The sequence below is a fragment of the Battus philenor genome, unplaced genomic scaffold, assembly GCF_028537555.1.
Source record: "Battus philenor isolate CCGP_79_NKW_IND1 unplaced genomic scaffold, ilBatPhil1.0.hap1 SCAF_1, whole genome shotgun sequence".
Taxonomy (NCBI): Eukaryota; Metazoa; Arthropoda; class Insecta; order Lepidoptera; family Papilionidae; genus Battus; species Battus philenor.
The window spans coordinates 8,476,100-8,537,047 of record NW_027181661.1 but is presented as its reverse complement, the minus strand read 5'-3'; the positions used below and the strand labels follow the sequence as shown (position 1 = coordinate 8,537,047).

General features: G+C 31.8%; 2 protein-coding genes across 2 annotated transcripts; both read right to left on the bottom strand.

The window, feature by feature from the left end:
- Positions 1-791: 791 nt before the first annotated feature.
- On the bottom strand, positions 792-28,997 carry LOC137930977 (otoferlin-like). Its single transcript, XM_068774393.1, has 29 exons — positions 28,878-28,997; positions 24,767-24,907; positions 24,188-24,332; positions 23,708-23,861; positions 22,166-22,325; positions 20,227-20,413; positions 19,346-19,536; positions 18,644-18,785; positions 17,757-17,929; positions 17,014-17,244; positions 15,601-15,771; positions 14,711-14,863; positions 13,918-14,100; positions 12,222-12,335; positions 11,553-11,684; positions 9,297-9,446; positions 7,956-8,095; positions 6,991-7,340; positions 6,630-6,886; positions 5,627-5,841; positions 5,331-5,522; positions 4,347-4,517; positions 3,638-3,783; positions 3,185-3,339; positions 2,938-3,110; positions 1,885-2,005; positions 1,699-1,819; positions 1,177-1,349; positions 792-890 (listed from the first exon to the last, which is right to left on the bottom strand). Exons 1-29 carry the CDS (start codon positions 28,995-28,997, stop codon positions 792-794), a joined length of 4,860 nt encoding a protein of 1,619 aa, XP_068630494.1.
- Positions 28,998-34,373: 5,376 nt separating this feature from the next.
- LOC137919072 (LIM/homeobox protein Lhx2-like) lies at positions 34,374-52,065 on the bottom strand. Its single transcript, XM_068762048.1, has 6 exons — positions 51,886-52,065; positions 51,408-51,542; positions 49,717-49,953; positions 46,734-46,885; positions 36,904-37,139; positions 34,374-34,804 (listed from the first exon to the last, which is right to left on the bottom strand). The coding sequence occupies exons 1-6, from the start codon at positions 51,966-51,968 to the stop codon at positions 34,565-34,567; spliced, it is 1,083 nt and encodes a 360-aa protein (XP_068618149.1). The 5' UTR covers positions 51,969-52,065; the 3' UTR covers positions 34,374-34,564.
- Between the last annotated feature and the right edge of the window lie 8,883 nt (positions 52,066-60,948).

The window sequence follows — 60,948 nt, the reverse complement described above, 5'->3', positions numbered from 1 at the left end:
ATAGAATTCTGTTAGCTTTTGGTAATGAGGCTGTATCTCTTGCAACTATTTACAATTAACGTGTTCAGACGTAGTCTTATTAATCTCACTGATATTCCACGTGAGGGACTTCCTTTAATAATGACTACGCAAACTATCTCCGACACTGTAAGACACGTGATAGAATCTGTTTACCTATCAGTAAATTCGAGCAAGCTTGGGCGTCGTCATGGAAGCAATTCAATATATTTTACACAATCATTTAGACGTTAGAAAGGTTTTTTATCCTAGATTGAGAGATACCTCATATTTTGACCGAAGCTTAAAAAGCCGTTGTATAGATTAATGTTGTGAAACGTTAATGAAATTTGACTTTGGTTCCTCAAATACTAAGTTTGAAATTGTTTCAGGTAAAAACACTTGAATCGATTGTTATGATGCTGAAACTAGGAGACAATCTTGACAGTGAATGTTCAGTTCGAAGAAATGCCAACAAATATTAAGACAGAAACAAGCGTAGGGAGAAAATGATTCCCTGGTTCTTTGGTTCGAGAGTGGTACACTGGCATTAAAGCATCTGTTGTCTTAGATAAAGTTCAAGAACAAAGGTCACGCAATAAACTTCCTTCCTGCTTTTGTTAATGCTGTCTTCGTTATTGTTTTACAGTATGCATCGAAGCACAGACTGTCAAGGAAAATATGTTGAACAGCAAATAATTTTCAATCGATACTTTTTTAATATTCTAATAACTTTCGACACCTTTGAGATATACACCACTATCGTTTGCTAAAGAAGCATTATTGTGAATAACTTACAACACTGGGATAAATGAGCAAGATCTTCCGATTCCGAGAGGCATCAGAATTGCAGTTTCTTTAGGCAAAAGTGTCAATTCCAATTCTATTGAACCCTGATGAAAATATCCAAAAAATTATAAATGAATCTAAACGTGAATTTTATTTTCATATTAATTGAAAGGACAGACTTTTTATTATACTATATATATAAAAAAATATATTAAAAAAAATTCAAGCCATTAATTCCATTATCTTTTTTTTTAATTTCATGATGTATTTAGTCTTTCAATCATTCTTAGCGAACAAAATATAAACGTATTTAACATATTATTATTCAACCATTTAGTTTGTCGCTGTTATTCGAATAGATTTATGTACTAAAATAAAAACATTATTAACCGCAGGCATGTCATTTCCCGTATTCCTATCGATAAGCTTCAAAGGCCACCAAGCTCTAATGGTTCGTAGAGCAAAGAGACTGATCTTTTTAGTATTTTCCATTGTATCCAAAGTACACTGTTGGGCTAAATTAACTCCTCGAGGCATAGAGTTCAAATTCAGATGCAATGACCCTAAAAACAAATACGTAATTACAAGATGACATTATTTTTTTTGTTAAGAATTAATTACAATAAATCTAATTCCGATGCTTAATTCGCTCAATATAGCTTAGTTGCGGAACAAGTCCGTTGAAAATACAAGACATTAACAAAAATATTTTTATCATATAAAAACGTCTATTACACACCCCCCAATATTTAAGTTAGTAATATTTTTAAATTTGATTAGTTATACCATTGAGAATAAATTTTTCTAACACCAAAAATGAGACGATCGTTTTAAATAAAGTGATAACATTATGTTAAGTTCTAACAATCACATAACGGTTGTTAAATAATAAGAGAAACTCAAGCATCTTACCTAATTCATTGCCTAAAAAATCATCAGAGTCCGTAGCATCACCGTCCAACACTTGGATAATGAGCACCGGCGGTATGCGCTCTTCAATTTCCGTAAATGGACCCTTTTCCTTTGTAACTAACTAGAAATAAAATATTAAGTAAACATATCATTCCAACGGGTGAAAATATATTAAAATATTATTACCTTTGCTTCCGCGTGTTGGTACTGGAAATTGAAAATCATACGCCAATTAAAGTTACACACTCCGCTGTCAGAAACGCAGTGGATATCTGTATTCTGAACCTGTTGGACAGAACCTATCCAGCTAAAAAAATAAACGGAACAGTAATAGAAATTTATTCATATTTATTTAATTAGTTGCTTTAAATGAAATTTAAAAAACAAAGTTTATTAATCATCATCATTTTAACAGTAGAATATCTATTCCTAAACATAGACCTTCATCATAGGTTCAATAAAGAACTGGTTGTTGGCGGCATGCATCCAGCCTCTTCCAAAGTCCTTAACGAGCTCCTCTTTCCACCTTGTGAGAAGAAGTCTAGCCTTCCGCTTGCATATCAGTGGTTTCCAGAGCCTTATGGCTCCAGCTGCCATCTGTTCTGGATTCTGAATGACGGATCTCGTCATTCCTGATTCGATCTCGTAGAGAAATCTTAAACCTCTCTATGGTTCGATAAACAATACGATAAAAAGTAGGTGTATTTCAAGGACTTTTCATATTCAAAACGTGAATCGGCAATATTTTCTTCGTTGTCTTAAGACAAAAGATAAATAAAATTTTTATTTCACCGATTACATCTAGCTATGGCACTGCAAATTAGAATTGTGATAACATCGTATTGTTGGCACAAAAAATTTGTAAATATAAGTTGATCAGCTTATATGTTCTGCCTCTACAATCAACGTCGTATATTAGATGAAATGGTATATTCGATGATATCATTATAGAAATTTTATAAAAGAAAGAGATGTTATGGTCCTTAACAAGTGAAGAGATTATCCATCAGTTCAAACTTAATAAATAAGTAAATCGTAGTGCTTCAGAGATTAATTTTTAGGCTGTTGGTGTTGTTTTTAGTTAAAACCATTGCGTTAAAGTTAACATAAGAAATCCAGAGATCCTAAAGTGTCAAAAATTATCATCAGAAAGCCTGGGGTAATTCTGTTTACTAAACTTTGCACTCGCCTAATTGCACATCTGCTGTTAAGGAAAGAGTTTTAGTAGTTTTAACTTACGCTCTGACATATATATCTGAATTTTCTTCGTCATTAAATTTTATGTCATTAACATTTAAAATAATTAATCTCAATTCAAAGTCTTCCATTTTTCTTGGAGTAATATCGACTGGACTTGGAATGTACACGCCGATGTCCAAAGGAAATATGTCAATCCACATCTGCAGTTTTCCCTACACATATGATAATTTTATTACAACCAGAGCATAAAAGATAGACAAAACATAAAATAAAATTAAACCTTTACCATTTCCATGCCAGGTTTTCCAGGATTATACAGAGTTCTTGTCTCGACGTGCTCGGGTACCAAATGATACCCACATATGGGTAAAGTATGCCAGTTGTGCAAAAGTGTTAAGCAAATATTCTCTTTACGTTCCACTGGTGATCCATAAATTTTATCTGTAAGGACGAAATGTTATTATTCTTTAACAAAAACTATTTATATTACCGTCATCATTAACAAATAATTTATTGTCGATAAAATTTTCAGCGGATCATTAAATACTTGATCAGATAAAAACCAATCCCATCTTAGTGTTTCTCGTTTTACAGTTAAGTTTTCGAACATCTAATTTTTTTCTTAAATTTGGAAAAAAAAAGTTAAATGAAACTGATATTAGATGCTATGACAAGAAAACCAGTGCCATTGTCCAAGCAGCATATTACTAGGTTTATTTCTTAAACTAGACCGTTCTACCTCGTTCCTTGTCTTTATATTCAACACCGTTTACAAGGACTGTTGCGACATCGGGGTAGATGGGCGCAGGTATGTAGTTCCTCTGACATAGCTCTTCTAGTATAGCCGACGGCTTGATGCAATCGCGCCATTTGTTCGGCCCCACTCTGAAACAGAAATTAAAAACCTTTGAACAATTATATAATAAAAACAAAGTCATGGGTTAAATACGTTACAAAATTCATTTGAGTTCGACTAAAAAAGAATCGCACTTTTGCATAAAACTGCCGTAATATAATCTACCATCAATCAACAAGCGGAACAACGAACAACGAATATTTATAGTTAAAATGCCAGAAAAAATGCAAATTTTCCTTATTTATTTTACATAAAACTTGTGTTAAAATATTTCCTACAATTCGTTTATTAATTGTTATCACATGAAAGGATAATATAACATAATCATTAATTTTAGGTTAATAATTTTAAAGTGTCATAATTGTAATTCAGTTAAAAGTAGAAACCGATAGTACATAAATTTCGAGCGGTATTCCGGGAATCTTCTTGACTTTTTTGATTGTCTCCTAGTTAAACTTCATTATTATTTTGTTCATATTTATTATTATTATCTGTAGCTCTAATTCCTCCATACATATATATATAAGTAAATAAAAAAAACCGATTAACATAAATAGTATTTAAATAAAATAAAAAGTAAATTAAAACCAACATATTATATTCAGCCGACAGCCCGACACTGCCTCTGTGTTTTGAGTAAACTCGATCTTCTAAATCTATATCAGTGGAACCAATAAACTCATCGGATTGGCTTTCGTCGTAATCGTAGAGGGCCACGTTTAGAACATAATCCTCAGGAAACGTACAACTGAATTCGTACATTCTATTAAATAAAAAATAAAATGTTAAATAAACATTTTGAGGGCACTTAAATAAAAAAAAAACTTGAATTTTAGTTTCTTGCCGCTGTAAATCATTAAATAAAGAACGAGCTTTATTGGTGGAAAAATCGTCGTCGTAATGCATATATTATAAACTAATTTATTTTTTTCTATAACGTTTACACTTGCTTACTTGTCATCTTTGCGCCTTGCGTTGACTGGTAGACTTAATGCCTATAAGGCAGGGCTATGGGTCGCAACCCCATAAATATCACATATTAAATCCCAATATCGTTCTGCGCTAAAAAATGTTGATGAGCTCTAACGTCCAGCAGTTTCAAACATTCCACCAAGATTTGATAAATTATGCAAAAAAAAACAGGCACATACATCTCATAAAATTTTTTACTTATATTTTAATTTGATACTTACCACGCAACTAATTTAATGTATTCGCGCGAATTAAGACGGTCAGAATCCACTTTTATTTTTGTAACTATAATAAATACAATTTTATAATTTTTTGTGCACTTTTTATTTTAGTTTTTTGTGTGTTACAAAATAAATTCTAAAACTATACATTTTCATATGTAAGTGTATATTGTTATCTAACAAATAAATTATCAAAAAATATTTATTTATTTCTCTTTTATTTTTGTATGGGGTCGTGAAGAAACTGGCAACCATAAATGTGGTCGTGAATGACAAAAGTTTAAGAAGCCCTGCTATAAGGCATTAAGTCTACCAATATAGAAGTTGTAAAAAGAGTGAATAAATAAGTATAAAATAGTTCTTCTATTATTATTGACACATACTTTCCAAATATGGGATTAAGGGTCTTCTGAATGTGACTACTTCTATCTCCCAAACGTTTGTTTCCGCAATTAAGTACGATATACGGATTGGTTTTGCCGGTGAAGTCTTTGGACGACAAATTGTACGCTTTCACTAAGTACACGCGTACTAAAAAATTTGTCGGTATGTTACTAGGATGGTCGTTAAAATACCTAAAGAATAATAAATATCAGTACATTAGAAAAATTAAGATTAAATGCTGAAAAATTCAACGTCGCCGAAGTTGTTTTTGTTAAAATAATAAAATATTGCTAACCCTTTGTTAAGTTCGACTCCGTAAGGACTAACTGCAACTGTAGCATTAGGGGGAGGCCACTTATATATTGCTATACCGGCTTTGAGAAACCCACAGTGTAACTGTTCATCTTTTTCGGGTATCCCAGTTTTGTTTTCATTGTACAGTTTGAGAGTTGAACACCAATCTTTGAACTTTGAAAATTCGGCTTGAAGCTCAAGCTCCGAATCATAAATCTAAAACATGATATATATTTTTAATAAAAATAACTATCACTATAAATACATGTAAAGATATCGATACAGACGTATCGTAATGTCTTATCCGGGTAGCGACAAAAGACGTTTAGTTTAGATATTTTCCACGTTTAATTTTATCACATCAAAAAAGATTATTATTACAGAAACAATGTACTTTTTATAAATTTATCTTTTACAGTTGAACAATAAAACACACAATAAGAAGAGAACCATTCAATGTACCATTCATGGATATAGTTTTAGCGTACGATAATTTTGGTGTAAAGTGTCTACGATTTCCCTGAACACGAACTTTAAAAAAAATTAATATAATGATATGCATGAAAGAAATTCATTATGATATATTTTATACAAATATATAATTGTCACATTTGTGAGCAAAAAAAAATGAAGTTATGAGTCGCAACAGATGGTTATTTATAAACTAGATCTGTAGTTATATAACATTGATTTCTATTTATATTTTAAGTGTTTATATAAACAAAAAAATCCTACATTTACTTTACTAAACATTGTGTATGTGATTGTTATTAAAGTATTAACATCACATTTAAGCAAACAATTAGAACAATGTATTTTAGTAGTATGATAAGTCACCTGTTCATTATATTTACAAAGCAATAAACGCGGACAAATACGTACGGAAATTTTATCTCCCATCTTGAATCTGTCTTCACCGATACACTCCTACAAATGAATAAACAAAATTTAAAAAACCCTCGTCTTTGACCAATCGAATCCGCGTAGTTAATGATTTAAACAACCTTTTGAGAATACAAATATCTCGTCCACCAATCTTTGTGTTCAGTCGATGACGCCTCATTAACAACATCGGTCTTCTCTTTACTAGCAAACATAGGTAGCAAAGTATATTCTTCTTCATCCGGCTCCTTTCTGCTGAACAATCTACGCCACTTCTTCGGCTTAACACGAGATCTGATAGGAATGGCAGTGTTGCTCACAGATTCAGCGCTCTCTTTAATCATGGGACTGCTTTTTCTTACAAAAAAAGATTGCCTTACTGAAAAATATCAAAAGTTAGTTTCAGTGCCAGAGGTCAAGTGTCCGATAAATATGTTCAAAAAATACCATAAAGGGTTATTAGTCTGTACAAAGTAATTATACCTTCTGTAAAGCTAGAAGACATAATAGAGGCTCTCCTTAGCGATGCCTCACGTTCATCTTGAGGCAACCAATTCACGTAATATTTCATTGGGTTTTTAACAACGTAAGTACCGAAGAAAAGTGTTCTTCCGAAAGTACTGCTATCATAGAGCCGTATACTGAGAGGCGGGTAGTTCGATTCGTCTAATTGCGCTTCAAAAGTTTGCGAACATCGACCATTAGGAAAGTTGCAACTGTTCTTCTTTTCTGCTATTATATCAGACTTAAGAGAAAGATCTTCGATTTCTAGAACGACTCGTGGTTTTCTAGTCACGCTCACGTCCCTCAGGCCCCACCAGTATATGTCCACCCTTGGTATGAAATTGACTGTCCCTTAATACAATATCGAATTTGAAGGAACTACATGGAGACAGTTTAAATTTGTTTTCTAGTTTCCTTCTAATATTAGCTTCAAAAACATTTAAGATTAATGTTATCATTTATAATACTCTTTACACAGATCAGAAGGTCAGCAAATAGCATTACAATTATAAATATATTTGTAATGTTAAATCTAAATATATTTGCAATGTTATCTAGATAACAACTTTAAAGGGTCACCCTGTAGTCTTCTTCAGATTCGACAGTGTAGGTACTAGGTGTGAGTCGAAATAAAATAAAGGTTAATAAACCATGTTAAAAAAGGCTATGATACGAAATAGTATAAACGGTATAAACAAATAGCAATTGTCAGAAGACTAAGCAATTAAGAATATAGTTATGTATCCATGATTGGCCAATCTAAACGTGTTACTTAATTTTTTGATAATAACCGAGTTCTGGTTAGTTCTAAGTTATTTATTTTAACAATCCTTTACGAGTGTGACATTAATTTCTTTCTAACTTGCCCTGCCAATGCTTTTTTAACTGAAAATATTAAATTTTTGAACGCATAGATAAACAAAAATATTATAATTTTACTGTACTTATATGTGCTATATTTCGGAATAAGGTTGGGTGGCAAAGGTTCAATAATTTCTGTGTTCTCAAGATCTCTCACACCCGATGCGAAAAAGGTTTCTTCAACTGGGCTGTATATAGTTGTTTTTAATAATTTTTCTGGAACCTGAAATATTTTGAAAATTTATATTAACGCCATCTATGATTCAAGAGTAAAACTAGAGAATAGCGCGATAGAACATAGTGACGCAAAAATCCCGTTTTTGTCCTAATTAAATTTTGGTACCAAAAGATGGCTCTAACTCAAAAATAATAGAATACTTTTAGAGGAATGATTATTATAACTATATATAATATGTGTCTTCATTATTTTATGAACTTTGAATCAATTTATGATAGAGATATAAACATATTTCCGTTAATGTTTTAAAAGTTTAACCATTCTTTGATCATTTCTTTAAAGTAAATAATTTGATTCTAGCAAAATTATTTAATTTGGAATTTTTTTAGCCAATAGGCGCCTACTGCAAAGCATATAGGCCTCCCTCAAAGATCGTCACGATGATTAGTAACATAATACGATTAAAAATAAAACACGGATGTTTACTTTAAAGCTCTATAAAGAAAAGCTCGATAAAAATAATTAGCGACTTAGGATTGTTACTGTCTTTTTTTAAGGGGAAGGAAGGGGGAGGGGTGTAAGGATATCCAGTTTCTTTTTTTAAAATACTATGTAAATTAATATTGTACACGAGTGGAATGATCTCTTAAAATATAAAACTGTTAAAGTTTCATACATTTACATGAACGTAATTCGTTGAAATGAACAGACATGTGGACAAGTTCTTCGGACATTTATTTAATAATTGAAAGATCACTATTATTAACGTAGTAATACGATTTACGTTAATTTTATCGAACAGATAATTGAAAAACATAATAAATGTTCTCGTAAAAAAAGATAAGGTTGTAGAATTTATAATCTCAATAAATAAATAATGATTAGCAATTTTAGACTTGCATATTGTTATTGTCTCTTTTTAGAAGCTAGGGAAGGGTTGGGGATATCAAGTTTCTTTCTTCCTCCTCCTTGTGACATATCCCTCTCCCTTACTCCTAAGAACTGTGACCCTTTTTAGAAAGTTTGTAATATATTATGATACGCTATCTGTTAAATTTCTTTCTTAGTTCTTTACATTACTTGGCAAAGAATTAACCTAACATATTACAAGTATTACGACAACTAATCTACTTTCTGTGATTGATCGGGTACTGGAATATCACGAGCTGTGACTAAATTAAAGTAAAAAGAAATAACAAATTGAAAATACCATTAATGGTAATTCGTAAATAATATATATAGCCACCTGTAACACTTGCACTGACATCAGAACTTGACCGGTGGTTTCAGAGCCTATGGCCATGTTGTACCATTTTAGTTTTGGGGCGAACTCGTAATCTTGCCTGTCGTCGACCACCGGGATCAATTCGAAACGTCCAATCAATTCAACTCTACCCTGCAATAAACATTAAGTTAATAATTTATTTTTGTATATTTATTTTTTACCATAGATTTTAAATAATTTCATAAATTTACAATAAGACTTTCTACTAGGGCTTTGTTACAAGATAATAAGTGATGTAAATAAGCGCAACAAACCCTTGTTATAGGAGACATTGTAATAAATCGAGTTATTTACGTTATTGGGAAGAAATTGTTATTTATAAAATGAGATTTTAATTGTATTGTATTTAATATATAATATAAAATATGTATAATATAAAATAGAAATCTTAAAAGAAATAAATATAAAAATAGCCAATTGGATATGTAAATATTTAATATTTCAAGAAACGAATCAAAGGATGGGAGGCAATGCGTAAATGTAATGTAAATGAACGCTGTGAGTATGACAGAAAATATAAAGGTTTGAAGTAGGAAGAAAGAGAGAAATTGTAAAGGATGAGCGGGAGAGAGTAAAAATAGGAAATTATGTGACTAAATCATTGTAAAATTGTATCCCTGTCCCAAAAATAACATAGGAGTACAAAAAGCCCCTAATAACTGGGCCATATAAATAATTAATATATAAGTATAAATAAATAATAATAAACAACACTGGTTGGAAGCGGTATGCATGGTCTTTCGACGACCGATCTCGTTGCCAAATCCCAAGCAATGGCTAGTTAAACGTCTTTTAGCTTGTCAATGAGGCCCAAAATGAGAAACCACGTTTCATTATTCGTAAGTCATCACTGGAAACACACATTGATCTTCTACAATTCACTGTTTCTGAGTAGTAAGTACCCTTATGAAAATGAGGAATATTGAACAACAAAATGTTTCGTAGTTTCTCAATGGCATTTAAAAAAATAAATTATTGCATGTTATACCGTGCAGTAAATAATTCATCGTCACTCTTAAGGGAAGCCAAGGGTGGCGGTTATATAATGGTCACTGACATGTCTGAATAGGTCGTTACGACGCGTTTTTTATATGTTTGTCCAGATATAATAAATTTAACTTAAAAAATAATATTTTATTAACCATGGCAAAGCAACATCTATATGGATGAAGGGGGTAATTAAAGTAAACTCTATATTACGCTGCACACATTATTTCAATACAATAGCCTTTATATCGGCTGTACTTGTGTACAATGTTTTAATATTAATAAGCAGAGAGTTTTACAAAATTACAAATCGGATAATATGAACATCCAAATTTTTAACTATTACTCTATTGCATTTTTGACTCGCTTATTTGCTTACTACAGAAATTTCTATTCATAAATATATATGTATATAAATAAGTTATTTGTTCTAGAGTCCAGATTTATGCTCTTAATTGTATTATAGTCATAAATATATTTTTACTAGTGTATGTGTTTAATCTGAAGTTTCAATTATTAATTACAGATCCATGTGCAGTCGAAGTAATATACATTGGAATTTTATAACTGTAAGGGCAATGTTATCTGCGTAAATTCAGTTTTCGCTGAGCAAACCAACAAGTTTGAAAACAGGTTCGCAAAAATTTTAACTGCGGCATAACGAACCACCGAATTGAATGGCCGGGCTACAAACGGACAATAAATTTGTTTTTTGCGATGTCAGAATTTTACTCCCGGATGGAAAGTCCGAACAAATATTGTTACGGAAACACACAATGTTCCAAATATTTCGAAATCCATTCTCTAATTTTGAAATTTTGCTTCTATTTTTGTCGTCTGTTGCTTTAAAAAAACATAGTGAAAGCAACACACCTAATACTAGTAAAAATTAAATAAATATTCAAGAATAATTGTTCTTTTAAGTAATGTTATAAAACCAACGTGACTTTTAACATTGTTTCGTAAAAAGTGAATAGATTTTAAATCTCTCTAAATCGAGATTGGATGTAAAGCGCTTTCAATAGGTCATATTGGAAATCAACGAGGAAAGCCTCTGATGATATCATTATATACAACCAGATATTATATATAATACAACCAGATGACGAACAGTTCTTTTCTATTCACGACACTTTACTTGTATGGTCTTATTTTATATTTCAATAGTTTCCTTAAGGCTATTCGAATTAGAATTTAAACTTAAAGAAATCCTGTATTAATATCATTTACCTCAAAGTCGAAATTGTTGACTTCAACCATTACCGTAGGAGGATTAAATTTCAGCCGGTTCGCATTGGCGAATTGCATGCGGTGTATTCTTAGCACTTGATTCCATACGGGGGTAGATGTTTTCTCTTGTACCTGAGATCGAAATCATCTTAAACTACTGTCACTAGCGAAATTTTTTATGTGATAATTATAATACATTGTTTTCTTAATCGGTTTCAATATTCGTGTGAAATAAAAAAGTTTTCAACAGTTACTAAAACTTTCAAATAAATGGAACCAAATGTGAAATAATTTTGCTTAAAATTTAGAGTTTACTTATTTATTTTCCAATAATTATGTGTTTGCCAGAATGTATAGAAAAATTTATATTATATTTAATTTTTTTGATGAATTAAAATTTAAAATTTTAAGCATTTCGCAGACACAGGGCTGTCATAGCGTTTGTGGTTAGAGGTTTTCTTTCCTGTTATATAATATCAACACACTACATTTAGTAATTTTAATAATTTGTATTTTCTTTTAACAATAAATTTTATGATATTTACGAATGCTTGGCATTAAGTTAGCTAGCAAAAAACTGCGTAAAATTGTCGTAAAAACGTGACAAAATCTGTACTTACAGAAAAGTCTTTGTAGGTATACAATGATAAGCAAATAATGAAAACCTACTTGTGTTTCTTTTACGGAATTCATAAAGTTGATTCTCAGAAATGGATGCGTAGGCGTAGTATCGTTGGATTCGCTTATTTTTGCCCTGTACACAAAAGCGCGACACTCCAGCATCTGTAACATATATACTTAACATTATTTTTTTAGCATAATGTTTTATTTTTAACGATATAATAAACGTTTATGATAGGATTAAATAAACATTAAACTTATGTCATTCTATATTTTTGTGGACGAATGAAAGTAACTGACAGCCCAGCGAATTCGGAATTTGAAGTGGCAGGCTACATGACGAGCAAAACTGATGGCCTCTGGGGATTTAATGTTTTGGAGTGGAAATCACCGCAAAGGACCTTCGAGGTGTACAGACAACCTTGTTAAGGTTCTCAAGTAGTGGACGTCTGACGGCTGATATGATAATGATAATGATGAACCTTATGTTATTTTATATAATCATTCGCGTGGCGATATATATAGAGAGAAATATTAAATTTTCTTATCTACCTGCCTAATTATTTATCATTACCACACATTACATACTCTGTTAAAGTTTTATACCTATACAAGCTTCAGTTTAATATGTATTCCGTATGTATTCGTAAAATTCAGTCGTAGGTTAGCTTCGATGAAAAAAATATTGTTACCAAATTACAAATATCTAAGTCCGAGTTAGTACGTAGGTGAAAAAATCTTATAGACTGAACTGAATTGGTTAGTTTTGGTTATAAAAGTCAATTCTTCAGCCATATTGACAACTTAAGCCCGACGTTGAATTCAAAAGCTTTACCGGCATAGATTTATATTTCACTAGGCGTTCAGTGATACGATTCGCACAACAGTCAAAAAGAGAATTCTAGAACATTAATCCTCAATTCCTGAGTTCAATATTTGTTGCTATTAATTATATTAACGTCTAATATTGAAACTAGGAATTGGGACGGCACTTGAAACAATTAAAAATGGGCGCCCGGGTAAAATAATATAGATTTCCCGGAATTAAACAAAAATACATAACGAGTAATCGTGGAATAAATAAGTGATAAATATGGTGAGTCTAATCTCGTGACAAGTCTCTATGTTATTTTAATTTTTTTTTCAACTTTTACACTGATATCAATCAAATTTTGCTGTGTTTTTCGCCGTAGGACTAATAGCTTAGAATAGAGATTATAAGAGTATAGAGTCAAACAAAATTAAACTACTACGATGATAAATGAATTCTAGTGTATAATTAATAAATACATATTGATTTATTTTTAAGTTTATCATATATAAAAGTTATTCATCGTCATTAATTGTGATCACTTGCGAACGTCTTGTAAAGAATTCCAGAAGAGCCCATAGAAACTACTATCAGATTCATCATCTTTTCAATGGCATCCTCAGACTTACTACTAAGAGGTTTCCAAGCATGCTCTCATCTGAGTACAGTCCACTATAAATTCCGATGGTTTATTTTGTGTTGTTTCTATACTTAATAGAGTAATAGAGAAATTTATCCCTAAGCTTTCTTATAACTTCAATAATCGTTCATACTATAATAGGGCATTTTACAACTTTTTGTACAAATTTATAACATAATAATAATTTTTATAGACGACTTCAATAATAAAGAGAATATACTCACGCACGCGTTTATATTTCGTTGAAATAATGAATATTAATATTACAGCCACTATTATATCAGAAAGCTTACCATTGTAGTTGTCCTGACACACATATCGTGATCCTTTATTTTAATTTTGTATCCTACAGGCAAAAACGATTCGAATGCTGCCTTCTCTTGAAAAGAACCCATCCAAGCGATCAACTCTAATTTTGCAGCGACGCAATAACAGCTGCTGGGTAACGTATTCACATGCTTCGTACATTTCAAAGGCTAAAAATAAGAATAAGGAATTATAGACAATAACAGGTTTTAATTTAAAATGAAAAATTAATTACATGGATGCAGCGGCCTGGTATTAACTATAGCCATTAGTAATGAACCAAAATGTTGATCTGTATAATTCAATATATCATGACAATATAGTATAAATGTTAGACCTATTTAAAACACGTTTTCATTCAACATTTCTGAGCGACATAAGCAGGAAAGAATAATTTATGTGACACCTAAGAGACTCTCCGTATAGGAAGACATCGCAGTTGTGTTAGTATCGTGATGTAAAATAATAAAAACATAATACGATATGTATTTTTCATTTAAAAAAGATTATATATGTTCAAAATTAAAGATGGTATAATGATATAAATTGGTGAAATGACGTAGTAGAGAACAGGCCGCATAGTGTGCAGAACAGTTCAATCACTGTGGCCTTAAGGTTCTGGAGTGGTGACCTCGGACCTACAAGGTGGATAGACAACTTTATTAAGGCTTTTGGTAGAATATAGAGGCAGGTCACTACAAAATAGTCCTATTGGAAAACTATGGAGTGGTCAATAGTGGAAGTTCCGGAGCTAAATTAATATGATAAATAAAAAGCTACCTTTAAATAAATGGTTTGTATTTTGCCGCAATTCTTCCCGCATTGTTCGGATGTTGGAGAGTAGATAATATCGGTGGGGGATATTTTAGCGAAGCCAATTCTACTGCCTCCACTTACAAGCCAAATAATGACGTCTGGCCATCCTTCTGAGGTCTGGTAAACGACGTGTAAAATTATCAACAATTTAAGTGAAGTGTTACAACCAATTTAATTTTTTTTAAATCAGTTTACGTTGTCACAAGTTTTATTTATTTAAAAAAAGACATGATGTTATTTTCCTTCGGTAACATAGCTCCATTACTTAGCAATTCAATGAAGAAAATTTTGGTACAGTATAGAAAAAAGATGTACGAAATTTATTTATGAAAGACATCAATGTGTTATATTGATTAAACTGGCAGCGAATTGCCTACGGCGTCTACTTCGCTTCCATATATAATGCAAGAAATGTAAGTACTCGTAAATATATAAAGCATACATCAGCAGCATTTTTGTAGTTGGACGCTAGAAAAAAAATCCTAGTAACGCGAGTTAGTAAATCTTAGAAAATTCTAGTAAATAAGTATTTGGTATTTTATATTGCCAAGTCGAGAGGTAACGTATCCACAACCATAATTTACATAGGTGAACATTTTCATCTCAAATAAATGATGTAAAAATAATAATATGAAATAAAAAGACGTACATAATGAATCAATTTCATAACAACTTCCACTTCTATAATCTGCAGATTTAACTATCACGTAGAAAGCACATCGAGACTAAATTACCGCTACCTTATCCTGGGAGTAGAGCGCATGTGCGATCTGCTTTGGCCCCGGGTATAAGGGAGATCACTTACATTGAGATCTGTTTCAGTGTCTTCTCAAAATACATAAAAATGTTCTTACTTTGTACATTAGATTTCTTAAATTATGCGCTAAAGTCTTAGTTTCCGTTAGTAACATTTTGACCAGCTTTTTTGTACCGATGTTATTGTCTTTGGAAGTTTTATCTATCGAATTCAAAGTTATCTCCGATGCATTATCTCTTTTCTTCATTAAGCATTTATGAATTTTTATCTGTAAAATTAAAATACGTATATCAAGTACATTTTTGAAACCATGAATATAAAAGATTATTGTTTATATGCACAAAAGCCTTGAAGGGGTAAAGTTCGTAAAATTAATTGTTAGTAGTTGGTAAATACAAAAATTAATAGTTCCAGAAATATTAAATAACAATTATAATATAGTAAGAAAAGGCTTTTTAAAAATTTGGATCGCTACATATTAATATTAACTATTATTTTTATCTGTCCCTGCACTTTTTACTGTTTGAAGTTACTTACCTCTTCATTTCAATAGAAAAAATAAATTATTGTAACATATTTCACAGTGATACACAGAGTGATTTGAAATTGGTGTAAGAGCTTTCTTCCTTTTTTCTATCATACGAGTTAAACGATTTCTGCTTCATGCTTTTACACCTATATATACGGTAATCTATTCATCTTGCATGTGGCTTTGCCACTCATGTAAAACCTTTTCTAGTTAATACGGTCAGAGGACAATTGAACGCGAACATTATACATTGCCTCTTTATAAACAATGAATATTTTACTATTATTAAAAACCGTGTTTATTTACACTAAGAAACGTAAACAAAAAAACTTCCTATCCTACTTGATGTTACCGTGTATTCACGGGATATCAAATAAATCTTTCAAAAACTATTAACGCAAATAAACGGTGTTCATAATTGATATTATATTCGAATAAGTACAAGCAAGTTGTATGCGCGTCAAGTCTGTTCGATCGATTCGTTTCAGCCCACAGAGGCCAACTATAGGGCATAGGCCTCCACCAAAGATATCTAAAGGAAGATATAACTTAATCGCCACTCTTAGCATCCGGCGATTACTGGTATTATATGCAGAGGATGCAGCTGTCATCCTTTGGAAACACAACTAAAGCAAAAATTGTTAATTATATATATTTAATACCGGGAATTGAATCCAAGACCTACGATTGCAAGTCTAATTCCTGTACCACTGGGCTATCTCTGTTTGACACATTGAGTACATGCAATACTTGCAATAATCAATTAAAATATGTATCCTAATTTATTTGTATAACACTTTTGTGAAGAGAAATAAATGTAAAGGTATTAAAATAAGTATATTACAGTAATCGATGTTTACCCAACTTGTTAAGTGTCATATTGTCAGTACATACATTTACTATCGCGACATTCCTTACACCAAGTACACTCATAATACCTTTATATTTCATAAATAACATAAAGCCTGTAAAACATTTTACCATTTCGTCCTTTTGTAAGTCGTGCTGTTTGGTATCGAGATCCGTCCCACAATGCCGCATTGTGCTCTCAGCGACCGTTTTAGAAAATGATGGGTATTGAACGATGTCTAAGAATTTTATGATGCCGTTGGCTGTATTTTCGATAACTTTATTCAGGTGCTCTAATAGGTCAAGCGGCGTTGCATAATCGCAGCTATCTAGACGTTGGCCGATCTCCTTCGTCGCACTCTCCTAACAATATTTCAATTATGATAAACAATAAACTTTTATTGTTTCAATTTCGGAACAGAGTTACTGCGGTGATATTTCAACCGAGAGATGATAATAATTAGTTTTAATAATTTAAAGAAATTTTGTGAAACCTTTTTATATTGCTACTTCTTTTAAAACTTGTTTTTAGTTAAGGTGTATTTCTATGTACTCGCTATTGTTACTTGTAAAATACAGTTCCGTCAGTACGTCAAATTACAAGTTAAATAAACACCAGTCAAAAAATACGCGTGTTGTAATTCCTGTATTTTTGTCAATATGTTTGTAGTCATAATATATGTATGTTAATGCATAATTATAAGTTATAAAAACATTACTTGTTCCATTCTTAGAAGCAAGTTTGAAGTGTGCAAGACTAAGCTTTATGTATCTTTTGTTCTACTCATCAAAGCACTTCCGGGCACTTCGCCCTTTTCACAAAACTTTTAACCATTATTTTCCTCGCTAGGATGTAACTAAAGTTAAATACTTACAATCTCTTCTACGATAGAATAGACCATATTATTCCTAAACATTCTGAATCTAAAATCAGGTAGTCGTGTAGCAATCTGCAGGACAGGAAAGGCGTTTGGAAACTCAATATGGCCATACACCGTGGAATCTTTGGTCACATCAAGGCATCCCGTGTAATGAAGCTTTCGATGTTCTGAAACAAATATTAATCTTTAATTAATGCAAAAAAAATAATTAAAGCTCTTTAAGAAATATAGATTGCTTACTTATGTCCTCCATTAAAGTTAAAAACTCTGAAAAACATAAAATTTAGATTAGACAGAAATAAAAATATTATTTCAAATATTTAATATATTTTCTCTCTAGAAACCGGTACAGCAGTTTCAGCAGAACTGTACTTAATATCGGGAAACATATACATATCGAATATGAAGAAGTATAAAGAACGAACCATTATGCAAAGAAGTATTTGTATTGTATGTGCATTGCAACACGAGCGTTTAAAACGTTCACATTTTACTGTTGCAGTAAAATTAAAACGGCATTGAATTAGAACACAATACTACAATTTTCGTTAATCGTAAACTTCCGGTGATCGCTTACTAAGGTAGTGTCTGACAATCACAGGTCATGGGTTCAATTTCCCTCAAGTCACACACTTTAACTTTAAAAATCAGTACTATATAATTATAGACTGCTTAAAACTACGAAGAAAAACATCGTAACATTGGTCGATTTTTAAGAATGTCTTATCTTACTTTTAATCTATGTTGGACTCATTTCTAGCGGTGGAAGTTCTACGATTGAAATGATAATGGCAACTCTTTCATTGAGAAGTGGGAAGGCCAGTCCCATAACATATAGATATATAGGTAGTAAAATATACGTAAATAGTTGACTAACGCACCTTCATCGGCACGTTGTTCGCAGCAAACATCACCAATAGCAATTGCAACGCCGCATGTTTTGGTTATAATTTCGTTATCCACCATTGATACTTCCGTTAGGGCACAGAAAATACAGAAATCGCCAGAAACCCAATGATTTTCCTGCAAAATACCAAAAACTTTATGTACAGTATCTCACTACTTTAAATTGTAAAAATAATAATTAAAAAGCCTTAATAGTGATGTATCTCAATATGATATATCATTGTAAAAACACTCATCAGAATCAATTTTCATACAATAATTTAATTCTTTTGTGGTCTGGTTTACGATGCTGCCTAAGTGGCATTTGCAGTTTTTGCGAGTTGCGTCTTTTATAAGCTACGAAGCTTGAGGGTTCCCTCGAGAGTCTTGACTTGGATCGTTATATTCTACTTTATTACTGGATTGAGAGGTCGCCGAGCTTTTAGATCGCCTAGGTGAAAGCTCCGTGTCTCCCTAAAGAGAACTTCGCAAGCCTTGACTTGATCAGTGGCTATAACATAGTTGACAATACTAACACTTCGAAAACGGTTAGAGCATGGAGAAGAAGCGCCAAAAAAAACGCCCGCAACGCCTCTGTCTAATACTATGAAAGGTCGATGTCCTCATTAATTAAGATGTGACTTTTAAATTTTGTAATACTCATTAGTGAATAAAAATGAAATATATAAGTTTATTACTGGTCTTATTTGGGCAACGGGTTCCACGTTAGTAGCCCTCAAATGCTGCTTGTAATACGGCACCACAGTGTTTAGGGCTACCAGCAGCGCTCCGCGATAGAACGGTCCGTCTTCAGATGTAACACCCATAGTATTGGAGCACGCATTTCCGTACATATGCAGAAGAGAAGGACCGAATGTTGGAAGAAAGCCTAGAGAGATTAATTTAAGATTACATAAATATAAATGTTAAAAACTATGCCTCTTATCAATATCTGCTCGTGGATTTTTTTAAAAACGTGTGCCAAAATACTCTACCTACCTCTGAAAAATGATGGTATTAAATAATTTAAAAAATAGGTAATGATTTCTAACAGTTTTCTTAATGTTACAAATTGAATAAAAGGGCTTTGACACAGTTTTTTGTTAATTGATTGTTTGGCACGACGAAGGATTATCGGGAGTCAAAACGAGTTGTTTTATGCAAATTTTAAATATATAAACTATTTATTTTAAAAAGAAACTTTTGGACGAAAAGCCTAGCGAGTCGAAAGTTGAGTTTAACTGCTAATGACTTCTATGTTACTATGCCTAAAAGGTTTTTTTGGCGACATAGTCATCTTCATCGCCTGTCCACTTTGTGTTTGGGCAACCTCCTCTACGCTGACTGGTTCATGGTCTCCATTTTTAAACCTTAAGGCTCCAAAGGACATCTATGTAGCCTGCCCACTGTCACTTCAACTTGCCAATACGCGGGAATATATTAGCTACTTTCGTTCGTTTACGTATCTTCACCTTGCACTATCAGTCTCGTACATAGCCAGCTGAACGACTCTGAGTTTGCTAATTTATATTAAGGATAATATGATATAGTTATATTAAAATTTGTTTTAGATAGTAACCGTTTTCTCCCTCGTGGGATATTTGGCTCAACTTCAAGTGAGTACTCGCGAGGACTTTATTAAAGCTTCCGTCCGCAGAACAGACTTCGAAACGTATAATTTGATTCATGTTCGGAAACATCTCCACCATTGATATTTGCTCGCAATACTTCGGCTGATTGCTTCTTTGTTGAATGGCCGTCTTTGCCTGGTTTGTTAAATAATACATTTAACTGTCTTATTGACCTTCTGAAGCCCTTAATTTTATAGCAAACCATTCTTAATTATATATTATAATTAAGAATGGTTTGCTAGGTAAGGAATAAAAATAAGTGCAGTATTGAAAAAAAGTTTTAGTTAAGATTACATTTAGTTCAAAGTATTACGCGTGGGCTAGACTGCGGCAATTTCTATTACTCGCAGAGTTGCGAGATAGTTTAACTCCAAACAGTTTTAAACAAAGGGTTATTATATTTTACTTCTTAATTGATCTATCTGTCGAATAATTGGAATGCATTAACTCATGATATAGGCATTACTCATAACGCCAATCATGTTTTTTTTTAATTGTTCAATAGCAACTCCTATAACACAAATAAAAACCCTGGTGAGTTTTTTATGCTATATAACATTAGAAAAATTATCTTTATAATGTTAAACAAATAAAAAGCAGATAAAAATTGTACAAAATTCGATAAAGGTAATGTATGTCGTCGGATTCGTCGCGATGTAAACTATGTAATATTACCAAATTTAAATACGAACACTCACTTTTATTTTACGTTAGACATTATATTACAATAGTATTTCTTATTCCATAAGAGACTCTCCTTTAATAAAACGAATTATTTTACAATGCTTTCCATGTCTTGCGTTATTAAAGATAAATCTATCTAAATTTGTATTCGTCTACAGGATTCAACGCAAATAATAAAAAATGAATCACTAAATATATAGCCAAGCGTAAAACTCGACAACAGTTCTGCTATTTTGATCTGATTTCCTTAATATACAAGGTTCTTATGGAATAAGGGAAAAATAGTGAAAAAAAGTATAAAATATAATGTTTACCAAACATACTTCAGAGTAAAATTAAATAGCGCGGTAAACATTATAAAAACAAAAAACATTTTTGGATATAATAATACAAATAAAAAATATCGTGTACCACACAACAATACCATGAAAATATTATCATAGAATTACTAGTTTTACGGTATAAGAAATTTATGTTTCGATTGTTAAAACAATAAATGTAATAAAGTCACTTTGAAAATAGTATGTTTTTTATTACATTGTTACAGGCCAATAACATTTGTCTTTACAAAATAAATAATAATGTATTCTGACAAGTATTCGTTTGTTATCCATCTTTTAAACAGTATTTTTCTATGAATTTGGCTAAATATGTGTGACTCTGGCATTGAACCTCACACTGGATTTTTTACTTGATTGATTTGACTTCGCATTTATTTTCCTCTTATATATAGTCGATAAACTTCTACTGAATCTATTATATCTATTTCTGCGGGTAAGGTCTATAGGGTAATTGGTCAAAGTTTTATAGGTTGAAAGTGTTATCAAAAATAAATGGTTTCAGCAATAATAAATCACGTAAAGCGTGAAAAGAAATTCAATTTTTGTTTATTTTGGATATTTAAATTATTATTATTCACTATTGTCTTCTCCTGTCTCTCCAGACTTTTAACCACCAGAAGACGTTGGCTTGTAGCATTGAAATAGAATATATAAATTAATAGATATATTTCACAGTGATCACTTTATACATGTTGTTTTGAAATCTGTAGAAGCTTTGACGCTCTTTACTGAAAAGTAACCACCCCTTTAAAGCTTTTACACATATAAACAATCGTCTTATATGTATCTTTTTTATCTCAAGGCTCTGATATTAAATAATTAATAGGTTTAAATTCATTAACAAAATATATAATACATGTACCACAAGTCCACAAAAGGAAACTTTGACGAACGTCGACGGCGCTTTGCCGTACCGCTTATCACCATGACAATGGGTTCCGTTTGGCAGACCGAAAGCGCTGTATATGGTAATGAGATAATTGGCACGCTGCTGTTCGGCTCCAATCGGTAGAAGAAGGCTTCTGAAATATTAAAAGCGATATGTGTTAAATTGTATAATACATTTAGTTAGATTAACTGTGGATTGGACTGGGTGAAAGTGATCGTCATAGCCTAACGAAGCGCCAGGTTAAACTGTCAGTGGCATATGGCTCGTAGAACAGATTAACGGTAAATAGGCCGAAAAAATATTTCTCAACTATACACATATTTTCATTTAGTAGTCGTGATAGCATCGAGTAGTAGCAGCCCAGCGCAGGAGGACTGAAACTTGATTGTAGGTCGCCAGTACGATTTCCGGGATAAGCCCTTATGCTATCATTGACCATTGCTCTCTGGGAGACTTTGAGCCTTCTATGAGGCCCGTCGTGAGCAACGACTACGTCTCGGATCCGTATGGTAACACGCATTGATTAAAGACCTCCGTCTTCAAACGTTGCGCTATTTTAATATAGTATAAATGTACTTGTACAGCTTATTTATCAGCAAAAAGATTTAAAGCTTTTCCACATATATCCAATCACCTATATATCTAAAATTTGTTACATTAATATATTTTTTCTATTAGATTGCGACTGGCCAATCACTTCTGCCAGCACAAAGTCTGCAGGGACAGATAGTAAACAACAATTAATTTGTAATTAGAATTTTCAAAACTTTATATCTTATTTTGTTATCATTTCGTTATTTATTAATCTTGAAAACATTATTTTAAGATACAAATTCTGTATTATACATTAATTGATTGCAGAAGAGCTATATATTCATCCCTATAAATCTTTTACTCCTATAACCAATAATCATGGGTACAGAATAAGGATAGGATAATCAGATTGCCAGAAATAATAGAATTTGTAAATTAAATTTTATGAATTCTATTCCAGGAGAAACCAAGCTCCTTGACATTTGGAGCTATTTCCCAAATTTTAAAATACTTTATAAGTCGCTATAATCACTATAAAACGTCCTTTAGATATGGATGCATGTATGTTTTCTTAAGGCATGAAAAAAAGGTGTTTAAATGTGCATAAAAATGATGTAATTTGAAAACAACGAAAGTATAAAATTAAAAATTGACTCATTTATTTTGCTTAACATGATTTTTCTTTAAAATCTGGTAAATATTTATTTGTTGCAAGTGATCTAAAAGATATTCTGACATATTCTACAGGTGGAACAGTTATTTATTTTTAGAAATGTAATAGCATAAAAACGAAATCCGATCTCGGGGATATTTAACGGGAGCTAAAAATAATCCTTCAAAGAGCCGCGTGTGACTCGCGAGTCGCAGGTTGGCCACCCCTATCGTACGCTATCATTGACAATTTTAGATAAGTATATTATATATTTGTGAATAAACTTCAATGAATGAAGCTCAAGAAACCGTCCATTCACTAATACTTACTCTTCTTGCTCTTCCACTCTCGATGTCATGATGGGCAAGAGCTGAAGTTCCCCTCTATAAATAATAGTGATATCCACTTTTAAAAATCCTACTGGACCAGCTGCCGGATCTCGTGGTAAGCATAATTGCGCCCATTTGTGAAATACTTGATGATCTAGCAACGAAAAAAAAAATTTGTCGCAAATAAATCCTTAATTGCTATTACGATTGTTCGTGTTTTTTTTAAATAAGTTAATTATCCATTTTATTCTTCAGACTTCATAATGTGACCACAATTTTCATTATATACAATTTAAACTGGTTGAAGGGAAAGTAGACGGAAAAAGATTGCGTGGACGATAATCTGTTCGCTAGTTTGATCAAGTCAAATCAACAACTACTACGTTGCGGAAATCTGAGGATATCAATACCTTATGAAAACAACTTGCCATCAATCGAATTGCAAACGATACAGATAAATAAAAATTTCAAATTTCTTACGTGACTGCGACCAAATGGTTCCCAGATCGATGTTTGCTTCGCCAAGAAGGCGCGGCGGTGCACAGCACCTGGGCTCCATCACAGCCAACCACAACTGTGTTTTTCTTATCTCATCGACACTGGCATACATCTCGAATACAAAGCTCTGAAAGGTTTTTATCATTATTTTTTAAACAGTTTCACATAAACGTTAATTATTCTGTAATACATTACGGATTTAAATTTCAAATTTAAATAAATAAGAAGAGTAATATGTTGTAAATTTTTGAATTGGGAAAAAAATAACAACGACTTGACTACGATTTTTTTGAGTTCCATAGGCAAGGATAAAAAGCTTTTGAAAAGATACATATACACCGATAAAACTTTAGTGCATTGACTGCATAATTGGGGCAACGTTTAAGTGGAATCGAATAGCAGGGCGGTATTCAGTATTGCGGGTTGGGATTATTCACGCTTTGTTCCAGACCTCAGTCACTCAGTACACTAAAGAAATCGGTTACATTAATATATATATATACATATATGTACATATATATATATATATTCAGCTTTGATTGTAATAAAACTAAGAAATACTTCTCTGTAATACGGCTCCGTCATATTTTTTCGAACGCCCGTTCGGTGTTTTTTCTTGTCCAGGACAACGATGACGTAAGAATTTGCCGATTGGGGATTGTGCCATGCTAGTTTTCGGGCTTCCAAAACATTTACAGATATCTGTCGAAACCAAAGAGAAAAAATTATTTGTAAATTAATAATTAATAAACATTATTGAAGTGTAAAAACTTATGTGTAGCTCATTTGCAGTCAATTAATACATGGTATATCAGATTAAAAATCAATTGCTACAGAAATAATAAATAATGTAATGATTATAAAGTAAGAAAACTTGTTAACAAAATACGTAGTTCTTCATATTAAAACTAATTATATAATATTCCAATCATCAAAATAACTATTTGGCTGTCGTTTTCCAATAAAGACATCAAATAATGACATCAAATATATTTCAGAGGGATCACTTTATTATAAATACACGTAAAAGCTTAAAAGCTTTTTACTGACGAATAAGCCATTTGCCCCCTCAAAGCTATTCTGCCTACAATCAATCCGTTTGTATACCCAAATGAAAAGCTTTAAATGACATGAAGGCAAAAGGTTCTTTACATTTTATTAGAATTTTGCTTGAAAGGGGGAACGAAAAGTAAATATAGGAACGTTAAGTATTAAATAAATGACAGGCTTTTAATATTTCTTATTTTCCGAACCCGGAGAATATTTACCCTCTTATTTCACTTTGTTCACTTCTATATTTATGACTTCAGTTTATATGATTTATATAAATACATTTGATAAAATGATTTGTTATAATTTTGATGTTTTGTATTATTAATGTAACGGCACCTTGTTTATAAAAAAAACGAACATTTACTATATTATATGCTATATATAACAAATCATAGATATAGTAAAAACAACGTTGCATCGTTATGTTCAATATTATCGTAGCGTTTGTTAAATGCATTCATAATATTTTCTATTTTTTTATTAGTTCCAATTTATACCGCTAATGTTTCGTTTGCAATATATTTTTCGCGTTTACTAAGCGCAGACAGCTGGGAGAGGGGTTGCCGCTATTTCATACGGATCTTTCTTCTCTACATTTTTTCTTATGGATAAATACAGCTAAAATTTATATATATGAATAACACAATTTAGAATTTTTGCACAATTATACATTAATTGGTACAATATTTTATTTCAAATCCCTGCCCAAGCGCAACAGACCGTTAAACGCCTTGAGGTTTAGGACAATGAACCGGGCCAACTCATCAAAAGATTCTGCTGAAGATTTTTTTCCTGAGGAGGTCCGGAAGTTGAACGGATATTTATTAAGGTTTTCACATCAGGTCACGTGGTTACGTCTTTTGGATTCGAATCGGGAGCAGTGTCTGAGGGAGTGGTGAAAATTCGGTACTGTAAAGCTTTGACACGTAAGTACTCGAGTTTCTATAGCCGGGTTAACATTAATATCACTACAGAAAGCGTAAGCGCAGGGTAAAGAAGTGCTGAAGAAACTCTAGCAGTTTCTATTTAAATACTATTAATATAAAAGAAGTTGTTTTCCCCGATAGCTTACGAGCAGACCTCGCCGGTGAGGGTGGCTTGTTATTAACAGATACGCAGCCAGCGATTTACTTTATATTTTGCTCTCCTTATTGTCGTCGCATCGGGAAACTCGAGAGCGGGTCGTGATCTTGGGACGACGCGATGTTTTAGTTATTATATTAAATATTATACACAAATATTAAATAACATACATATTAATAATACTATGCATCAAGCCTTAAATTTTTTATAATTTAAAGGTATTTTTTTCAGTACTTCAGAAGGACAATTATCTAAATATACCAATGTCAATATATACATTGTAATAAAGCATCAACGTGTAATATAAATCATTTAATACTATTTTAAAAAAACAACTTAACACTATTGACTAGTATTTACTTTTGATTTCTTTCATCTATTTTTGTCATGGGAAATTCTGTTTGCCCATTGACATTTACAACTTTACGGGGTATTATGGTAGCTTCACGCTAAAGGTTTATTAGCTTAGCTTTAACCTCTACAGTAACTATGCTCGAGGGCTCTTCCTCACGAGCGTTGGTTTGAGTCATTATACGACTTGTTTGTTAATGTCGAATAGGGGGACGTTTGCTGGAGTTAAAAGAAACAAGGAATCGCGGCTGAAGCTGGTGCGTTTCATAACGCATTAATCATATCGATTCGAGGGTTTCTGGTGTGTAATAGAGGGAAACCTATCAAAGAAGGCCGGCGAGGGCAGCTTATGATCTGGGTAAGAGATTACGCGCTGTTCTATAGTCGTCTAAACAGAACAAGGATGAGTTTGAGTATCTTAGGAGTTATAGGAAATGAACGACGCAGTATACATGTATGTCGCTGTGTTTTCACTTGAATAACATGCAGAGCTTAGATTGCTGAGCAAAAATATTTAATCCTATATTGTAAAGTCCCTTTCCCCACACAAAGCAGAAGAAACACGACAAAAAATACAGGAGCCACCTTTGAACGTCGTTCATGTAGATCCGATTTAAAACTAATTCTAAAACCTATTCATGTGTCCACCGCGGTTCTTGCCGGATGCGATTGTAAACTTGTCACTCGACGTGAAAATTAAAAGTTTGGTCACTAAGAATGTTCCGTATTATACGCTCGAAGCGGCCTGGTATGTAATTGTAATTTTAACATAAACGACCTGTATAAATGTAATTTTATACAAGTCGTTTAAGTTAAAATTTAAAGAAAGCCATGGCTCGGAAAAAGATGGCTCCGGTGTAGCGTTTGAATATTTGTTAGTTATTCTGTTAATTATATATGCACTGTGATGCGATGTACTTGAATAGTACCGAAGTGTTTCGTTCTTTAACTTAATTTTCAATTGTTTGGAAGTACCTTCGCCTCGTTGTGAAATTCCTTGTATAGGCTAAGATGAGTCATTCGCTTCGGCATTATGTACGCACAGTTTTCTTTCACTCAGTGGGAAAGAAGCCATTTATTATTACCCCATTATAAATGATTAATATCTCTTTGGTATTAGCATGTTAAGCCACTCTTTTGGAGCCTCTGTCGGAGCTTTATGTGGAAGCGTGTTGTGTATTTCAATTTATTTAAAATTCTTTATTGTACAATAATAAACGAAATATAATAATAAACGAAGTAACAAAGTACAACAGGCGGTATTATCACACGAGGTAATCTTAACAGACAACCATAGAATAAAATGTATTATATGGTAAGTTCGTTGATTGTCATTGAAGTAACGAGCTAATGAAAAAATTTTAAGCTAGTCTATATACTTTGGTTGGTCGCTTGGTGAACAACTGTACATCCAGGCTGTCAACATATTCTTCGTCCACTAGTGCTGAAGTATGAGGTAGAGTGGGATTGAGATGTTTTATAGAAGATATGATTATGCGACTCCTTTGAGAAGATTCATGGGAAGGTTTGATATTGATTAAGGTGCTGATTCTTTGTTATAAATATTTTGAAGTATCTAATTTCCTGCTGCAGTTTGCGGTCCGGTTCCAAAGTGTACCTTTTTATTCATTGACTCAGATGTGCTAGCGAAAACATATCCGATATTATATGATTTGATCCTAATTATGTCACAATTATCTACCGGCTGATTTGTAGGGTAATGAGTAAGAATTTCTAGTTTATAAAAGTTTATATTGTAAAAATATTAATTAAAAAGCAATTTTTTTTATTTAATCTCGTTTTTAACGAAACTGATAATTTTATCAGATCATATTTAGCTTATATATAATTATAATAAAATTTATTTTTAACATAAGATTACTGACAAGGAATTCAGTAAAATAATTTAGTCCCAATACAAGAATTAAGCGTAATAATTCTGATGGCAGCTCTCTCCGAGTAATTTAGCAAGACAAAAAGAACAATATGAAATTCAATATTCTGACATATTTTAGGACGCGAAATGTCAGATAAAAAGGTTCAATTAAAACCGCAAATTACATCGGTCCCTCAGTGCTCGGATCGACATGGAGCATCCATTGTATTTTAAGCAAAAACACGGACCCGCGTTCCTACCAATAAGGGCCTTTAATAAATAATTTATAAGATACAGCCTCTACATAACCTGAAAATACTGCGGCGTCGCTTCCGGATTGTAGTTGTTCCCGTTTCTGTAAGTCGGCTGGCTGGCAAGTTTTTGCAAACCACTTTTCTCCGGTGACTTCGAACGCATGCTTTTATACATTTTGTAATGAATTGCTGCGACGAAACCGTGCAGAGCTCTTTGCCAATAAATCAGACAGTACGAGGAGTTTCTTTTACAACGTCATCGGAGGCAGGTTGATTGCGACGAATGACAATAACAGTTTTGACGGCCGGCTTCCAAGGTATACACTTTTTTCTTCTTTATCATTAATCAAAAAACAAAAACAAAACTGAAAACTGTTCACTGTGGAGTATTTACTTTAATTGGTTTTATGTATTTGATTAACTATTCTGTTATGGTGTGTGGAAAATGAATTTTTGTTTTTCGAAGGTTAACATATCAATGCATTTTATGTATATTATACAAGCTTTTATTTTAATGTGTTATTGCAAGTTTTTGATTTTTATTTAAACCTAACTTTCCCGCTAGCTTCGCGAATTTAATGAACGCCACCTGAACCACCGTTGAGAGGGGAATTTTATAAATTCCTTTCTAAACTGACCTCTACGCATCAAAAGGATAATTTCTAAATATACATATATTTATATGTGTTTATGTGTCTTTTAACAATATAATACACATCAGAGCATGTTTAGATTTTCAGGACATATTCTACCGTTAATCAGAAATGTTAATGTCGTGCTAAATTTTTTAAAACTTTTCTATATTTTGTATAGTCATGTAAAGATTAGAAGTGCCGGTTCGTACTGCTAAAAGTACAATAAAATAGAAACGGACTTTAAGAATATTTAATCGACAAAAATACTATCTATTGCAACCACTAATAATATAAATTTTATTGTAAACAGTGCTTTATAGTAAATTCTTATCTTTTCTTTTCTTCGGAAGGCAAAAGATTCGTTTTATCTTCTTTTTTAGGCTTATGTTGATCTAGTTCACGGTGTAGATAAAAATCCAACGAACTATTATAACTGTTCTGGTCGGACAGGCGCCGTCCGCAAATTGATCCAGTGATGAACATTTTTGTAAAAACAATGGAAACTCCATCATGGAAACATTTTTTATTATATATATATAGTTTCTCTGATATTGTCCCAAGTAAGCTAAAACCTAATAATAAGAAGAATTTAGTGAAATAGAGTTGTAATTTAGAACAGGTAGTGTACCTATTCATTAAGTAATGATGGATTTTTTATGTAAAATTTAATATTAGGTGTTGTTATAAGTTCTTGCTGAAATCATATTTTACATTCGTCAGAGCAGTATATCCCTTACGGTTAGCCCGCGATAATCGCATTCCATAGCTTTTTCATGATTTGCGGCGTCGACTGCACCAATCTGACTCATTGTTTAAGAACGTCCCAGACCTGACCGGATGCTCTATTGGATTGATATCGGTCTTTCGAGCTGAAGTGATTAAAACCGACCTTGTATATGCGCTTCCATGTCGTGAGACCGGGGTGCGTAAGCGTTGACGTCCATTGAATATAAAATATATAGAATATAATAAATTGAATTTTTATTTTAAGCGCCAAATAGCGCAGAATTCCAATAAATATTATTTCGATGTATTACGCAACAAATATACCTACGGACACTTTTTCGGAGTTCTAAGAAATGATGTGGGGCAAAAGAATCTCCGAAATATTTATTGTAAGTCTGTAATGGATCACAGATAATTTAATATTTTTAGCAGGTATTACGTTTCACTCTATATAAGTATTAAGATGCCATTTTCTATAGTCATACATAAAATTTATATTTTAAATTCCCTGTTTCATCACCAATATTTTAACCTTATGAACTTCTGCTGACTGTAGATATAGGTGGAAATAGGCCTTCTCGATAGATGTGCATTAAGACTGGTTGGACGAAGTCTATGGTTTCCATATCATTCCGCGATTTTCATTCCACAACTATAAGACACCGCACTCTGTTGCCTATCTCTACATTTATGATTCGATTTTGTAAAGAATTATCGAGCATAGCTCTCCGTTGCTCATTGAGCAGCTGTTAGTTTGTCAATAAACCCAAAGAGAACTTTCTTTAAACTGCTTGACTCTTCGATTAAGTATAGTTATACTATTACTATTAGTATAGTTATACGTTATGCTACTATTTTTCTTACTTAATTTATTAAGAAATTACGCCATGAAATCTATCTATATCTAACAAGAGTTTAATACTTTTAAAATGTACAATTAAATGAATATTATTTCAGTTTATTTCTCTATCTTGTAACAGTTTCGTCGTTTCACACTGAAGACGCTCATTACAAAGCATAGGCCTCCTCCAAAGACATCTTTAGAGGGATATACCATAATCGCTATGCTTGGAAAAAGGGTTGGCAATCGCAGTGGGGTATTATGGTAAGCAAACGACGCTGCTGCACATCCCCTGGAAAGTTGTTTGTACAATGTTTATCTTACACTAATAAAACCACGAAACTAATTATGAAAGAGTTACATCAAATTTTGTATCAAATATAACCTTTATTTATTTATTTAATTTACACTGTCTATTTGTTTATGTCATGCGAAGAATGACAAAAGATCTCAATTTAATAGAAACTACAATCAGATTGAACTCTTTATTGGCATCCTTAAATTTAAAGCTTAGAGAGTTTTAAACGCGCCTTGACCTTGGTGGAGCCCACAACAAACTTAAGACTTTTATTGTCTTTGATTACTTTAATGTCCTTAACACAATAATAGAACAATTGATACCAAGCTTTGTTATCACCTAATGTAATTTTACTACTTTTTATTTTTGGACTACTTAAATATATTATATGATAATTCAGAGACATAACATGGATTTGTATTGTAATATTCTATTTACCAAGCGTAGAGTATGAAATTAATTCAAGTTTTCTTGACTCAGGCGTCTCGTAGTGAGGGGCGATTTAAAATATATGAAACCTTTTTTAACGTTTTGCAATTTATCGGATACATACGTTTTTCTTGTGGCCTGATTTTACTTAATGTCCTAATCTAAGATTGTTTAAAAAACATCAATAATAATAAAGCTTTATATCATTCCATGCATATAACTTAAAATTAGTAATTTAAAATTTTATATAATAGTTTTAATAATTTATATTAAATTTATATGGACCCCTTAGGGTAAAAGCCTTCTCCAAAGGTTTCAGTTAACAGGTGTTTCCAAAGAACACCAATATAGAAAAGTAATTAATGTATTTTTTTTTGAATATTTACAAATAAAAAAAATGTTATTGAACTTAAACCTAAGTTCAAATAGTTTAAAATCTTCTCATTAAACTATTTAAACGAAATTATATAAATACAAGGTGATTGGTTATAGGGGTAAAAGCTTTATAGCTGTGAAGTGAATGCGTAGTTTATTTACTGTTTATGAATATGTAATACAATCTATTTAATAATCAACGATTTCAAAAATAATTAATAACGTAGTAATAATATAGTAAGAAAAAATATTTTCAAAATTCGGATCCATCTCTGCAGTCTTTATTTCAAATTCAGAGAGTATATAAACTTCTACGTGGTGATTAGAAAAAGGTGCAAAAGCTTTATACCTTTTTGTTAACAAATGTGACCAATCATTCATCATAATCTCCTATATGTTTGCTGCGTTTTTAATTTAATATTGGTTATACTATTTGAAAAGTATGCCAGTGATCATTGTTTATGATATTATATTTTGTGTAGTAATATGTTATCTAAATCGCAGAACCCACGAGTCTTCCACTAAGCGGACATTTTGGACCTCATTAAAATATCTGTAGGCAAAGGCGGGCCAATTCCAGGACTGCGGAGATACATGCATGAATACGTCAAAGATTTATCGATACAGCCCATATCGAGGGCTACCGAAAATCGCGGACCTCACCATCTTGTTAACATATTTCCACTAGATTTATAATAGGATTTTAATGTTTAATTAATCCCGTTTCCACGTTAAAAGAACAATAAAAGAATGATGTCGGTATTTTATTAAGCAAAATCATATTATACTCCAAATCATCGAGCTGTCATGGATGTTTTGACCAATTAGAAAAACGATGTCTTTAAATTCTTGTAAGTTACTTTGCTTTAATTCTGGTAAAACGTTTTGTTTACATCGTGCCACGATGGACAGACGCCTTCTTCGTCGTTCGTATATGGTATCGTCTTTAATAGTTTCAAACCTTTTTAATTTTTGATCCTTCTTTATGGTTATTATATTTATGTAAAATACAGAAAAATATACATTGACAAAAGTTTATTATAATACATGAAGTATAACTTAAATAAGGCAGTTATAAATATTAAATAAAACGAGTGTTAATTTTTACAACGTGATTTATTTTTATTAATAGATGCTATGAACTATGATTACAGACAGCAAAATTTTTCATGAATTTTAAATGAGATAAAAGAATAGATACACAAATGTCTTGCTTTTAACTTTATACAGCAATTAAGTTTAAGAGTTGCAGAGTAAAATTGCGAAAAATTTCATTTTAACGGTTAATCATTTTTGCTCTTTTTCATTTAATCTCAATTTGGCACAACTGTTTGAATTGTTTACAATGTACAGAAATATTTTAGTGTATGTAATAATATTAATGCTTTATTCTCCGTCCATTTTGATGATATTTTCAGAATTTAAGCTGCGACTGTTGCAAGTAGTAGCTCTAATCCGTTTCAAATAAATTCAAGTCTGCCCAGCTTGTGACACTAAGGAATTGCAAAAGATTGTGATCGTGTTAGAGACACTGTTATATATGTATTTTACTGTGAAATTTTAAGTTTTCAATAACCCGTGCTTTATTTTATTTATAACTATAATGCAAAATTGATATAGTAAAGAAATAAACGTGTCAACGAATGATAGGTAGACCAAATTATAAAATAATAAATGAACAAATGAATTAGTTTAAGAGCATATCCAAAAAAAATTAGGATTTTAAAAAAAAAGACACAATTGAAAGTAATCGATAACCTCCGGAAATATTAAAACACTATAGGTAGCTATAATTATTTTAAATTACATTACGAGTTATGTATATAATATCATTATTTTCAAGGAATTTTGGCCGGTCACGTAAGTAATTTATTTTTGAATAATACACACGTTGCTCTGATATTAAGTGAAAATCCTAGTAATACATACATTCTACGCCTAATCGTTACGATGTAGTGTCTTATCACTATAATACAACATTGGACACATAATTGTTACAAACAAATTTTTCCAATCTTTAAGTGATTACATTTATTTTATTTTATAGATTGTGTATTACAGTTCTAACATACAATACACATTCATTTTCTAGTCAAGCGTAGGCATATGTAAATGGCAAAAGATGTATATTCAACTGGAAATGTTTAAAACTGATTATAACCTATAAATATATTTTTTCTTATACACTATATCTGACTAGTATCGTTTTATTCACATAAAGCACTTCATCTAAGCCAATAAGGAATGTTCAATTAATGGATATTTAATATAATTAGCATGTTTAATTACATACACACATTACTACTCGGTTATATATTAAATATACAGAATAAATATTTAATACAAGTTTACATAGTAGAGGCAGCGATGACCTAAGAATACTAGTATACTGCGAGCATTTTCTTATTTAATTACTTTTCTTCTCTTCTCCGTGGTAATCAGTACAATTCATTAAAGTTAATCGGATGTGGAGTATGAACTCTCATGTCGTCGATAGATTGAAGCGGTTCAGACAACATCATTGCTGCGGGGACGGTCGTAGGCGGTCCTGTCCTAGGTATTAAAGATGTTGTACCCGAGTGTCCAGGGTTTCCGTTGGGAGTCATAGGTCCATGCTGATTAGACTCCTGCCTCATGATGTTGCGACGCCACTTAGCCCTCGCATTTTGAAACCATACCTGTATAAACACAATTATCGTCAATATCATTATATCGGTATTGTTTAGCCACCTAGGGGCATAATTAAATTAAATATAATCGTTATACATAAAATCGAATAGCCGAAGAGAAAACTCCTCGAACAATTAGCAAAATACAAATTAGTTTTCTACAATTTAGTCAAGGAGTAGTAATATAAATAATGTTTCTCTTCCTAACGAAACTATGCAGTAAATTAAAAATGAATGTCATAAATCGACGTTAATCTAATAGAAAATTATGTATACCATAAAGCTTTATAAAAATATTTATTCACATTATTATTGTGTTGCAGTGTAAGTAAAAGAAGACAACTTTAATAATGTATATAAAATACTTCCATCGAAACTCGAATACAATATAGCTATTGAACAATATTACATTAATAAATATGGAGAACCAATACGTATAAATACCTAACCAGCCAAGTCGGACATGGATAGTTTGTGACACCGTCTGTACGAAATTATTATGTTAAAATAACTCGACTTTAATAATATTTAACAAATTAGACTTCTTAAGAAATTTGTCTAAACACCTAAATAGATGAACTCTGAAGAATAGAGTTAAGAAATACTTTTTGGGTTTCTTAAATCTAGTGTACAAAAAATTCCTTTCGGCAATCGCTTTGTTAAAAAATTTTTTTTGTGTTGATATAAGTATAAATGTATCCCAGTTTAATAATAACATATTTTAATGTAAATAACAGTTTAAATAGCGATGTTCTCTACAACAAACCCAATTTGGTGTTTTTGTATGAACATTTTTTTTGTTAATTATACACGTGAAACTAAATTTAAAAAAGTGTAAATTGTATATTATTTACACATTAAACCAATAAATGAAGTTACTACTCAAAAAACCGTCTTATATATTTGTTGTTTGTACCGCGATAGACAAATATAACTTTGTTCAAAAGTCTGTCAGGGCAGTTAGTGTTTGCTGACAAAATGGGACATATTTAATTCCGTAATGTTATTCGTCTGAAATATTCCTATGAATCTGTTATTAGTTTTTTGTATGGTTTGTATACAATAACCCAATTACTGAGTTTTATAGACATGAGCCCTTTTACATCCATTCATAAGGGTACATCTGCAAGTTTTTGTACTACACAACGATTAACATATGTGTCAGTGGGCTGCAGGGACCACTGAACAAAAGGCGAATTGCTTCCCTACCTTTGCTTTTTCGGAAAAAAGTGTTAATTTACCACACGCCAAGTAATACAGGATTTCTAAGCACCATGCGTTTTGGATGTAAATAAGAACTAACATACATAATTTTTAGTTAATTTAATTTTTATAAGAACAAGAGTCGTATATATATTCTTGAATGAAATATGATTAGAAAATCCGAAAAAATGTAGCATCAATTTATATATACTAGCACTCACTTTTGACAACGTCTCGTTTTAAACATTAAATTACTGAAAACGTACACAATAATTTTATTTATTTCCGTATAATTTGAAACTTAATTTATTGATAGTAGTATTCAATTGGAATCACCTATATTATTTTAAACAACACGGTTGATAAATCAACCATTGTAGAGAGATATGTTCGGGATAACTCTGTGAGATGAAATCTGGAATTAAGAGGTTCACAGACAGTTGACAATTTGAAATGGCAGAGGAAGGTCTATAAGAACAGAAGGCCGTCGGTGCCTTAAGATTTGAAGTGGACACCGCAGACCAGCTAGCGAAACATAAGACGACCATTCACAAGGTGAACAAATGACTTTGTTAAAGGCTTCGGAATTCATTGGAGGCAGGCTGTTTCCAACGGAAGGAGGCCTATGTCCGGCAGAGGACGTTCTTCTGCTAAAATGATAAAAAATAGTACTATATGTAATGTCTTATTAATACACTATGTCTATGTGTCTTGTCTTACTAATACACTATGATATTACTTTTTATATTTTTTTTATCAAATACGTGTCCGCTTGCTATTTTTGCACAATTTTTTTTCTATATCAGTAAACTGTCAATTTTGGTGAACTAATGAAATTTATTACAACTGTAAGTATAAAATGTTCGTAGTAATGAAAAGGTTAAAAAAATATTAGTCTTACGAACCTGGAGCACTCTTTTAGATAATCCAGTTTTCTGCGCCAACTGCTTAAGATCTTTGGCGTCAGGATTTTGATTGATCGCAAAGTACGACTTCATGGTACGCAATTGATGGTGTTTAAAACTAGTGCGCATGCGCTTAGTGCGTTGTGTGTGACTTGAAACACTTCCCGGGGAAGCCACCGACGAGTCGTACGTAAGGGACTCCATCGACGATGATAAATCACCTCTATGAAGAATTTCTGAAACAAAATACATGAATGACACACGATAATCAATTTTTGTACAAAAACTTGAAAATGTCTTAAAGTTATAATTACCCAATAATATAATATTTTCTACATTACTACACGAAATATAAACTCAAATGAAATTGGTTATCAGTCCGAAAGTTTCACACGATGCAAAATCTATACATGTTATATGCTATACATGTTATAACATTAAATTATAAATTCGCCTTCTAAACAGCCACCAAATATCATAAATCGCAACATTTAATGTTTTTATATTTTACACGTTTATAAAACCAATAATTAAAACACATTTTTAATTTGCTTTTAATTTACCAAAAAGCCGAAATATGTTAAAAAAAAAGATGAAAGTCGATTATAGAGTGTTTATTATGTATTCTTTATTTGATTTTTTTAATTCATATATCATTGCATGTTGTGTATAGGTAGCACCATAAAATATAATTAAATACGCCTTTAATTCAACTTATAAAGTTAAAGCATCGATCACTTTTTATCTTTGTTTGTTTTATTTTAAAATTCCATTGCTTATACAAAAGTTTCACAAAGGGCGGACCAATTCCCTAGAAGTCAACTAGTTAACTGAGATGGGTGGTTATTAGAAGAACCAAAAAACCGTAGAAACTAATGCTTTGCTTTGGAATGCGAAATTCCTCCCGTTTAAAAGAACGAGGCACTCAATTATAAGTAGAAAAAGAAATGGAATATAAAAAACAGCCATTGAAAAAAAACGGACAAACATTTAAAATTGAAACTAACAGTAAGTTTTATTGAAGAACGTACGTTTAGTTGATAAATTGAGAGATTTATAATCTCAAGTTGATTAGAAGAGAAGAGATAAAATTAAAAAATTATAACTTCTGTAATCCAAAGTTTACTTTTTTATGTAAAGCAAAGTTTTTATTATTATAATAGAATTAGATATAATTTTTTTAACAAAACCTTATTCCTTCACTCCAGAATCTTAACGCCCCAGAGGCCAGCGGCCCTGCTGTACTGCTCGCTGTATGCCTTGCCCTTTCAACTTACCAAACCGTTTGACTATGTCGCCTATTGCTCGTTTGCGTACGGGTCTCCTCATTTCTGCCGAGCATAGATTTCCTCATGACTCGTTGAGCGATTGCCAGAGTGAGAGACCATGTTTCGGTGACTAAAATCACACATTGGTCGTAGGCCTTACAACACTAATAAATATTGGAGGAGGAGAAGTTTAGTAGGTTTATATATGCTGTCTGTTAGATTCGACTACCTCTTTTTCGAAATTTGACCTGGATTGACTGTTTGTCTCTCACGAGTCAACAATTTTAAAAATCGGTTTTGCAACTTATATTAAGATTGGCTCCACATTACACCGTTGCTGTAGGTAATGAGTAGATAAAGGTAAAATAAATACAACGACACCGTTCTCGACTACGTAAAATTCCTCAGGAAAATAGCACATATTTTTTCGATGTCATTATTTATCTGTGCACAATAACTGTACTCAATAATAGTGTGATCTGACGATGCTGATTACTTATCTGACAAATTTTGTGATGCAAAAGTGTTTTAAATAAAATAATAGTATTTATTTTCTATAAGATAAATTATGATAGCAATAGGTTTCCACTAATATACAGTTCGTGATGTTTGTTCGAATAGTTAACATCGATTTATAAGTACAATTGCACTCTAGCGTATCGTCTGTCGTCGCCACATCCTAAATTTTTTCCACGACCATTGTCGACGACGGGAAGTGCGAGCAATGTTGATAGATTTGATTGTTAAGCACCGCACTGCGGTTTTTGGTTCACAGATCGCGATTATCCAAGTTGATTTTTTGCTAGCCATGCCCACCAATTTCCGATAACTTCCAGATGATATTGATGTTCTAAATTTCATCACGTGTATAAACTTACTACTTAGTAAGTATAAAGACGTGATAATACTATCGAAGCAGTGTAAATTCATTGTAATATAGTCAACTTTCATATGTAGCTGTTTATGTAGAAGCGATTTCCATATACGCACTGACTCATCACTATATCTCAAGAACTATAATGTTTAGAGATTTGTAATTTAGTAGAAATATTTATTTTGCTATGTACAGGTCAGCTAAGAACAAATTTTATGAAATTACACCCGTAAAAGACAGCGCTTACCACAGCAAAGCTAGCAACAATGTAGAGTATTAATGAAGAAATCTTCCTAAAAATATAAAAATAAATTCTGTATCATAACATACTTAGTGTAAAAGATATTTTGTTTAAGTTTTTTAAATTAACGATCCCACTAATTGATACTTCTTTTCAAGAAACATTATGAAATGAATAATAATTAAATTATGACGTCAAACTTGTTTTGCAGGCACTTTTTTGGAATTGAGTAAAATTATTTTAAAAGTATAGCTTCAGTCAACAATTTTTTAAATGCTCGGGTACTAAAAATGGACCCTAAAAGTAATGGAAGGCAATGTTTTAATGGAATACATAAGAAGTTTTATAGCTTTAAAGAATTTCTACTAAAACATTTAATAACCTCATAGAAACGCACTAGAAACTGTCTAACACATACGAAACTAAAATGATTCATAAACTTATAGAATAGTCTTTTTAATGGACGGACTAACATTATAAAAAATATTCCTAGTGTTATTTAATCTTATTTAAGGCGCATAGGAACATATTAATATAATATTTTGCATATAATTAATAAATGTAACGAAAGGTATACTAGAAGCTACTGGTGAACGTAATTTTGTATCAAATATAGCTAGAGAAAACAAAATATAAATGTTAAATATTTTTAAATATGAAATTTTGTAAAAGTAAGTAACACCTCTAAGTAACAACATAAAATTTGAAAACAGGTATGTACTTAAGTTTCCCACAGGATTGAAGTAAAATCTTCAAAATTTTAAAGATATTAATTACTTTTAAAAATTTAGGAATACTCGTATTATTACGTAATAATAATTTGGAGACACCTACGCCCGAATATCATATACAGTGACAAAACGATCAAAAATAAGAGTTCATTTAATATTATAAAGATATTTCACAATTTTTCTCTACTCTACAATGAAAGAAGCGATGCTATGAGTTAGTAGTCATAGATAAACATATTTTTTTAAATGTGAAGAATATTGAGGGCGCACACAGCAATCAGATTCAGTAACTACTTATAAAAGCGCAAGCAACGTTAATTCTATAGATTACCGTGTAAATAACACACGTCAGGGGGCGAAATATCGAACGGAATATCTACAAAAAAATAAGGTTATTAATATAAAAACAGCCGTTCCCGCTGCTCATAGGTTCGTCAAAACAAATAACATGCGATGATAAATGTATAGATAATTGGACGTATTCCGATGTGAATGATATCTGTTAATGGATGGGTCGAACATTTAATAAGAAAATAGTGGTTTTAATTTATTAATTTTCATAGACCCTTAATACGGTTGGGTGGCTACAGGTCCTTGACGGCGCCGCTGATAGAGCTAATTAATAATTTCTAAAATGGGACCTAGGTGTTTCAGCCGCTTAATTTCGATGAGCGGTAGATTACGAATCGTTAAGTTTTGTAATTATATTACTTAAATAAAATATTATTCAGAAAACAATGTCAAAACAGATCATTTTGCATTCATTAAAAATCGTAAATATAAAAAGTTCACGTCACACGTCATAGACTTAATGAAGTCTTAACATGGGAACAGATTAAAAATGGTAAAATCGTTTAAAAAATTTAATAGTGAGATATTAATTCATCACTTTTATAACAGTAAATTATTTAATCAAACATGCTGAGATATGTCGAAAAAATTAGAAGTAAGCCATCAGCATATCTTCGATTAAGAAATTTTTTAAAGTTATTTTTTTTATTCTGTGTTCCTGATTCTAAAACCACGTAAAAAACAATACTATTATAATAACAATTATTCGCTAGTACGCCAGTAATTAAAATCTAATCAACAGCCTTAAATAGACTTATCTATACCAGTTAATAACAAACGTATACCGTATTTTGAAGTATAATTTACTATGAGTATAATTTCTATGTAAATGTCGACCTCATCATAAAAGGAACCAGTTTGATACCACCTAAAATTGTTTCAATTTTATTGACAGAATTAACATGTTACCGACTTTACGTAAACAGCTTTTACCAAAAAAAAAATGGTAATAAAGCATCGCGGTCATAAAAGCTTCGATATTAACGATTGGTTGTAAAAAAATAAAGAAGCTACGCGGGAATACGTGTTTTATTGCAGTGATAGGCGCCGCAGTGGTACGGCGTAAGGTTTGGGAGAAAGCGTTTTTAACAAAAACATATTTTTATACTTTTCAATAACGTCATACAAAAGTTTCTATTTATATATAGTAAATTGACTAATGATGACTATGAGTATTTGATTATAACCATTAATTTATTAAAGTTAATAAGGATGCGTTTACCTTTAAATCTCTCACTTATTTCTTGTATAAAATCTCTTATGTAATATCTCTAATCACGCTTAATATTTTCTACATTTTTTAAACCTTTGAAAGGTTTTTTTTTATAAAACCGCCTCGCTTATCACAAACTTTTACAATTATTTTGAATATCTATGCATCGATATTACAATGCAAGTAGATTTTAAAATCTTCAAAAAATTTGATAGTTTTAATAAGTTTGTTGTGATTGATGTTGATATGAAAATCCTCGTTGATGTTGTTTTCCGTCTCGTTTATCCAAATATTAGTCACTTAAGAGCCTTATACTTGGAATTTTAGCATCAATAAATATTTTAGTTGATCGTAAGGCAATAAAGAAGTAAAACGGGCTGCATACTCAAGAACACATTTGTACAGTATGTGTATGAACCTTCTCACAATGTTTTATTTAAATTTAAAGTTTAACATTTAGATAAATACATCATGATTATTTTCTAGTGCATTCATTTAATCATTCCGTCTTTATATTCTCTTAGAGTACTAGCAAGTTTTAGAACATATTTTAATTGATATCATTTTATTTTCACGAAACTAATTAATTAATGTTTTATATATGTTTATATACACATATATATATATGTATATATATATATGTATATAAATATATATACATGTATATATATATATATACATATATTTGTATTAAAAGTAAATGTGAAACATTTTCAGTATTTAAGTCGATATTGTTTTCCTTTGTATAAAGAAACAGTAAAACGATTTATTGATAACAATTTTAGTTGAAATTTAAAGAATAATGTTTAAAATTGTACACAACTACACATCAATACCAACCTATAAATTAGTTTTGACAAAACTGGTCAGGTTTAGAATAATTATATTCTTTATGTCTATAAAAATTTTATTATACGTTGTATATAATGAGAATTATATGTGTTTTTAGCATGATTAAAATAAGGTGGTCATTTGAGAGTAACTATGTAAGGGAATATTCTTCTACTTATTTTTTCAGTCACGGGGAATGAAGGAAGAAGAAGATGTAGTATCCACCCCCCCACTATCGATTACAATAAGCGGGTACCAGTATCGCAAACAAAAGATTGTACGAGTATTGCGAGGCGCGCGGTGCTTTTAAGTGTTGTGCTGTTGCGAAAACAGTTAAGTTTAAGTCAATTAAGTTTGTAGCGTTTGACCTTAGTATTAAGAATTTGAGACTATTCTATTTAATGTACAACTGACTTTATTATTGATACAACACGGTTGATTGAATTTCTTATATCTCAGAAATAAATATCAAAACTTTAGTTTTAATAGTGCACTTCCTTAAGAACTAGTCCTGTCCTCGGAGATTTCAAGTCAACTCATTGGAATGCCTGTTATCTCCGGCCACTATCAATGGACATCCGTTCAATAATGTTGTTAGTAGCAACACTAACCAATAAATAACTAGCTGTAAGAATGGAGTACATCTTACGATCACGTATTTTACCGTTTTTATCTGATCCGCTCAAGGTCTTATGAGAAATGTTATAGATGACAACCAAAAATGTTTAACACAGAGGTATGGTTTTAACGTTTTCTATCGAAGTTAATTGTATTATCATAAATTTTCAATTACTTTCTGTATATATAATAAGTACACATAAGTAAAAACTGTACGTAATGTTAAGTGGTATTTATTTGAGAAAAATTGAAAGCCGCATGAATATCTATAATACAATTATGGCAATAAAAACGGATACCCGTCACACCTAACGGTAGACACAAAAAAAGACAGAAATATGCAACGGTTACTGTTAAAGTATGCACATAATTCATTAATCGTTATGATGGTTTGTTTAAATAAAGTTAATTAAAAGTTATATAAACTAAGAAAGGTTAAAAATTTCAACGATGAACAAGAAACACGAGCAATATTTCAAATGTTTAACCTGGACAAAAAGAGAACTTTTTAAATGTTTATGGAAGTACAGCTGCTAACCTTGAATAAATTTTAAGCTCTTCATTTATTCTAATGATGTTTTGGTAATTGTCCATGAAATAACATATGATGATTTTAAAATTAATGTAAAGTCTATAATAAATATGTATTTACGATATCGTAATATCGTACGATACATTAATATTTTGTAAATAAAAATATCTAAATATCTTAAATTTATTAAGATGAAAAAGAATCAAACATTTTTTTGCCGGACTGTCTTCCGCTATTTCTTTTCTCAGCGCTAATGCTTTCCGTAGTATTGACGTTATTCTGGTAATAGCAACCGTCCAAGCCGAGATTCGGTCCTCTCAGAGGCCTTTTAATCGAAATTCTAAACGGGTATTATAAACAGCCTTAGCCGTGGTCCCTTGTGGCCTTGAGCCTAGTTGAAAAGCTCACGCTGAATCCAGTAAATTAAAGTATGTATGCAAGGTGACCCAGGGCGCCTTAAAGCTACGTCACTTTAAAAAAATATTTAGAGCTAAGCGCACTCTGCGGCTTGCACCCACGTACCCGCGGAATCGTAAGCGAATGCGACTTGGCCAGTAGTGCTAGTCAGGTAAAAAAAATATCACTGTAAATGATCCTATAGAGATAATAATATGAATAAATATAATAAATTCTACAATATAATTAAAATTCAAAACTAGGGAAGGCCTGTATCTTGAGTAAGGAAAAACTGTTTCGTAAGAAATAAAAAAAATAATATATATATTAAAACACAGCTCAACGACATTTTATTTACATCTTTACCTAACTAAAATCAACTTGGTGCTAATTATCGTTACTATTTCGTATATTCAGCGTCCAAAAAAGAGCTTTATATCTTCTAAGAATAAGGAAGTTTTTTCTCCTTTATTGTAAATTGCTAACTTTACGTCGTCTAACAATGTTCAGTTTTACTCAGAAGTAAAGAGATATAATAATTACATCAGGAATGTAAAGCAAATTAAGCAATTTACATCGGTCTGTTTTACATTTCTGATACAGGCTGTGAATAAGAGGCGTCAATATAAATTCCATTCTTAATTCACTTTCACTTCACAGTGTGTAATTGTTTGTGATCGTTCGAGTGTGAATGTAAATGAATGTGCAGATATCATAATCCAATTAATGTGATCAAGGCAATAATTGCATGTAAATTTTAATTAGTCATGCCGCATAGATTTGTTTACACACCTGCGCTCCGGCAAGTGGACTGTGAAACTAATGGTTTACCTCTGAACGTTCGCTACCGCAGGTGTTAATAGCAGCGCTCATGAGAAATGGCTCCAAACACTAAACTACTTTTTTACCGTAAGCCCGCGGAGCCCGATGCGTATAAGATAAGCCACGGGAATGTCATTTCGAACACCACGCGATGTTTTTTACTTATATTAAATTTATTAATTAAAAATAAATTCCCTATTGCGGCCTCTGTGGCGGTCGTTCCGCGTGAAGAACCCGCCATACATCTGCCTTTCATTTAGAAATGTTGCTCTAATTAATAAATTACTAAGTAAACCGGAGGGTCCACTGTTTCTATTTTAGCTTCAATTTTTGGCTCAGGTTTGTACGTCTTACACATAAATTTAATTCTCCCGGTTCAAAAAACTTAGATATCATTGTTTCAAGGGGTCCGTAACTTCGTTAATAATATTTATCGCCGTTGACACAAAATGAAATTATTTTAATTATTTGTGAGATTTTTGATGTATTTTTCTTAATATTAAAAAATATTATTATTCACCACTTTATCGTTTATTAATTAATTATTATCCACGCATTAAGCTTGCATTTATTATTACATTGCTTTTTATTCCTATTTTATAAATCGCAAAACGGGTTGAGTGAAAAAAAATCTGTTAAAAATTGAAACTATGGAATTCAAATAACTTACTTGCAAATTTTAAAATAAAAAAAACGCTTTTAATACAAGAGCAGAAGAGGATAGTATTAAAAAATCGTTTTTTCGATCCCCGATAAGGCACGTAACGTTTGGAGAGCCCTTAGTTTCTGTTATCATTGTCACGCGCAAGTTTCGAGTGGCGTTGTTGTGCCAACACGGAATAATTTGGCGAGAAGCCATTTATTAAAAATTCTATTTGCACAATAAACTTATGCTCTTAGAAACATAAAAAAATTAAATTATATTTTTGCTAGTGAGATACTTTTATAATTTTTGTAACAATAAAATTTTATAATTCAATCATTATTATAGAATGTATTAAATTACATTTAATTACTTACATTCTATCTATATGAACTTTTACTATCCTGTTTGTAAAATTTAGATAAAAATTAATTGAAACATATACCATTTATAAGAAATAGTGACCACAGATATTTTATTTAACATTTAAAAAAAATCATCTTTAATATTTTAAATTTTTTAACTAACTACATTTCAATGTGACTATATGAATAATTTTTTGCGGATATTCGGTATGTAGAAATAATACTTACGTATCAAAGCTCTGAAACATGTAAACCCATGGGTACTGGATAGTATAACGAAGTGTTGTCCCGTGGTCCATTCAGTCCAGCGTCATGATTAATCGGGTCGAGGAGTTACACAAACCGAATCCAACTCAATGAGTACCTCGCATTTCGACGCTATAAAGAATAATTTAGACGACCGACCCCTACAGCAGGCTCAGCACTCACGTTTACCCACCTCCCGCTCTACCTTACGACATCACATTGCGCGAGAAAGGGACGAGACCAATTTCGACAATACGTCGTCTATTCATTAGTCGTGATTACGGTTGGACTGGGATGAATTGACATCTGGGATGCCAGCGCGAGTAACGCGTCATGCTTTCCCTTCTGAGGTTTCTGCTAAATTTGAAGTGACCGTCGTGTTCGGTGAAATATGTATAATTCTTCTAGTAGCAACCGCTTTTATGGACAGCGAACACTATCGCACAAATTATAGATACATTTTAATTTATTACGAACATTTAAAGAAAAGGCAACGTAAATGTATTTCAAAGGAAAAAAAAAGTTAGCCCATAATATCCGTCATGAAATCAATTTTAAAAAAAATAGACGTGAAAGATTAAACCGATTTTGATTGATTTGACAAATAATAATATTTGATTTATCATTCGCACAGACAAAATATTTATATTTCGCTTTATATGCAGCTATAGCATTATTATAATTTATATTTTCACTTACCGAGGGCGGTGCTTGCCATTCTCATCGTTTGAACTTGCATGTCTTCTGGGGAACCTTGAGCCAGTTTTCTTTTTCTGGGACGTCCTTTGTGATTTGGTCCTCCGTTATAGAACTGTGATGGAGAATCTCCCTCGCTGTTCATATCTTGACATCTGTTCGAGTTTAATAAAATATTACGTGACGAACATTATTGTATAAGGTTAAGCCAAAAATAAAACCACCTAACCCCCTAATAAGCCACCAAATTGAAATGTTTTAACGAACCATTTTATATATGATATAAATGAAACTTTTACGTCTTAACATTTATATTACATTAACAAATAGAATGATTTAAAATAGGTAATAAAGGCCTTAAAGGTGTGACTGTATACCTAACTCATTCATCAACAAAGGGTGATAAAGTATTTATTTTTGTATGGACTATATCAAACATTAACTGACAGAAAACTGTCTATACATTCAAACCACTAAAGCTTTCACACCTATTTCCAACCACCGTGTACTTATATGTATTCCAAGTTTAATTTTTTTTTTTTTTGGAAAGTTGGTGACAGAAGTTGAATATACTATTTCACTTAATATTTGGTACCATGGTTATGTTTAAAATTAATATTTTGTCTTGATCGATTTCTTAATAATGACATACAATCTAACATTTGTGATAAAACTTAGTTCCGTTAATTTTTCTAGACTTCCTTCTAAATTTGATTTCCTTATGTCTTCATTTTCTTTGGATTTAGAGTGATTTTCAAACATATAATAAGTTATTTAATTATGATTAACCTTTTGCGAGTCGCGCTGTAAATAGAAGCTTTAAAGCTTAAGGAGCTTAAGCTCCTTGTAAACCATATTAGTTAATTGTGTATACAAAATATTTATCTATCTATACATCCGTGGTCAATATTTATTGTCTGACCTACTTGTCGTAAACGCGTTTGATTATATTTATTTAATATATTTTTGTTAAAATTTTTCAGTACTTAAATTAAAATTAGCAAATTAAAAAGTTAATTTTTATGAAATTTATGTTTCCGTCTGAACTTCCAAGTATTCCATTTTTTAATGAAGTACTTTACTAACATTTACGTATAAATTATACTGATAGTTATTGAATCAAAATTAATATTGAGTCAAATCTTGAATTGATACATATATACGGTAAAGAGATTTACAAAATGATTGGTTACAGATGAAAGAAGAAGTGAAAATGAAACGTACATTAATAAGTTTTTTTTTTCTATGGAAATGCAAGAGGCCAAGTAATTACTATTTCACAAATTTAAAAAAAATTCTTAATAAAGATAGATGCAGTAGGCATTGCAAAGGCTTCCCTCAAAGATCACACGTTCACGTATTGCATAATGATCTTTTAAATGAATTTTTGTATTGTAAAATTTATACTTTTTTTCTTAAGTGAGCAATAACATGACAGATATATGTATTAGTGGAGTGTAGTAGTAGATATGTGTTCATAAGAAATGAACAGACAAATTAGTCGGTAGAAATATATGTAAAATAATTAATATGTTCAGTCACCCAATAGCTAATCAAAGTTATTTCAAATCGTTTATCATGGAAAAACGCTTCGGATAACTCGGTATTCTCTTGAATACGTTCTGGCAACCCACACGAAGTACAATGCTCAATGAGCAATTAATCGTAACTAAAATAGTATGGCTAAAACTATTATATTGTATAACTAAAACATTGGGTTGGTGACACGTGACTAAAATATAATAGGCATTCGCGCACTCGATAAAGTGTCACGTGTTTAAATGATTGCGTTAAATCACAGTAAGAATAATAAAAATTACAATGGTATATTTTAGAATATATAACATTTTCAATTACATTTCTATGTGCCTATTTAGGGCATTTTAAAATATTTTGTTCTATTATGTCGGATTAGAAAGCTTTGTGCTAAATTGGAACTCATATTTTGATTGAAGCTCAAAAACGCTATCGTATTGATTGGTGCCGACGAACGAGAAATAAATTTATTGGTGGAGCCTCAAGTAAAACTAAAAAAAACTAAACTTGGATCTATTTTTAAGATTATGAAACCAATAGATATTCTTTTCAGAAGGTGTTTCGTTCAGAAGGATTGCTTTCACAAATTATGAGAGGCAGAATTGTAAGAGAAATCTCGTTTTTTGGGCGAACCATTTTGCAACTAATGTTTTTGTAAACAATAAGACAGTCACAACTGTATGGTACATTAGCATTTTATTGCTTATTGTTCTGGAAAAAAAAAGTCCACGCAACATAGTCCAGTATTTGTCAACTTCAGATGTGGAATTATTAGTTAATCCTTTTTACAGTCACAACTATGACCCATACTATTTTCATTTATTACCAAAAATGAAGAAAAACTTTAGTAAAATACAGTTTAAGGACGCCGAAGAATACTGTAAACGAATTAACAAGTGTCTCTCAGTGTATTCCTGTTAGTCGGGTAATTGATTACTAGATACACGCAAAAAGTATAAAATTTCTAAACCTTTGATTATTATATAAGACACAGTCTATAGTCCAGTTTATTAAAAGCATTCTATAAAAAAATTGTTAAAAAGTCATCTCGTCATCGTGTCATCTTTCTTATGTGCCACTTATTAATGGCAGCAGGTATCTTTTGTTAAAAGTTCCTTTTGGGTACCATTAAATAGTATGTTAATTATCACGTTACGATTTTGGCACTTCATTACATGTAATCTGGGAAGGTCGCGTTGATATTTAAGATGATAAAATCAATCATCAAAGTTACCAGCGTTGACTTTATCGTATTTAAGTATTATAATATTATATGATATGATATAAAGTTATATTTATCTGAAATGTAGAAAGGGGATTGATTATGTGGAACTAACAACCTATTAACTCGCTAATAATAATACTTTGTTTATTCCAAGAATTCCAAGAATGATGTCGGATCCTCTGGTCAAAATATTTAGGAAAATAGTATTAATATATTTAATATTACCTGTAGACACTGTTCATATCTTCTTCACAATATTCGTCCATACACGCGCTATCATAGTGTGGGCGACAGTAAACAAGTCCTTCTCTTATCCCGAATACATCTCCTTTAGATAACAGAGTACCACACGCGACGCAAGTGAAGCAGGTGAGATGATAGACCATGTCCCGTGCCCTCATTACGAGTTCGTTGGCTGTAATACCATTGCCGCAACGAGCACAACGCTTTACGCAGAACATTCTGGAACAAATCACTTTGATAGGTGCTAATAAAACATTAATCTTTACAAACAATTTCTAACAGTCAAAACTTAAAGACAAATCCAGGCAATTTTTCACTCTTACTAATGATGAATTCATTTTAAACAAGGTAAGTAAATAAAATTTGTAAAAGCATAAATATAAAGACGTTAAAATTATTCGGCTATAAAATAACTACGACATTTTTTGCAAGAAGTTTGTAATTGAATCGCGACGTAATTTGTTTGAATCGTGATGATCATTATAAGACAGTCCTATTATTCCCTGTTTTAGCAGTATTTCTTTATTTAATTTATCTAAATAATATTTCGCTCAATAATAGATTTCATAAAGAAGTCAAAGAAAAAAGAAGTTTTGATAACGAAATGCTATCATTTACTTTACTATTTGTGTACGTCGTTATTTCACATAATTCAATTATTATAAATATTATAATAACATAATTATAAAAATATATTGCCATCAGGACTTATTCCCACTGTAGTCAATACTTACAACACTTCCGTAATGATGTTACAATTACGCCATATGTTTTGTTGAAACAACCCCACACTGATCCAAAATATGTACCAAGCTGTTTTGAAGATTTAACCCTCCATAATATTCTTAACAAAATAGTTTAGTGTATTTATCAGTTATTATTTATAAAGTTATTGATATATGATATTGGCAGTGGCCTTAACTTTCTGGAGTTGAGACTGATGAACAGGCGGACATTTCTAAGGTTATTAACAGACGCAGGGTGCAGACTGCTTCCAAAAGGTTCTTTTCGAAATAGAGGAGGCCTATGTCCAGCAGTAGACGACGGTTGTAATGATGATAATTATAGATGATAAATAATAACAAAAGTCATGTCATTTTTCGAATAAAATATAAATAATCAATGTAGAAACTTGAATAGCATTATTTTAGTGATTATAATAGAACGAATGGAGGGAAGAAAGATTAGAAAATGTCAAAAAAGCATCCGCACAAATAATGCTTGTACTATAATTGCGCTCGGGTAGAACGAGACAGATGTATAATGTATCAAGCGCGTTCGACAGGTGTGGGAGCTGTACAAGTGTGTTGGATTGTGAGTGACGGGTAGAGCGCCGCCCGCCTTAATTACACCGGTATGTTGACACTTGACATGTCCACTGACTTGGCTTTTTGTGGTAATTTCACTTGAAAAATAAATTTCCATAACAATTACAAAGCGTAATAAACACCATGAAAAAACAATATTAACATTAAGCGTAGCTTTCTTATATTATTAAATTCGCATGGTGCAAAGTACGCTAGCATAATAAAATCGCAATTATTGATTTCGTTAATCATAAATTACCTTACTCACCCGTAATTTTTGTAAAATTAACAACGTGTCTTATAACTTTTATTAAATAAAGAAAGCTCAACAGCGATGTGAAACATAAGTTTGGTATGCGTGCTCACCTGTAGTAATCATCCTTGCAGTAGATGTTTCCATCTCGAGAGAAGCAAGTCAACTCTGTATCGAGTGGCAAACGACACTCGCAGCATCTCAAACAAGAGCCGTGCCACTGTCGGTCTACTGCCAACAAATAGTACCTAAAATGAATGTCAATATATTAATTCTAGATCGAATACGAATATTCTGTTAAGTTTACCAAAATAATTTTAAATTTTTAGAAGATGGTAGTAAAGTTGTTTTAAAAGAGCATTACTAAAATTCAACATCATACTACAATTCGATTAAAAAAGAATACACATGACTGTGACGACTCGCCACTACTAACTGCATTTTTCATTCCATAATGTTTGTACAAGTATCGATTTATATGCGAGTTTGTGTGCTTGTATCATTTTATTGCTGCATGTCGATTACTTTTGTATCGTTTCGTGCATTTCTGCGCCATGTCACTATTGGGTGTAGGCATAGAGATCATCTCACCTGTCCTGTATCCTCCCCCCGCAGCCAGCGCATTCGTCTGGGGTAGCAGGCGACCCCTCCGAACTCTCTCGCTCCTTAAGCATGGTTTTCTGCTCCGTAGTGCTGCCTAAAATGTTCTTTGAATCTCAAATAATAGGGTTCATTTTTCCTTGTCCCGCCAGTTCATCGTTGCCATAGGAGGCAGACATAACTTGACTGACTGTTTTTACGCGATAGAATCAAAGCAGGATTCCGATTGTTTTGTAATAGCAAAACCTGTTGACGGATGAGAAATACTAGTTATAGTTATATATATCTAAGGCACTATATCCTGTTATTACTGCAAGCTATCCTGTGCCATTCGCCGAAGAAATATAACTTTTATTTAATTTGTAACTTTTTTTCCTAGAAATCGTTATGTCTCATGCAACGATGGAAATTAAATATTTCTTCGAACAATTTATCTCCACATCCTTCATAGAAACTCAATCAAAGAAAATATAAAACTGTATTACAAATAAATAAAATGGAAATAGAGAAGAAAGCGATTCAAACTAGTTAGAACCATTGAAAATGGTATCAAGAATTTTATATTAATTTATAATTGAAACGAATCCATTTAAAGTAGTTTATTAGGTCATTTTCAAGTTGTTTTTTATTATTAACGATATTAGAATTGGTGTTTGAACTGTATCATGCCATTAATCACTTACAAAACACTAATTTACTTAATAATTAAAAACAACGATAAATCTACTATCATTCCACATACTTTGAACCATTAGGTCTTTATTAATTCAAAATTTTAAAAAAACTTACTAAATGGTTTAAAGCGACTCTATTCATACAGTTTAAATGAAACATTTAAATAGTTCCTAGTACATACACCATTACATTTAACATAACAATTTTAAAACTGTGACTTGAAGTAAAAATAACAGACTGTAACCTCAGTTTTAGGTCACTAAACATGACCGTATAAAAACTGCTTAAGTATTTTTACTATTTACTAGGTTTGACAAAGGTCAAGCGTTAATGTATATTAACTGTTAAATAATAGTAAAATAAACTATTATTTAATTAGTTAGAGTGTTTTATTACCATACAAATAATTAGTTGGCACCGTAAAATTATTACTAGGAAAGAAAAGATTACCTTGTAGTTTGGAAAAATTACTTTCAGGCTTGGCACAACATAACTTCGAACTAACAGTGAAACATACAAGAAAACCGATTCATAAGGGATTAATTCTCCATTAGTTTACAATAAACAATGAGATTATATATCTATTTCTCTACTGAGAAAGATTATGAGGCTTACATGGATGATATTATGTACATCAGGTTACTTAATATAAATACTTGCTGTCCTTCGCACGTGTTCTTTGTGGGGTAATTTCGTAAGGTCGATTTGCGAGAGGAACTTGGTAAAATCCACTCAGACTTTCTACTCAGTATAAAGCTTGATTGGTTATAGCTATAGAAGCTTTTAAAGGGTAAATGTATGTAATTGTTGTCAATTAATGTACGATAGGATATCTATTCAAAAATCAATAGTGTCACAAATTGAAAAAGCGTAATGATAATGTAAAAATAAAAAGCGTTTTCTATATTTGAATTACTATGAGGCCGAAAGGTTTTCGAGTGGTGATCACGAGCCGGGAGACCGCCCACTAGGTGCACCGACTATATGGTCAAAGTTGCGGGAAGTCGCTGGGTCCGGTAAGGGCAAGGCCGGTCACTGTAGCCATCTTTGAGGCCTATGCAGTTTGCGTCTATCGATTAAAAGGAAGAAGAAAATTAATAATTGTTTATTACTTGTCCCTACAGATTTTATATTGCTAGAAATTATTGGCACATCGCATACCAACAGGAAAAATAAATTGATTAATATTTCAGAGCGATGACTTTATAAATGATTGGAAATAGGAAAATGCTTTAAATATGAAAAATGAGCTGTACATTCACACCTATTAGTTTAAATACCTAAGCTTATACACCTATAACTAATCACCCTGTGTATGCCTATGGCATTTTAAGGCTTAGCTTAATCTTAGCTTAAGCTATATAGTTTCAGAGTTATCGTGCTAAGTTAGTACATATGGGAAAAAAAAAAAATAAAATTATATATATTTTATAAATATAAAAGTATAGATACGTACTGGAGTAAATAAAAACATCTACGTTATCGTACATAAAAAATTCATTTAAACTCACAAAGAAAATTCTACACAGGTTTTTGCTTCTCCTATATTTATCGAAAATTTCGTCATCTAATTGTGCCGTATTCGTCCCTCTATTAATAAACCTTAGTCAATATATAAGTCCTTGTTTTTTCTATTATTAAATTTGGATGTAAAATTTAATGATACAAGAAACGTAAGCTTCATGTTTCCAACGTCAAGCCCTATCGCGAAGCTCCTTAGTATATCATTTATTATTCCCCTGTGCGGACTGGCACAAATCAGCATCTGTATACAATGGATTCTCTATACAATTCTATGGAAGCTTATATCAGCCGGCTCTTTATTGGAAGAGACAATGGGGCCTGTTTAGGCCTACTTGTTTTATTTCCGTCTGGAAACCGACTATCGCATTCGTTTTAAAATGTAAATTCTTTAGTCTACTGTTCTGTGCTACTACGTGTGGGTTTTGAATTTTATGAAGGAGATATAAAGAACTTGTAAGCGTTTTAACCAAGTCAAATAATATTATATTTTCTCTTGGTCGCGGTATCTTAACAAACGTGATAGTTAGAGAGTTTAATTTTAATACTCTTTTACAGAACTAACGCCGCCACGTTTGAGTACTGTGCATAAAGTTCTATACTTTTGTACTGTTTCTCTTACCCTCCGCAAAATGAGGGCAGTGCCGCTTTGTTGCAGAAACCAGCCCGCAGAGGCACAAGACTATCCCACAATACACATTCACATAAATATAATCTATAAGAAATTATTTAAATGTAATATAATATTTTATTGCGTCATTAAACTTTACAAAACATGCGAAAAAATAATGGCTTAAAACATTTTGTTAACATGAAGGTCGAGCAAATATTCGTCGCTCGATAGTATTCGGATATTACGTATATCTATAAAGTTACATAGTAGATTGTTTTTGAAGGAGTAATGTTATTAACATATATATATAATACTCGATTTTCTTAATCAGATTTGAATGAATTGCCTGTGTTGGTAAAAACCGACACAGGCAATTCATTCTACGAAAGTTCAGTCCGACCAGTAAATGTTTTATTATGCAAATTGATTGCATTGCAAACTGTCACTTGAGATTCCTAATTACATGATGATGACTTTTTGACGATCGTATGCGTGAAAGTTTTACTCAAGAAGTGAAAATGGTGCAAAGAGATAGTATCGCTCTCTCGCAAGTCATGTAATACAGATAAAATCGGAGTATTTTGACAAAGGTGTATAGGAAGCTATAAAATTTTAGCACGAAAAATTCTGAGGTCGCCTAAATTTATTGAATCGGGTATCGGAATTATCAAAATAGCTGAGGTCAGCATCGTTATGGAAAACAAAAAGAAGAGCATGCACAGGAGAGATTTTATATATAGGAAGCGGCTGGTCGCAAGTGGCAATAATGGTCATTGTGGCGATCTTTGGAGAAGGTCTATGCTTTGCAGTAGCTGTCTATGTGCTGACATGGATGAATGAAATGAATTTAATGTGAACAAAAAGGTATTTACGTAAATGGCGCAAGGAACTAACCATCTCATTTTTAGTGACCTCATCATTTGAATTAATTGTACAGCTATCAAAGAGAACTTGAAAATGTCCACTGTAATATGAAAAACCCATTCTGGGGCTACCAGCATGGCTTGGGTTTTAGGAGGGTTCATAGTAAGACCAAATTTAGCAACCCTAATTATCAATACCGCTAAGGTCATACGCACTGAAGTAATAGCTTCCACCATGCGATCTACTGTTACACAGTATAATGTATTGTAAAAACATCTCCATATATATGACTAGAAGCAATAAGAAAGAAATGAGGAACGCCGGCAGATATATGTACATATATTATAAAGCCAAACACGTTGTAGATATGTTAATACAGCATAACTACCCAAATGGAATATCATGGTCAATAGTAGCAAAAGCATTAATGATTCTAAGCTAAGCTGGAACAGTAAAGTTGCCATTTTTCAAAGCAATTCTAATTTCGTCGGTGATATCACCCAGTTCTAGGTGGAATCCGGATATACACAGTATTATCCTTATCTGCCTCACAGATTTCTAATAAAAATGAATGACAGCGGCGTGCATCTACCTCTTCTAACGACCTTAGGAAGGTCATCTGTTCACTTTGTGGGTGGACGTCCTAAACTACGCTTACCGGTCAGCCTACCCTCTGCCTGGTTTACTTGCCAATTACGGATTACGGATCTCATCGTTACAACACAGGATACGAAGTTTAGGTAGAGGAATAACTACAATTACAGATTTATATAAATAATTAATAAAACAGAATAATAAGCTATTACTTAAGGAAAACTTTTAGGATACTAAATTTAACTTGAACGCAAAGTAATAAGTTTTACTTGAACATGATCAACGGGTTTTGTAAATGTTTGCTTAACTTTTAGTCTGCATTTGTAACAGCCTCGGTAATCATTTTAAGTAATTTCGATACATCTTGTAAACAATAGTCCGAGGCATGGATAGACATGAGGTGTTATCCAAAGTGGGTGAGAAAATCACGAACTGAAACAATGGTGATAGAGCATAGGTGATTGGGGGATAAATAGTAATGACCTTCTTGACCTTTCTTAGGACACCAAAGATGTTGAGTAGTTGTTCAATTATTAAATTTGTTACTTTAAATTAACAAGCCTGTTAAATGAAGATATGCATATAACTATCATAACTTTGTAAAAATAACATAAAAAAAGTCGTCTATAGTGATACGGAACTTGCATTACGTCAACAGTTATCATCTGAGTGCTCATATAAAATTCATATATACAACTTATACGATTTGTCAAGAATGAATATCGTCGCAAGAATTTTTTTGAAAATTGTTGCAAAAATGGTGTGATGATGTTTTTTACTGTTTATAAAAAGGCTACCACTTTTCTATGACTGACTGTAAGTGACCTAAAAACGTATTCATTTCTTGTATAAAATAGTTTTATCATCTGTATAATGTATTATTATTGAAATAAAATGATGATGTATTATTGAAATAAAAGTTTGTGAAATTATTTTTACATTACACATTATGTGTGTGTGTGTGTTATTAAATTTTAATTATTGTCAAAGCGCCATTGCAAATATTTCGTTTTTTAATAATTTTCAACCTACGATGATATGCTAAATTTTTTTTTAAATAAAGACTTGTCCATTGTTAGACGAATAAATAGGTTTGCGCATATTCTTCACGTTCTTGCGGTGTCTGAGAAGCTCGTGACTGTACCCGCCCACGATTAAAACTAATGTATAATCATGCACAAAATATCGTATAATATAATTACACTTAAAGAAAGAATAATATGTAAAAAGTATGTGTTAATTAGATAACAATGAATTAGAAAATTTTGGAGCCGACTTTAAACGAGTGGTAACGGTAGAGGACTATGTTTTGTGATCGAAGTTCGCGAGTTTGATTCCCATGATACAATCTTATTTAATTCACACTTTTTGCATTAATTATATAGGATTGCCACTGCTTACAAACAAGTTTTAAGAGGATAGGCAGCAGCGTCGCTATGTAATAATACCATAACACCGCACTGCGATCGCCAATCCGCATGACAAGTGTGGCGATTATGGTCCATCCTCCTATAGAAATGTTTCGGAGTGGCCTGTATCTATTTAAAGAGAGCTCACACGCACAGACTTATAACGACTTATCAAGCGTAAATTAGACATAATATAAGAAAAAAAAATTAGAAAAACTAGAATATTTATACCTTTATATAAAAACTATGAAATGTTAAGTAAGACTTATTATACTTAAAATTATTCCTTATTATATTTTTATGAGAAGAATTCATTAGTATTTTTTTACAGTTTTCTCATATTCCCATGAAAGTTGATAGTAAATAAATTTTAAAAAAGTAAGCAAAAACGCGCAGAAAATTGAAACGCATAAATAACGATTTGTGTATTGATAGCCAAAACAGTCAGACAGCTGTATCGTGTAAAAATTACAATAAATACGATGAATATTAACGAAATATTCATTGATGAAAAATTGTTTTACATCCAAATACTATTATGCCTTTCAATTTGTAGATGAAAGGTTACTGCTTTAAACAATCTAACAAAATACTTTTCGTTCATATTACGTAGATGAGAATCGTATATATAGTACACTACGCGTAAATTATTCTGATAAATATAAAGAATAATGTTTGATAGTAACCTAGGACACAATCGAACCATTTGCAATACTCGCTTAAAGACAAATATCTCTGCCTTCCCTAGGCTTTTAAGGTTCAAAATACTACCTTTTGAAGAAGTAGTTATATTTATTTGGAAATTTCGGATTCATAAAGTCTAAATATCGCAGAAGCTTAATCGCAAACTCCAGGAGGCAGAGTAAATAAGAAATTACAACTTTTACTGATTTTAGAGATGGTATAAGAAGAACAAGCAACATTCTGTAAGTCCACTTTGTTCTTAGTTAATTTAATTACAAAATACGCCTCAGAGAATTTTGGAAAACAAGCTTAACTGAAAGATAGGCTGGTATTTTTCAACATTCGTTTTATCGCCGTCCATCCTGCGGATTAAACACTACATTACACTGTACTTATAATAATTTTAACCTGAATTGATAACACACTACATAATTTTAAAAATAAAAACTATTTTTTATTTAAAATTAAAGTTTACCTAAGATGTAGAAGCCAATGATAAAAAAAATTAATGCTTATACTTTTTCCATGCATAAAAAAAGTTTTTATATATATTGACAAATAAAATCTTACTTACCTAAAAACTGCACTTACTATGAATATCATCAGAAAAAAAAAGCATATTAATCATATTTATTTAAAAAAAAAAATATTACATTTCTCGTAACCGGAAAGCAAGCCTTAACACAAACTCATATGTCGAATAGAACGTTCCCGCTCGGAATACAACAATAAATGATTATTGTAGTTACAAGTTTATTTGCAACATAACGTTAAATGGCCAATCAATTGGCTATAACGCTTAGCGGTTATACAAAGCTTTCAGATAAGAAGTGGTAATGGGAGCGATAATCTTTTCTTGCAATTTTATGTGCACGGCGTGTTTGTTTTTATGCTTTTATGTTGAACATGTATTTGAAGCACCACTGACTTCATATGGGCGATATCAATGTGAACTAATATGCCATTAATCGAATTTTATTGTGTTAAGCTTGTCGCGTCTTGACGTTTACCTTTATAATTCATATTGATTTTAAAATTATAGCAATCAACTCTGCTTTCGATTACCATTAGTAATTATATTGATTTACTCGTTAAACATACTGTAATTGTTGAACCTGATATTACGTGCTGCATTTTATATATAATCGTAATTTTAAATCTAGTAAGACTCGGAGAAAAGACTTGTTTCTTTCCACTATAGTTTTTAATTGAAGATAGTACATTACTTCCTTAGTTGCCCTTTCTGTTTGACCACCGAAGCGACTGATACCGGAGTTATCTAATCATATCACTAATTAGATCCCAGAACCATGAGTTTAATAATGTATACGATTTTAACTTTATTATTAACTGGCATTGATTCATGCAATCAAATATACGAGTACTTTGCTTTTTATTATCCTTCATAGATAAACAGTTGCGTATCATTACATAATGTAAACCTAGAAATAAGCCTAGTAAATGAATAAAACACTAATAGAGTGGATTTCGCACATAAATGAACACTGCCACTTAAAATTGTGTGAAATCATCGATGCACTAAAAAAAGAAATTCATTAAAGCATGCAATTTTTGAAACCGCGCGTGATTCATAGAAGCATATAAGTAATAATGCGTGCCCTCGTCTTCTCCATATTTCTTTACTAGTGTGAACCCTTTTTTTTTGTTAATGGCCCACGTTATTGGGTGCGTCTCTTTCTCCCCTATCCCGTCCAAGGATAGGGAACTTTAAATTTTAATGAATTATTTCACATCCTTCTTTTTATTTCTTCACCCCTCTTTCTGTCTACTTAAGATCATTCATTTCGTCTCCTTCTGACATACTTGAGAAAAGGTGCTTTGTCTACTTAAGACGCTTCAGTCTCATACATGCCAAAGGATAGATGCTTTCGAGAAATAGTGTTGGCGCCGAACACTAAGGTTCGCATGGACAGAGCGCTGCACTAACTCATCTATTCGCAAAGAGCTCAAATTCTGACTCGACTGAGCCCAATTAGCTTGCGTAGAATTTTCAAATACTTCGGTCACTTTGCACGAAACAACAACACGGAACAATCACAAAAAATCTGGAGAGGGATGTAGACAGTAGAAAAACTAGACGGCGGTCACCTACTCGCTGGATTGTAATTGCTAAAGCGTGCAACACTACCGCTCACGGCTTCATTATGTTTTCCAAAATCAGGTCTCCCACAAAGAAATATGTCTCTGTCAAGAGGAAACGACTATGAAAAATAACGTTATAATAATTTAAAAATTTAAAAGCTTCCGCACCTGGTAATTTAATCGTATCACCTGGTAATTCAATCCGGGTGTTACCAAGAAAATATTAAAAATAACATTGAAACATTAAAAACCAAACATCAATGAGTCTGTGAAAATTATAAATAAAATCCTACATATGTATCCAAGGGGCAATCTTTTGATAACGGTATATTTTCATACTCACAGTTCTCTCTTACTCACACATTTATCCTGTACAATTTTACACATACCATTCTTAATACTTTACCTAATTGGCTCGTTTTTTTGTGTAATAATTTTTTATATAGCTGTATAGAAATGCTAATATGAAATAAATAAGAAATTCCATACATCTTTGTTAATAAACTCAATTTAAAAATAAGACAAGATGAGAAATTACATTACTTGTCTCAAATATTTAAATATCTATGAACAAAAACATCACTGCAGTAA

Excerpts from the sequence above, each read along its gene's own strand:
- LOC137930977 (XM_068774393.1), bottom strand. The coding sequence starts at position 28,997 with ATGTATAAAAGCATGCGTTCGAAGTCACCGGAGAAAAGTGGTTTGCAA. Across the intron at positions 24,908-28,877 it reads CGACGCCGCAGTATTTTCAG|ATATCTGTAAATGTTTTGGA; the intron begins GTTATGTAGAGG and ends TGGTTTCGACAG. Across the intron at positions 23,862-24,187 it reads AACCATTTGGTCGCAGTCAC|ATCATCAAGTATTTCACAAA; the intron begins GTAAGAAATTTG and ends TTTCGTTGCTAG.
- LOC137919072 (XM_068762048.1), bottom strand. The coding sequence starts at position 51,968 with ATGCTTAAGGAGCGAGAGAGTTCGGAGGGGTCGCCTGCTACCCCAGAC. Across the intron at positions 46,886-49,716 it reads GATATGAACAGTGTCTACAG|ATGTCAAGATATGAACAGCG; the intron begins GTAATATTAAAT and ends AAACTCGAACAG. Across the intron at positions 34,805-36,903 it reads TATCTAAAAGAGTGCTCCAG|GTATGGTTTCAAAATGCGAG; the intron begins GTTCGTAAGACT and ends GTGTTTATACAG.